This window comes from Sorghum bicolor, chromosome 1 (genome assembly GCF_000003195.3).
Source record: "Sorghum bicolor cultivar BTx623 chromosome 1, Sorghum_bicolor_NCBIv3, whole genome shotgun sequence".
Classification (NCBI taxonomy): Eukaryota; Viridiplantae; Streptophyta; class Magnoliopsida; order Poales; family Poaceae; genus Sorghum; species Sorghum bicolor.
The window spans coordinates 19,627,214-19,697,481 of NC_012870.2; the positions used below are offsets into that span (position 1 = coordinate 19,627,214).

Consider the following 70,268-nt stretch of genomic DNA (forward strand, 5'->3'; position numbering starts at 1 on the left):
GAGGTATCTTGGAGGATTTGCAAAGGCCAAACGGATAAGATTGATCGAAAGACGGAGACGTGATGGATTGGTTTCCATTACCGCTTGCATGACGGTCGACTGGTTTTTCCCGTGCAGAATGCAGACTGAAGAGGACAGCAGCGATCACAACTCTCAGAAGTGGCCGGTGGCTGCCATGCAGTGTAGCAAGAAAAGGACACGGCTACAACTACAACGTTGTTGGTTTGCCATCTTTCTTAGGTACTCCCTCAGTCCCATCCGTCCCAAAAAGATTGACGTTTTTTACTTTAAGACATCGTGTTTGACCGTTCGTCTTATTCAAAAAATTTATATAAATTACAAAATAAATTAATCATGAGCAAAATATCTCTAATAATAAAATAAGTCTTAGCAAAATATATAATATTTATGTAAAATTTTTGAATAAGACAAATAGTCAAATAAGATGTCTGAAATTCTAAAACGACACTCTTTTTGGGACGGAGGGAGTACTTGAGTTAATATAGCCTTTCTGACAGGACAATATATAGCCATCTTGTACATGCCAGCATCAAAGAAAAAAAAAAGAGAGTAGCATTATCTCATCTTATTACGGCTTGATCATAGACAAGGGGAATCTTCAAAATCTTAGTTGCTTTGCATTCAATCAATACCAAACGAATTTGGAATACTTGCAAGATTTTGCAAATGCAGGCCCCCCCCCCCCCCCCCCACCCCCCACCAATATTACAGCAGATCAATAGTACCCAGCTTCGGGTGATTCAATAAACTTTGGAAAATAATAGGTCATCAGGAAACTATAGTAACTTTCCAGGATGAAACCATGAGTAGGTTACTGTTACTATTGCCGACTAGTCTGATTGACAAACAACAACAACGGCTCGTTCGGCAGTCGCTGCACCAGGTTTCGTTCCTGGCCATATACTCCAGTTTTGAATACTGGCGTCTCAGTTCCACCCAGAACAACGCCCCGGAACGGCCCGTTCCAAACAAAACGAACATAGTCTATATAGCACATAAAAAATAGCAATAACAGTAACAAACATAAAGTAAAAGATGTTCTAACTGTCCCATTTACAGTACCTACTTTTAAAATCAAACTAAAAATGACAACTGGCACTTGTCAGGTTGGAAGGTTTAAAATAGTCTCGATGATGATGTTTTCTCTGGAAACTCTTGGACGCCATGATAAGCAACTAGAGTGTTCTTGAGTATTTCCTGATTTCATATGAAATAGAGGTGATGGAAACCATATGTCTGTTCAAAGTCGAAACCCCTGAGATTTTTTTCACACATTCTGAGAGCCTGTTATAGTCATTAAGCAACTGAGTCATTGCCGCTTTTAGAATCGCCATCCCAGACAAAAGGTTACTACAAGAAGTTATGACTTCATTGTGCATGATCTCTAGAGCAGTTCTCCACTTCATGGCAAAGTTTTTCACAACTGGTTCAACATCAGCAATATTGGTGTCCTCGGTGTAAGATACCAGGTCTTCCGCTAAAAAGAGGATAAGAATGATCATTTTTTGCATAGTCCCAAGGGTGATAGCATTCACATCAACTGGCATGAAGTTTTCTGCAACTTACAAACATGACTCCTCACAAACCGAAGTAAGTCACTAAAATGTTCCATGAGCAAATCATCCTGTACTCCAACAAAGATGACATGAAAAACTTTGTTTGAAAAGATACAATGAAATAATTTCAGTTCATAAAAAGGAGCCTATAATATGTAAGTTTATCTTGATAGTAAACTAGCAACAGGTCAGTGTTCTTGTGGTGGGGAGGCTATTTAACCTCTCTGACACCTGGGTTTGATTCCCGGGCATTTGGTTTGATTAGAAGACTTTTTTCCTTGAACATGCAGAAGGTTAAAAGGGAAAAAAAAGGATAATGTAGAAGAGCTTGAAAGAAACTCACAACACTGGTAAATCCAAATAAATGGTTGTAAATATTATCTTGTAATCATATCTCAATGTTCTCATTTTCATTCGCCATATGGAATATTATCCAAAAAAATTAGAATAATTAAGATTTAAGAAATTATATTTCAAAGTGTAATGTGCATATCTTTACTCATTCCCAAAGTTTAATAAATGGGCAGTGATCCACCAGTTACCAACAATGAACAATGTGACTAAAGATACTTAGTTTTCTATACCAAATATTTTTATAGTTATCACTTTATGTATTGTGTCAACATATCAGAAATATTGTAAAGGGTCAAAATCACCCATTTGTGGTCTAAAACTTATCCTTAGTGCCCTATTCATTGTCGTAGTGGAGATCGGTTTCAACCTAGCATAAGTTTAATAAAAAATACAAGATCCCACTAGAAGCAAACCAAGCACAACCCACAAGCTGCAACCAGCCTGTTAGTTTATGGCTCAATAATAGTACATAGCGGATACTGAAGACATGAGAGGATTGCTTTACCACAAAAGCCATCATGTTGGTTTCTAACTTCTCTTCAAAATGTCTTTGCAGTTTTTTGGCTTCATCGCCAGCTTCCTGAGAAAAGAAAAGCTACAATAAACTTTCAAAAGAATTGTAATGAGTATAAGGTGAGAAACTATAAATTGAAGCAGGAAACAGACCTTCAGGACAGAGATGGCCATGTCATAATTATTCAAAAGGAAAAGGTGCTGCAGCTTGGTAGTTGTAAAAGTTTGGGAAAGCCTAATAAGTAGGACATCAATAGCTGACTGCAAGCGTTCCAAGTTCATATCAAGCTGCATAAATCATGAATCATACTATCATATAAGTTAGCAACCTAATTAGAGCATTCATGGAACCAAAAGCTGAACGATGGAACAATATCACAATTTGGAATGAATCTGGAACTGGAATTTCTTGTCCCTGCCCCACATTTTTCTTGGGAAAGATCAGAAACTCTATTTTATATTTTTTTGAGGGAACTACTCTATTTTATATTCTGATTTTGGTACTAAAGAGAGGTATATTGAAGATAGCTAGCAGATGAGCGTTGTGAAACAGTGGCCAGACAATGGTTTTCTCAATTGTGAATGCATTTTTTTCTCAAACACGAAGGAGAGTTGTGTATCATTATATTAAGAATAGGAAAATCACTCCTTAAAACCCCACGCAGACTCACACACACACACACTACTACACTAGAGTGCTACAATGCTACATACAACAAGAGCACCTTTACCCATGGTAAAAATGACCTCGACCTTTATAACCTAAAATAACTCAACTCAGCAAAGGCACAAGGGGAAGGAGGAATGAAATGCCTCTAACCCTGGCTAAACTCCAAATTCTCACTACCTAGTGTAAACGCTATCACTAGATTAGGAGACAAACCATCAAATACACACCTGATGTGATGATTCCACAAAGTCCAGGATCCAAGGTGCAGCCAAGGCTCAAGCCCATGTGCAGCCAAGTCATATATTTTCCTCTGAACATTTTCAATTTGAATTCAGATGAAATGGCTGGTCCCTTCCTAAACTTCCAAAAAATCCTGGTGTTTTCTTATGAAAAAAGGCGAGATTTTCTTAGCTATAACTTTTACTTTTTCTTGCATTTTTGTGAATCGCTGATTAGTTTTTTTTCTCGAATACGCAAAATATTTGTGCATCATTGTAACTAAGGTAGAAGAGTTTAACCATACAAACAACAACACACTACTGGCTAGCATCCTAGGAGGTCTATAGGAATACAGCTGGAGGCTAGATCATCCTAGCACATAGATTCAAGTTTTGATATACACAAAAGGTAGACAACCGAGATATGGGCAGCAATGCCGCTTAAGAAGTGGCCTTGTGTCTCCGCTGCTGCCTGTGCGACCCGTTTTCATCCGGGAAGAACGCGTGCAGTGCTTTGACATTGGACGTGTTCGACCCAGCCTCGAAGAGCTCCTCGTAGGCCTTCCTTCCCAACGCGCTTGGTACAAATTGGAAAATAGCACATTGGGTGGTATATTCCAACAGCCCAGCTTGTATTTTGACCAAATTTCCACCATACAAATCTGATTTTATTGAGTAGCATAAGAGGTACTATAATTGCCTATTCCTGAATAAAGATTTCCAGTTGTAGTCCACTTTTATGAATGTTTTTTATAGAAACCTGTGTACCAGTCCTATTTGAAATTGAACGAGAGCAGACAGACAATTTACTTGCATAACGATGACCAAGTGAACAACTTCAGAAGTGAGATATATGTAAGTAGGTCATCAACTCATCAAGGAACTATTTAAGTAACAATTTAAAAACAATGTTTTTATCAATATGAGCTTAGTATATATACAGCTGCTTGCAATACTAAAAAAGGCAGTGGCATTATGTAATTAAACAAACCTGACCATCTCCACATTCAGCATTAAGCTGAACAAGGGATGCTGTGAACTCCACATAGCACCTTGCAATATGGTGTGGACGGGTACCATCTATCCATATTGTTTGAGCATCACACTGATATAAGCTTTGAAGATACATGTCAAACACTACCTTGAAACGTGGCCAGAGATACATCAGAGCCTAAAGCAGATACGAGAGGGTCATGATCAAGATATAAGAAACTAAAAAACAGAACAAGTGGAAGTTGACAGCTGATTGATTTGTCACTCATACAAAATTGTGGCTCCTTACAAACCTTATCAAAATAGTTATCAAGACAAGGAAGCCGTCTGTCACACATAACCAACTGAAACAAAAAAGGAACAGTATGTGGTTAACTAACAAGCAAAATGTGCTATATTAGAAAGAAAAATAGTTTAGCAAATGATCCATAATCTTATGGTTTAAGAAATTAACTTGGTGCAATTACAGTATGTGCTATCAGCAATAACACATTTTCTTTTGTTGGTTACACAATTAATACATTGTATTTATACATTCCTACCTGGTGCTTCCTAGTTATGCAGATTATGAGCATGAGGCATACAGCATCATGACAATTTGCAAGAGTGATATCCAAATGTTGACCAATAACAGCAAAAGGTCCTGAAAGTGATGGTGAGAATATGAGATTTTGTCACAACATTTGAAGCTGATGCTGCATCATAGATGATACTTTGAGGACCATCATGATTTTTGCCACTGCGAGGATTCCCCTTTCACCCAGGTTCAAGTCCTCTCGAGGCGAAGCTGGAGTATAAGTGAATTTCCACCTCCCCATCAGCAAAGCCAGAGGTCACGAGTTCGAATCCTACTAGGCACAATTAAATAAAATAATTGTTGCCCGCTCCTATTCCACGCCTGAGACCTGAGCCTCAACATGAGGGGGAGTGTTGGAGTATAAGCGAATTGCCCACCTCTCCCCATCAGCTTAAGCTTTTGGATTGAACTAGCTGGTGCATGCAACTCAATAGGGCATATTATCTCAGTTTTTTGGCCAAAAACAGAGTGGAAATATGCTTATGACAAGATCCCAATTAATCCCGCAATGCCCTTGGTATAACCAGACCCATAACAAATTTTAAATCACATTGCTTAATCCCAGTCAGATTCACTCCATTTGCTTGACCTGTTAATGTTTCACTCGATCTACAGCCACGACAATGGTTGTAGTTGTCCAATCTATTCTTTTGAAAGGTAAATGATGCGTAGTAGATGTTGGCACAGTGACATCAAATCTTTTCCCTAACAAAATAAAGAGTGTCCCTGAAGACAGTGGAGAGAAGACAAACGAATCATAAAACAACAAAAGAACGTACCTTCGAAAACTTGATAAAACAGTGACTCTTCTCCAAAGAATGATTCTAGGAAAAGATACCTGAAAAGTAAAATAGAAACTGTTGGTAATGTTAGCATACTCACTTATATTATTACTTGATTGTAGACCAAATTGATAGATACTCAGAGCTTGCAGTGTCCATCAGAAGCTTCTGAAGGCTCCTGAAAATAACTTCATATGGGTATTTACGAGAGTTGCCTTGAGATATATGCGGAACCAAGCCAGGTTGATGAATCTCCTGAAAAGTAAGGTAAACGGGATTATTAAATAGAACAATACTTACTAAAGCACCATTTGCTGAATGTTGCACCTTGGAGGGCTAGGGTCCAAAAAACATGCAACATTGCTGAATCTCCAAACCTAGCTAGAGCTCTGTTGCTCGCTATTGAGGAGCTTCTCTATTGAAGCTTGGCAGGGGCATGAGGTATCAATAGCCTCCTTGCCCAGGGGTTGAATGAGAGTTAATTTTGGGTCGACGTCACCTACTTTGTGTGTCAAGGGCTAGTCTGTTTAATTTGGACATAACGGTGTGAGTGGGTGTGCCTTGTATGTATGGGTTCTTATCGCATTTCTTCTTCTAAATATGATATTTGCAGCTCTTCTGCAGATCGAGAGGAAAAAATGCAACATTTTGCATTTGAAGTCAATGCTTCCATGTTGCTCTGAACAGGAAAAGAATGTTTACAGAGTAAAGCAACTTCTTTGATGTGTTCAATCAAGTACCTTCAGAATATTTGCACGTTCACCTAATGAAAACATGAAACCATGATTTCTCAGATGCTCTCTTCCTCTTATTATAATATCAATGATACTGGTATCATGTCCACTAAAATCACTGATTACACCAATATTTAGCTTCAACCTCTCCAATGCTTCTACATACACATGAAAGTATGTACTCAGCACCTGTTTGCAAAAGGGAAGGTGAGAACAAATTAAACCAAGATCACCAGGAACATAACTATCCAGTAGAATTACTTTAAAAAAAAAAGAGTGGAAGGTCATTATGACACTATGACTATGGGCACCACAAAAGCAGATGCACAGGCAATTTTTCCTTACTAAAAGAAGCAGTACTCTGTCATATTCCAAATTCATAAGCTTTCCTCATGAATAGAAAATTCATGGAGACCTACAATTTGAGAACCAAATCACTAATGGGTAGCATGTACACTACTGGCTGCACAATGACATATTAGTAGGTTGGATGACACCCAATTCGGATGTTGGTAAAAACATATTAGTAGGTTACTCGTAGGTAACAATGTGCTTCAGTTATCCAGAAATGACAACTCCATTGCTCCATCAATACCATAGGACAAACAAAGGTGCAACAGCTGAAGGCCACTATGTGGAAGGATGGCTAGAGCTTGATGCCAGATAAAGGAATCATAACTCATACTGCCTGAGTCTTAGAGAATTGTGAAAACAGACAAAATGCAGTTTTCATTATGCAAACTAATGCCCAAAGTAGTCATTTTTTGTATAGTCAATGGAATCACCAAAACTTAAAAGATCGAGCATCAAAAGCAAAGTCTCATCCTTCCTCCATCTAGTTAGATCACTTTCAGACACTGAGGCTTATACCTCCACGCACACTTGGAAACCCTGTTCAGATTCCAACAGATCATACAGATTTAGTCAAGGAGAAACTAACTAGAACATCATACAGATTTACCTTATTCATTGTATCAACATATGATGCACACAAATCACCATACGTCTCGGAACCATGCTCTTTAAGAAACAGAACGAGATACCTAAGAAACCATGTAAGCTATAATTATTTCATGCAGCAAATTAATATAAAGTGGTATGCATTTTATTGCATTTGCGACAGGGGAATGAATCTCAACACAAATAAAGAAAGCAAGCATGCTATTTTGATCCAATTATCCATTAATGCAACATATGGCTAACAAATATGGTGTACGATGTGTATTAGATACAATCAGAACAGAAACAACACTTTTTCATATCCTAAATTCGGAATTCACTAGTCAAATTGTTCTCCCAATCCCCCAAAATAACAATAAATATAATAATAAACTGAAATAGTTTCTTCACTGCCCATATAGTTTAAATTTGAAGCATTACTGAGCTGAGCATGAAACTAACTCCAACAAATGCACTAAATGTTTGGTGCATGGCAGTATAATTTTTTGTAGGGAAAACGGGGTAGGTGACATGAGCAAAACAAAAGGACGATGAACAAAGAAGAGTCATGCATCAAACTATCATGTGCAGCAGACACAGTAAATCAAAAGATGGCAAGAGTGTGAATAACATTTTCCCCATGAACTGCGCGTTAGAAGTTAACACCTTAGAAGATAATTATTGTAAGGAGAGAAAATTTTACTTCATGTATGAAATTAGTTTTGCACAGCATATACCTATGCTTCTGAAGCAAATTTTGTTGCAATATCTGTATATTAGTCCCAGGTTTTCTCATAGCAAAGAATATCTCCATAATATGGCTGGAAATCTGAAATGGCAAATGCAGCGAAAGATGGGCTTGAAACATCACTCCAGATCCACATATTAACTACCGAACTAACATAACAAGAAATTTAGAGGGAACAAACATATCGTCCATCAGAACCAGAAACAGTGAATAACCCATATGATGTAACCTTGGATAGTGCCTTTTGTCGAAGCCTTTCCAATTCTTGCTTAATATCATTCAGAGCTTGTGATGCATTAATCAACGGATCATCTTGAACGAATTTCAACTTTCTGCTAAGGATCTCCAGACTTCTGGCATAACCATCATTTACCTAACAAAAGAAACTGGAATAGCAACTCATATGAACTATATGGGGGAAAAAAAAAGAACAGCAAGTCATTGTTCCTGAAAACTGACAACTTGCAGTGTACAAGATAAAACAGGAAGAAAACAATCAAAATGCAAAACCATAGCATCAAATATCTGAGCCTTTTTAGGACAGTTACCTCTCCGTTAACAAGAATATTTACCAAACTAGGAGGAGCAACTATCTCTTCAACAAACCCAGCAAGCTTTGTCTCAACAAACTGGGCATGTTTAAGATTTCATGTCAGCACATTTAATGATAATAAAGGCTCAAATGCATGTGTACTGCACACTGTATGTTACACTTGCAAGATATTAGTGGAAGGATCAATCAAATTGCTGTGAAAACTAATGTTACTTGTAAGCTAATTTGTGAAAATACAGGAAACCATTGATGTCAACATATGGTATGTGCTATGCATGCTTGCCCTGACCTTGCGGTTCCTCAGTTTCAAGCTTATATCCCAGGATTTCTCCTGAAGGCTTCTAATTTCTGAGCTTATCAAACCTATATGGACCTGCCAAGTGAATCATTAAAGTAATTTTCAGTGATTCGATTATAATCAAAAGCTAATTTGAGCAAAAGCTGCTATAGAACATCTTTGTGCGAATTTAGTACAAAGTAAATAAACCATCGTGAACTTGTAAAGCGACACTATAATCGATGAAATCAATTAGTAATGGATTTCCTTTTAATAAAAAGGAACACTTGACAGGACCATTTTATCTCTTGGTAAATAAAGTAGTAGTTTGATCTATAGAATGTATGAAAAAAAAGGTGACACCTGGGTTAGTGATTTGTCATATTCTGGGACAAATTCCATGGAACCATAATATTACAACAAAGCTAAGGAGATTACATATGAATAATATGTGCCTCCTGTATGACCATGTAACGCAGCCAACCAATTTATCATGCCAAGAGAGACTGAAAGCCCAATTTAAGAGAACATAAAAGTAGCATCAAGTTTCATAGGTAAACACAAACTGGTAACCACATGATCTTTGAAGAAGATAAAAAAAAAACTACTGTGAACTACAAATAAAAACACTCCCATGTTTTGTATATCCACATTAACGAACTGCACCACCATTCCAGCAGTTGTTTTGCGTTTGTGCAGAACAACAGACCTACGATCTATTTAGCTACATCAATCAAAGGAATTCGACCTAAAACATGGAAATGCCAAAAAAAAAGGTATGCATATACTGGTTGAGTATATACCTGGAATCCACTAAGAATTGATCCTATTTGTGACAAAATAATGTCACAGTCATGAATCTGATCATGCAACAGAACAAGGCTGTCATTATCTTCAATATAATCCTGAGGACATAAACAAACATTCTCTAAGACCCATGTGTTTAGATGCAATATTTCCACATAAAAATTCAAAATGCATAAATAAAAAATATGCAGAATAGCAGAGCATGTTTATTTGGTTGATAAAATATAGGACACAACATCGCTGGCTACGAAAAATATACAGATCTGTTCCATAAGTCATATGATGCAGCTATTGAATAAACGCCTGTAAATAAGTTACAACACAAAGTTATAGATTATAAGGCACCAAATTAGATATTGATTTTGACATTAAAAAATGGGTGTCAGAATATGCGATTGGAAGCAGTAGAATTGGTTGCTAATTTTGAATTTTGCCAAAATGTGAAGGTTTAGCTTGCACATCAGTTCTACTGCTTGCACTGCTGCACACATTGCAGCAGAAATTGTACACGTAGTATAATACAAGCTGATTGCTGCAAGTTCTGGAACCATTGCAGATTGCACTGCATTGCTTCAGTCTTCAGCGAAGAAGATACTCGGTTGATGATGAATTCCCATGCCATGATTTCCCCCCAATACACGGTGTTCACTGCCTAACTGAAGGGCTTCTGCAGCAGCGCGGTGAGGTAGACCTCGTCCTTGCCACTGTTGCCGCCTCCGGCGACGCTCTTGTCGGCGGCGACCCACTTGATGGTCTTGTAGCCGAGCCTCCGCAGCATGGTGGCGTAGACACCCTCCAGGTCACTCCTCCGGCACCAAAAGTGGTCCACCCAGAGCAGCCCGCCGGGGCGCAGCACACGGTCCGCGTCGTACCACAGGAACTCCAGCGCTGCCTCCGGGATCCAACGGTTCACGGCGTGCCCCGCACGCACCACGTCCATGGTCCCGTCCGCTACCGGGAACCGCTGCTGCAGCGGCACATGCAGCGGCACCACCCCGCGCGCCGCCGTCGCTTCCGAGTAGGGCGCGCCCAGGTTCATTGTGGTCGTGAGCACCGTGGCGTTGGCGAGCTTCTTGAGCCGCGCCGCCAGCGTGCCCGTGCCGCCGCCAATGTCGAGCCCGAGCCGGATGGGCCCCGCCCGGCTGAGCGAGGCCAACCGCAGCAGCTGCGGCGCCGTCAGGTCCAAGGGCCCCCTCGCGCGGAGGAACCGTGCGGCCTCCGTGCGCGCCACGTCGAAGCCCAGCGACGGCGGCAGGCAGGAGAAGGATTTGCACTTGCCCTCCTTGGGCCATCGGACGGCGGCGTCGGGAAGCGGGGAGAAGGGGTCGGTGGGGAGGAGTTTGGATGCTGATGCGGAAGCGGTCGGGGAGAAGCACCTGCGGCGCGGCAGCGGATGGCATCCGCGGAGGAGGAGGGGCTCGGCGAGGGAGAGGGCGTCGTCGGGGCAGGGCGCGAAGGGGGTGTAGGACATGTAGCGGTGGAGGAGGTCCGGGTGCGCGGAGCAGGCGGACGCGACGGGGGCGAGGCGGGAGTAGAGGACCAGCTCCGCCGGGGGAGGCGGCGGGGGAGGGGACGACGAGCGGAGGTGGTTCAGCTGCGATACGCCCGCGCGGATGGCGTCCAGCTGCCGGATGAGGACCAGGTCCTCGTCGCCGTCCCGTTGCTGCTGCTGGTGCTGGAGAAGGAGCGGCGGCACGGTCGCGGCGCGGAGGGAGAGGTGGTACAGGGACACCAGGTTGGTGGCCACCACCGACAGCAGCAGCAGCACGTTCAGCTTCACGCCGAGGTTGAGGCCACCACCGCACGGCCATCCTGCTCCTCCACCACTGGAGGCGGAGGCCACCCCCGTCCTCCCCATCGCTGGCACGATTGGGTTGGAGAATGTCGGCGGGATCTAGGGGGAAGACTGCTACTGCAGTGAGCTGAGTGAGACACTGGTGTTGACCACTTGACCCCTGTCTGCTGGATTTTGTTAACACTACACGGTCCACTTGACTTGACCCCTGTCTGTTTTTGACTTCTACAAGATCCACGTGTATTTGGTGCAGTAGTTTCTTGTATTTAGGAATTGTTTAGTTCATCCAAAAATAAAAAAAAAATAAGATTTCCTGTCACATCAAATTTTGCACAATTTCTATTGAAGCATTAAATATAGATAAAAATAAAAATTAATTGTATAGTTTGTCTGTAAATCTTTTAATCATAGTTACTTTATGATTAAACAATGTTTGTCAAATAAAAACGAAGTGCTACAGTGTAAAAATTCAAAAAAAATAAATCTAAACAAGGCCTGCGTAGCTAGTTAAAATAGAGGTGAGCGATCTACATAGACATGTTAAAAAACAAATATGCTGCAATTTCTGTTGTGGTTTTAGCAGTGACACAGCTACAGGTTTCAGTAATAACTCATACTTGAATAAGAGCTTCTTCAGTATGGCCTAGGTCGCCCTCAACCAATGTTGCCATGCCTCGCTGTTTTTCACCATTGGTTAAAAGACTTACTAGTACCTGGAGACAACAGAGAGAAGCATGTAATGTGAGCTTTGGTATGACTTATGAGGAAAGATATAGCCTAAGGTTCTAAGAACTTGGGTGAGCTATATTGGGGCTGGAGGAATGCCAAACATCATATGGAAGGTGTGAATTTTGGCATTTGGTAGCCCAAAATGCATCCTCAATGTGTGAATGGTAAACCTCCAATATGTTAAAATGCTCACTTTGCTCCTTTCAAAAAACAAAATGCCAACTATGCAGTTTTATCTGGCTTACATGGGAACAATATCAAACAGCATGCAGATCAATAGTTCATATAAATTGGAGAATGAGAAGAGTATCAAAATGCCCTTGACTGACATCATAGTCCTTGTGCTCTTCAAGCTCCTCCTCCAACTCATCCAGCGATATATCCTCACTGTTAGAAGATCCAGAATATAATATATAGTCGACTGGTGATATATCGTTCAATGAAAAGAAAGGTTAATAGTGAAGCGATGACAAAATTAGAAATCCTAGCACAGCTACGTACTCGCTAGAATTCTAGTGCAAACTGAGATTGCGGTACCTTTCAGATTCTTCATCAAAGGTGATATATCGTTCGATTCGCTTCTTATGGGTCCCAGCCATATGCGTCGTTGATATCGCTTCACACGTGTAGTTCCTCCAAAAAAAATTTTACCGTAGAGATAAATTGCATTTGTCGTCTTAAAAACAGTAGATAGGGGGTGACACCGCTGCGATGCGACGCAGGAATGGACGCGACAGGGGGGGAGGTGTACCTGTACCTCGCGTCGACTTGGAACTGCGGCACCGTCCGGCTGCCGGCGACGAGCCTCTGGATCTCGCTACCCTCCTCTCGCGATCGGGGGATAGCTCCGGTGGCGTGGCCTGGTGGGATTTGGGAAGTTGTGGAGACGCGGAAGCGAGGCTCGCGGACGAGGTGAAGGAAATGGGACTATGGGAGAGCCGGGGCCGCGATCCGATTCGCGCGTTTGTGCCAGCGACCGCGCCGCGGCCCCTCGCTGCGGAAGCCGTTCTATTTTTAGGCTTGTGGAGCAGCCGGCTGTCCGGTTACAAAAAAATTTCAACACATGCACACAGTATTTTTTTAGTTAAGGAACAAATCATTCCGACCTTCACAACCACAAGTGATTGCAGCCAAATCTTACAAGAAAGGGACATAGTCCAGCACCCGCAAAGCGAGTAGTCCAGCTAAAGAACCTGGAGCCTAACAATACCGAAATAAAAGTGGGACACAGCCCAAAGTTCAGCTCCATGTCCAGCTAAAGAACCTGAAGCCTTACATGACCGAAACAAAGAGAGGTATATGTCAGAGTTTAGCTCAACGAGCAACCGATACAAAAATCTGGAAACAACCAAAGTACAGACTTAGAAACTTATGCAGCCAACAATTAGCTAAAAGGACAGACCAGCCATAGACCTGGAAGCAAACCACACCAGCCTCTTCTGATTTTTCCAAGAGCCAAAGAGTTGTAGAGCCACTCTTTCTAGCTGTCTGCAGCCATCTTCGATCATTCTTCTCTCTTGCTCTTTAGACAGCAAGGACCAGTGTTGGATCCAAAAGGTCCATCTGAAAATCACCTGCAAGTAAGATTTAGCAAACAAGTTTTGGAACACTGCATCGTTTCTATTCAACCATAAAACCCAACAAAAGGCCGCTATCCCCACTATCATTTGTTTTCTTAGCCCTGGAGCAAATCTCCTTATCCAAGATCCAAACATGTGAGAAGTAGGCTTTGGAGGCTGAATGTTAAAGGTGATAAATAGCATGTTCCAAATAAATCTAGCCACACGACACTCAAAGAACAGGTGCTGGATGTTTTCATCCAATCCACACAGGTTACACTTAGAATCTCCTTTCCATCTTATTTTTAATAAGTTATCTTTTGTTACGATTACACCTCTTTTTAGGTACCAGAGAAAAAATTTAATTTTTAAAGGCAACTTTGCCTTCCAGAACAGTTCATTATTTCTCTATATAAAGACTACGCTGAGAACATTCCATTTTTTTCCTATTTGCCAAATGAATCTGTCTTTGTCATTATTTTAGTGTACTGGTAGCACTAAAGATACTAAATTAAGCCATTCATTTAGTCTCTCCCCCACTAATCCCGTTCTAAAAGAAATATTCAACGGGGTTGAACTAAGCACAGAAGCTATCGAGACCTCTTTTTTCCTTACTATCCTGAATTTCCGCATTAGCGGTTGTTGATCAATCCATACATTTTCCCAAAACCTTGTTTGGCCACCATTACCTACCTTGAACCTCCCGTGTTGGAGAAGCAACTCCTTCACCTCCATCAAGTCAGACCAGAAGTGTGAATCTCCTAGGCGCTTTTGTATTTGTGACAAGTATTTGTCCTTGACATACTTTCTCTTTAGCACCTCTTGCCACAAGCCATCTTCATTAAAGAGCTTGAACAACCATTTACTAAGTAAACATTTATTCTGGGCTTCTAAATCTAAGATCCCAAACCCCCCATGCTCCTTGGTTTACAAAAAATGTCCCATTTTACTAACCTTCTTATGTTCCTCATATTGCCAGAGAAAACCTAGATCGATAATAATTAGTCTTTTTCGCGCCCCTTTAGGGATGAGAAAAAAAGACATCATGAACACCCCTAGGAAAGGAGTTTCCCTTAATGTAGATAAAATTAACTAATTGTACAGTTTGTCTATAATTTACAAAATAAATCTTTTCAGCTCAGTTAGTCTATTGTTAGACAATAACTATCAAATACAAATAAAAATGATACAGTAACCAAATCCCTCTGGACACGCCCGTCGCTTGTGAATGTCATGTAGGCGTACGTTAGTAGTATATGTTTTAGATGTAGCATGCACACCCTACTGGTGTTTTGCTAACGAAGAGAATGCAGAACGGCACGTGCGGTGCGCCCCTGTGGCTTTGCAAAGCCGCAACTGCATGCAAGAACGCAAACACATTGCACATAGAGTGCACGGTAGGCACAGGCTCACAGCATGCAGCATTCGACAGGAACTACCGCCTATATACAAGTTAAAAGATTGGATTTGGGATTCACCATTTCACAGACCAAGATCATCCAATAAATCTACACAAAGTCTCAACGCGCAGATTCTGCTGCGGGGGCAGTTTTTTGCGCCTTGTCTGCATGATGACCTAACGAACAGCAAGAGAACTAAAGACAAACGATTGTTCCACAACAAACAGACTGTAAATTCCTGTAGGTATAGTCATGGTGACACATAAATACTGCATAGACTTTTCAACAGATCGCCAAAAGGTGAACCTGCAGCCAGATAAAACCTTTGTTAGTACTAGTTGGTCTAAACCACAAAATCATCAAAGAAGTAACAATTGTTGAGGTGCAAAGGACAGCATGAGCAATAGCGCAGACAGACAAAAGGTTTTGCCAATTAAGGTAAAAACAAAAGTCGACAAATTGAAAGCTAACATTGACCGAACCATACGACTGCCTGGTATTTCTTTATTATAAAATATCTTAGACACTGAATGATTTATGTTCCTGGGACAGTTTACAAATGTCATCAGTGCAGGCGGTTCTTTAAACAATATATATATATATTCATGCTGAAGTGTTCCAGTAATTGACTTTCTCTTTGTTCAAGTCATTGTCATCTAGAAAATATCAGATTCTCCACGCCTTTCTTATTATTTTATAAAATATAACACGTGCCCAAGAAGATTATGGATTTCACTATGAAAGCCTTGACATTATTGTAGTGCTCAGGATGATGTGCTCATCCTTTTTGTTAACAATGAAAAAAAGGGGGAAACTATGTTTTTGTATTGACTTGCAAGGTGGTTAAGTGATTATAAAAAATGCAGAAAGACTGAAACACTGAGCAAAGCTACTCCAAGCTGGGTCAATGGTTCTATAGATTGACTTACTTCTGAATCGAACATTACGGAATAACAACAAACTAAAGCAAACAGAAAACAATTGAAACAAACTAAAAACCAATTGAAATAAAGTAGAACATCCTAGGATTCAACTAGAAGACCAGAAATGCAGTTCCCAGGAGCAATACAGTGATATGAATGTTCCGTTACGCTGCACTCATGCATCCGATCCAATGTTGATAAATTGACATTTGTTACCAGGACTAGGGAAGGACACAAACAGAAGTATGGGCAGAATAATATACAATTCTGAGCACTTTAACAATCCAAGTCATCATTTACTTTCAATCTATCATTGTGTATTGGTTAACTATGCAATAAAAAAACAAAATGATATATCATACTCTAGTTGACTACGTTAATATCTGCCCATGGGAACCATGTAGGTAGCCAATTGCGAAGTGCTATATACTGAGAAAGATGTCAGTATAAACCAACCACACTAACTTTGCAAAAACTTTTCTGATTGTTCTGTTACCCATCCTGGAGGAGGGGGGAGGGGGGGGGGGTGTTGTCATTTTTATAATGTATACTGGTTTAAGAAAAAGAAATCCGCTAGATAGACAGATGTTTACTATGACTAAAAGCATGCCAAAACAATGAAACAGCACATACTGTCATAGATATATTTTTTATGCAGAAGCTATAGCCTTCTAGGTAGGCAATTTAAGAACATACAATCATGTTGATTCGCAAGCTTCTCAGTTCACAAATCCTATCTTCTTAACAAGACAATTGATCCCTACAGTTATGCTAGATATGGGATTAGTATAACCAAAAAGGTTTCTTTTCCATAAGATTATAAAGCCTTCCTGAAGAAAGATATTGTTTCTATAGGGACACATCAATGTACTCCTGAAAGCAGGTGATATCATAGTTGACATGAGAGGGTTGGAAGCAAAGAAGCATAGGTTTTGCATTAGATTCCTGAAGTTTCTTCTGCTTCGAATAAGGAATTGATCCCTAATCTTGTGATTAGCAAAGGAAGTGAACATTCAGCCAAAAATTAAGTGTGTTCAATCTAACTTGTACACTTGTAAGATAATAAACCCAAAAAAAACTTGGCCAACAAATTTGGCATGTAAGGCAATTGATCTGGTGCGTTTAGGGTAACACAGAGTACTACCATCCATTGCTCAAACATTATATTTACAACTGGATTCAGGAAATTTCTCATGACATGGTTTCAATTGAACCAATAATCTCTACAGGCAGTAGCAGAGTTCCCAAAGGAGTTCAGAAGGGGCCAATGAGAGTGTAGATTAGCATTGCATACAGCAATTAAATAGTGAAATTAGCTATTGCTTAAACAAGTTTAGGAGGTTAGTGGGGGCCATGGCCCTCCTTGGCCTTAAAGAGGCTCCACCACTCTGTCTAGTGTCTACAGGTAGGAAGTCGCCTTACCACTGCAAACATGATAGAAGCATTGAGTTCATTTTGTTTCAAGATGATAGAAACTTGTTGTGAGTTGTGAACAGCATAGGCCACAGTTGCTGTATGAAATTTAAAGTCACAACATCAAGTATATCAGATTCAAATAATCAGTTAATTGTACTTCTCCAACTTTTCCTGCTTCACCAGGGCTTATAAAGACTTCTCTATGTATGATATGATATACCCCTATAACAATACACAAATGGCATTGCCTTTTATGACATTTTCACTATATTTGGGTGGTTCATTCCCTTGTGTTTAAAAAGAAAACAATAATTCCACTTCAAAACACAACCAATAAATTGAGCTTTGATGAGTGAATAAATAGCTTCAGGCAGGTTAAAATCCACTTCGAAAAAATATATAGCTAGTAACAGTAGCAGAATTTTATTTTGCAAATACCTCCAGCTGATTTGTGATCAATTCTCAATCCACTTCGAATCAAAAAAACTATATAAGTTTATAGCTACTAGTAATGGTAGGAGAATTTTATTTTGCAAATACCTCCAGCTGATTTGTGATCAATTCTTGCTGCTGGGTGGGCCACCATCTTGCGAGCCACTGCCTTGTGAGTTGCTACCACTGCCTCCATTGTTCCCATCCTGCTGCGATGTTTGCCCACTCAATCCACTGAACGGCCATGGCAGCGACACATTGAACCTCCTCTCAACCACCCTTGGATTATCCTGCCTCTCCTCCATTTGTCCATCAGCAGCAGTAGAGCTCCCAGATGCCGCAGCAGCAGCAGCAATACCAACAGCCGGCTGAGGAGGATTAGAGCCCTTCCGCCCCTCATAATCAGGATCATCAGTGGGCAGCTCAAAGCGGCAGATGGGGCACGAGTTGTGAAGCTCAAGCCACGGCACGATGCAGTCGGTGTGGTAGATGTGCTTGCAGGGCATCTGCTTGGCCACCTCCCCAGGCGAGAAATCCTCCTTGCAGACGGCGCACTCAGCGCCCTCCGCAGCTGCAACCATGGTGTGAGTCACGACAACATCGGGGAGCGAGGAGAGGGCCGACTTGGCAGCCGGCGGCGTGCCGTAGCGGTTGGGGTCGTTCTCGGCGAGCTGCTCGATGAGTTGTTCGAGGCCCGGGCCGACGAAGTAATCCCCAAAGCTTGCCCCGCCGAAGCGACCGAGGCCGGGCCCGGAGCCGAGGTTGACGCTGGCGTCGTCGAGGAGGACCTGGATGTTGGCGCCCCCCTCCATGAGGCTGTGGATGTAATTCTGGAAGAACATGACCGGATCGAAGGGCTCCGGCTCGTTCTCGGGGGTGGCCGTGCCGGCGGCGGCGCGCGAGCCGGAGCCGCCGCCGCCGCCGCCGGACCTGATGGGGTGCTGTTGGCCGAGTCCGAGGAAGATGCTGAGGATGGAGGAGATGTCGTTGGGCTGGGACGGGGAGGTCGCGGCGGAGGAGGACGAGGACGAGAAGGTAGGGGACCCGCCGGAGCCGGCTGCTGCTGGGGCGGGGGCGGGGGCGGGGGCGTTGCTGCCAGCGGGGATCGTGGTGGAGGAGGCGAAGGGGAACGGGAAGGGGAGCGGGATGAAGGTGGGGGCAGGGACGGTGACCTCCTCGACGAAGTCGCCGTGGCACTCGGGGCACGAGAGCTCACCGGCGGCGGCGGCGGAGACCGCGATGAGGACGGTGCGGTTGCATTGGTAGCAGAAGTACTGCTTGCGCGCGGCGGCGGCGTAGTAGGCGGCGGCTGGAGTCGACATGGCGGCGCCCGGCGATCTCGCGGCGGGGGGTGGATTGGGATTTTTTTTTTTTTTCCTCGCTCTCGCTCTATCTGACTCTCTCTATGGAATTTAGGTCATCGATTTTCTAGTGCTGTGTTTTGCGGCGAGCGAATACAGATTTCCTCTGGATTTATTTTTATTTATTTTGGGAGCACGGGATTAGAGAGGAGAGGCCACCGTGTCCGTGTTTGGTGTTGGTGAAGTGATAGGATCACCGGCCGGGTTGCGAACTCTCGCGGTGGGCGGCGTTTCGGTTTTGAGGGAGAAACGCGGCAGTAGATTACAATTTGGACGAACCCTCACGTTTCATTCAATCATAGTACGGTGTATAATCAGATCGTGTTAGAAGTTAGAACTGTTTTTGTTTCGGTGCAAATCGCGTATACAACTGTTAATGAATGTTTCTTTTGGACACATCAACAAAAATAATCGTACCATATAGTAATATTCCCTTTATTTTTTAAAGAAAACAAAACAGCTTTTTCGTTTTTTTAGTTCTTTTTGTTCTTGATAGCGTGAACAAACTATTTCTCCGGACCAATATAAGAATTAGATTTTCTCCATTCCGTGTTATTTTCCAGAGGTAGCCCACCCCTCCGGTCGAGTTTGGATAAGAGCATCTCCAAGAGCTTGACTAAAATTAGTAGCTAAATTCAATGTTTAGCCATTTTGTAAAATAGATAACTTCTTAAAAAAGACGAGATTTACAACAGTCTTGGTATCAGATAGCTAGTGTCAATGGTTGGCTATATATGACCAACGAAAATCAAGGGATAGCAAGCTTTCTATTTTACAAAACCAAATAGCACATCTGTTGGAGCCGATTTTTCTACTATAAAAGTTCTAAAAGACCTCCATAATAAGAATAGCAAAGCTGTTGGAGTTGCTCTAAGATATAAGATATAAGAGCATCCCCAACTGTTTTACAAATAGGCTTTGCATTTATGTATTTGCAAAAAAGTCTTAAAAACATTTATTCAACGGTTTGGCATTTGGACTTTGCAATTTTGTTAACTTGGCAAAAAGAGGAGAAGAATTGGCATATATGCCAAGTCTGTTCACACTTGGCATTGGGAAACTTGCGCGAAGTCCGCGCGCGGCTACGGGTTGAGGTCGCGCGAGTTTGGCGACATCCCGCAGCCAGACTTTCGTGCGAACTGTCCATCGGTCTTCCAACAATGCTAGGTACTCCATCGATACCCTCCCAATTGTTTGTGTTTTTGCCTATCGGTCTTCCATCAACGCCAGGTACTCCATCGATGCTATTCGGATCGTTTTTGCCGGCAAAGACTCTAGCCGCCAAACTCCGAGCGGCCATGCACAAACGCTACGACCTCAGCGCCTCGGCGGAAATAAATTTGCCACAAACATTCACCCGATGCGCGGGGAGAAGAAAAGCTTGGCAAAAAAATTGTGTGGGTCTATAATTTTCTTTTTTGCCAAGTGATTAATGCCAAACCATTGGAGATTGCCTCTTTTCACCTTTGCCATATTTTTTTGAGACTTGGCAAACTCTCTCATTTGCCAAACCAATTATGCAAAACGGTTGGGATGCTCTAAGAGCATCTCCAACAGTTATGCAATTAGACTTTGCATTCTTAAAATTTGCCAAAAACCTAAAAAAATGCTCTCTAACAGTTTTGCATTTGACTTATGCATTTTGGCAAACTTGGCATTTGATGGACCAAACTTGGCATTTTTGCATAGCCCCAAAGGTTTGGCATATGATGGAACGTCGACTAAAATCGGTGTTTGGCAATCTGGAATCCATCGGATGGGCCTCGATCTATCCTCGTTTGCCGAAGACAGAAGCCCTAGGACTGTTGCCGAGTCGAACAAGCCAATGGTGTTTTGGTGATCAAGCGCCGCCAGATGTCGCACCCTACACTCCCGCTCGACCAGATCGCACTGAGCCTGCCGCTGTAGCCTGAGCGCACCACCGCGTCGTGTCCACCTCTACCTGCAACACCGACGCCCGCCGACACACAACACACCGACGCATACGTACGGAGACAGTTTGCGGCGACATGGGAAACTCGGATGGAACAGCGACCGCGACGCGCGACGCAACGACGAAAGATTCTCGAATAAAAATAGATGGGTCCACTAAATTGGAAAATGCCAAGTCAAAAATGCCAAACATTTGGAGATGGACTTATTTTTCCTTTGGCAAAAGGTTTAGGGACTTGGCAAATTCCAACAAATGCCAAATTTCAATTGCATAACTGTTGGAGATGCTCGACTTTGTATATTCTTCCTAAATGCTAGGAATAGTAATTTTGGTCAAAAATTACCCTCCAACAGCTCTAAAATGGTCATCTAAATATAATCATTGTTTATTCCGGGTTTTTTGCTAGCCAAATATAGAAGACGAGAATGACTTTTTAGAGTGCGCATGAGATTTAGCAAAACTTTTGAAAAATAAAAAAATATATAAAAGTGATTTTTATGAAAATAACTCTCTAAATAATGATTTAGAGAGTGTAATTTAGAAAAGCTTTTGAAGGTGCTCTGAAGATAAGAACGCCTGCAATAATGTTAGCTACATAGCTAGCTGACCTAGAGGTAAGGGATAAAAATAAAGACTATTTTATATATATTTATTTTTTATGTATTATTGAATCCACATGTTTCTCTCTCAGACTTTTAGACTACGTGAAATAGATAGGCTATTTATTCGTCGCTAGAAACTAATTTTTCTTCTAATTTTTTTCTGTCCATGATATAATAGCTAATCATATAATTAATTATTAGGGACAGCCTAAGTTGTTCATTTCCCTTCCCCAAATCCAGTATCATTTTCTTTTCCCAATATCCAAACATGGTATTAGGCCTATCCTACTTTCCATTTCCCTTTCCCACCTCTCATATAGGCCTTTGTTTAGTTGTTGCCTGAAAAAATTTCGAGACACTATAGCACTTTCGTTTGTATTTGATAAATATTGTTCAATCATAGATTAACTAGGCTCAAAACATTATGTGTCGCAAATTACAAGCAAACTATGTAATTAGTTTTTATTTTCGTCTATATATAATGCTCTATGTATGTGTCTAAAGATTTGATGTGGCGGAGAATTTTTTTTAAAAAATTAGTTTTTGATAGGAACTCCCTTCATCTCAAAAGGACCATTGTTATTGACTTTTAGACATCTTGTTTGACCATCCGTCTTATTAGAACTTTTTTATAAATATCATCTATTTTGATATGACTTATTTGATCATTAGAGGTACTTTAATAATGATTTATTTATTTTAAAATTTATACAAAAATTTTAAATAAGACGAGCGGTCAAACATGATTGGTCAAAGTCAACAACAACTGGTTTTTTCAAAACGGAGCGAGTAAACAAGACCATAGTCATATGTCATGTGCCAAAAATCCAAACGTCACTTTAGGGAAGAGGGAGTACGGGTAGAGCACTAGAGCGGCAGTGCGGTGTTGGTGAATTAGGCCTTGTTTAGTGCACTTAAAAACTATTTTTTTTAAGATTCTCTGTCACATTAAATTTCACAGCATATACGTGGAACATTAAATATAGACAAAAATAAAAACTAATTGTATAGTTTGCCTATAAATCACGAGATGATTTTTAAGTCTAATTAGTCTGTAATTAAATAATATTTAATAAATAAAAACAAAATGCTACAATATCAAAAAAAAATCGCAACTAAACAAGGCTAGACCTGTTCGGCAGCTCTTTTTCGCTGTGTCTATCTCTCTCATGTTCGGTATAAGGTCAGTCTCAATACTTTCATGACACAGTTACCAAGACTATAAACTAGGTAACCGTGTCATATGAGTTTTATGGAGATGAAACTCCTCTCTCATCTGATGAAACTTCTTTATTTAATGACCATGCCAAGTCAGCAAATTTACTTATGTGACACCCTATTTAACGTGTATGACACTCTCATCAAACATGCATTGAGACCGGCCTAAGTAACCGTAACAGCAATAATAGTGCCAACGAATAGATCTAGTTTAACTTCTACTTCTCTTCACAAAAGAATGTAATTCTTATTTTTTGAGAAGTTAAATAGTTTAATATTTAACTAAATTTTATATTAAAAAATGTCAATATTTATGGTATAAATAAGTATCATTAAATTAGTTATTGAATATATTTTCATAATAAAATTATTTAGAGACATATTTTCTTCGTCCCAAAAAAGTGTCGTTCGAGAATTTTAGATCATTCGTCTTATTCATTTTTTTCATAAATATTATATATTTTGCTAAGACTTATTTTATCACTAGAGATACTTTACTAATAATTTATTTATTTTATAATTTACAAAAAAATGAATAAAATAAACGGTTAAATATGATGTCTAAAAGTAAAAAAAAACTCTTTTTGGGATAGAGGAAGTAAATGCTAATATCATTTACTATAAATCTAGTCAAACTAGACTCTAATCAAAATTATATAAAAAAATAGTAATATTCATGGTATAAAATAAGTATCCTTAAATTACTTATTGAATATATTTTTATAATAAAATTATTTAGAGATATAAATGTTAATATCATTTATTATAAACTTAGTCAAAATTAAACTAGCTTGACTGGTATGAATCTTATAATTCTTGGTAGATAGACTTCGATCTGCCGCAACCCATCTGCATATCGATAGATTGAATGTAAGTACAACCAAACAAATATCTAGAAGGGTCCAAACCCACGTAAAGTATGCACAAATCCCTCCATAGGCCATCAACCAATATGACCTTCCCAACGAGGCAACGCCCAAGCCGACGAGAGGCCAAAGAAGACCACGAAATGTCAATTCCATCAGTTGGGCGTTGCTTCGTTTGACTCCTCGCCTTCGCCTAGAACTACTCTAGGTTTGCATTTTTTTTCTTGTTCGATTTTAGGCTTCCCAAAAAAATTTACAAAATTTTTTAAATTTTCCGTCACATCAAATTTTTAGACACATGCATGGAGTATTAAATATAGACGAAAATAAAAAGTAATTGCACAGTTTGGTCGGAATTGACGAAACGAATCTTTTAAGCCTAGTTAGTCCATGATTGGACAATATTTGTCAAATACAAACGAAAGTGCTATAGTGGCGATTTCCTAAAATTTTTTGGAACTAAACAAGGCCTTACTCCATCCTAAGAGAAGTGCATATCTCATACTTTAAAGAGACAACAACTTCTAAATTTGACCATATATATATATATATTAATGTTTATGATCTCAAACAAACATAAATCACATCATATATTTTATAAGCCTATTTAAAGATATAAATATTAGTATTATCTTCTAAAAATCTAGTTAAACTTGAGAATGTCCGACTCCTCAAAGTGTGAGATATGCACTTATTTTGAGATGGAGAGAGATAGAGAGTACACAACTCAATCTTGATTAGTGATGGTTGTAGATACATATTGTTAACTTGGATAGTCATTTGTTTTTCCTCCTAATTTAGGTGTCGAGAATTTTATAATCTTTAGAATTCATTATCTCGGGGCTTATGGAAAAGATACGATTTTTCTAAGGTGAAACCTTGTCGCTGACATATGCATATGTTAGATCCATGCCATGTAGGATAGCATGTAGAGTAAACGCTCATTTGAACCGGAACAAGAGTTGTCACAACTTTAGGTAGCCAGAAACACATTTTGGAACTTTAGAGACCTAGATAACATCTCTAGACAAATTAAGGGCTATTGGTGAATTTTACTCTTACGAATAAATAAATGAATAGATACTGATATGGATGCTGCTTTTAAAGAAGGTTAAGGTCAGGTTTATATATTATTATTCAATATATGAAATTTTATGAATGTCTTTTATTTAATATGCAAATTTATGGATGCATGTTATTCAATATACAATTTCTGGAGTGCTTATATGCTTAAAGTAGCATCCATTCATTCATTTTTAAATTTTCTCTGTATGCAGTTTTTTTAATCATGCAGAATTGTTTGGTTAGCTATAGGGTGGTGTCTTCATCTGAAAGAGAAATAAAGGGTGGATGACGTGCCTTGCAAAGAGCACGAGGGATAGAAGACAAAGCTATATATGTCAAAAACAAATAAATCATGTTTATAGAGGTGGAGTGCTGTTTCAATGTATAATCTCTCCGGTGCTATTCTGTTAATTCACTAATTACTGGTGCTGTTTCTAGAACACCAGTCCAAATTAGAGCTGTTTTGTAAATTCCCCTTTCTCTTCACAATACAAGTAGGGCACGACCAAGAGAGATTGGTTATCAGTTTCAATCGCCTTACCAACCATAAAAACCATTAGCTGAATAACTCGATTGTCTTTTGATTTTAAAATATATATTGCCATAGTGAGCCAAAATGATGATAGAAAATATAGTTCTAGTTGGTGTGAGTGTGCTTGACAAAGCGTTTTAGTTCTATCGTTCTCGTTTGCACGTGATAGGATCTTCCACGCAATATCATTTTTCAGTACCTTCATTACTCATTGGTGTCTAAAATACTTAAAGCTTAGTTAACTTTCGAATCCAAACAAGTGGCCGAAAAAAACCATGTGTCTAGAGAAAAAAAGGTATACTAAAAAACAATTAAATGGCAAATTTGGATTTTTTTTTCTTTTTTGCTAAAAAGAAGACCAAAATAAAACAAAACCGTTAAAAATCTATAAACAGAAAATAAAAGATAATCCAACCAGTGGCCGAAAAACAATACCGTGTGTGTCTGGAGAGAAAAGGGATATTAAAGAAAAATTAAAATGCTAGGAAGTTGTGATTTGGAATTTGAAATTGAAAACTTAAACGAAGAGTACAATAAAACCCAAAAAGAAAATAAAAACAAAAAATGTGCCCCCATGCAGGATCGAACTACAGACCTTCAGTTTACAAGACTGACGCTCTACCACTGAGCTATAGGGGCCTTTGATGCTATAGTATTTCGATAAATTTATTTAACGTAGTTAACCTCCGTTTCTTACTGGTCTAGCCTATACTGCCCGCCGCCCGCGTCTCTCTCGTTACTCCTCCCTCCGCTACACCCGCCGCCAGTCCTGCCCTGGCGCCGCCGTGACAAGCCTTAGCTAGCAAAGGCGATAGCCATGGCGAGCCCTGGACGGATCGAGCTGGACAAGCTGAGCGTGGAGCAGCTCAAGGGGCTCAAGGAGCAGACGGATCTGGAGGTCAACCTCCTCCAGGACAGCCTCACCAAGATCCGCACCGCCACCACCCGACTCGAGAGCGCCTCCGCCGCGCTCCAGGACCTATCCCTCCGCCCCCACGGCAAGTACATCGTCGTACCCCACCGCCTCCGATCCCCCTTGCTTACCCGCGTTGCTCGTTTCGTTTCGTTTCGTTTCCTCTTCCTTTCCGCGGCCGATTGGTTGATGGTTACCCCTTTTGCGTCGGTGGTGGGTGTGCAGGGAAGAAGATGCTCGTGCCCCTTACGGCTTCTCTCTACGTTCCCGGCTCTCTGGACGACGCCGAGAAGGTCCTCGTCGACGTCGGCACCGGTTACTTCATCGAGGTAACCTGGCTTCTTGTAGTTGTCTAGGTTAGGTAGTTGTTTTATACATGACTGATATGTTAGTTCAGCTAGAAAACTTATCTAGATTGTCATGTGGACTTGAACCACTAAAGCTTCTTTGGTTGTACCAAAAACACCGGTGGCATTCGTATAATCGATGACTGAATAACGGACATCACATTATCAAGTTGAAACTGAATATATTGATACTTATTACAGAAGGAAAAGGTCGGTTGCTAAGTTTCTGTCAGCCTTTGTGAGAAGCTACGGTTACTAGCTTTGCAAGCGTCCGGTGATGTCTTTACTCACAGCATCTTCAAGAGCTAAAAGAATAGTTGCTAAATCCTCATTCCAATTCACCAAAAATGAGTAGCTAGCAAAGTTTTTTGCATTTCTCCAATAGTCACTAATAATTGGTTCCTCAAGAATTTTAAAAAAGGCGAAGGGTCAAAAAAACAAGCGATGGCTTAAAAAACTAGCACCCAGCTCCACCCTAATCCCACCAACCAGCAGCCACCCCACAGCCGGCCGCAGCCACCCCCAGCTGATGGCAGCCAGGCCAGCTGCGGGCGCAAGCAGCCAGGATCGGCTGGGGCGTGGCGGATTGCTGGGGAGAGAGAGGTAGGTGAACCGAAAGCGCGTGAGCGATGAAATTTTTTCTGCTCCATGGCACCAGTTCACAGATTGATAGCACCGAGCACGTGCGCATAGATGAGGAGTTAGAGAGGGATTTTGTGCAGCATGGAAAAAAAGACAAGTGTGGAATGAGAGTTGTTGGAATTGTTATTTTCACCTCTGCCAAAACCGGTGATTGGGGGGGGCGGGGGTCCTTTTTCCAACCTCTTGGAGATGCTCTCAGTTATTGCCAAAGTTTAAAAAGGCAACGCCTAGGCTCTGCCTAGGCGTGACTGTTGCTAGTCGATGGGTGCCCACCTGGCCTATGGGGGTAGGCGGACATCTAAGCGCCGATGGGGGAGGAGGAGCGTCTGGCGGAGGTCATCGATGGAGGAGGAGCTGCGGGCGGCGGCGGGCGCGGGCCTGCGTGGGCGCGAGTGCAGGCATGCGCGAGCGGGGGCAAGTGCACACTAGAGGAGAGAGAGAGATGCCGGAGAGGGAGAGTTTTTGGCGGCGGCGGCTGATGCGGGATACCTAGCGGAGGAAGCGGGAGACCGAGCAGATGGATAAGGTTGGAGACTTGGAGTGGGAGATGGGCTGGACTATTGCCTGTTGGGCCTTTATCTCTCTAAGCTGGCCTTTATATCTATCTAAGCCCATTATTCAGCTGTTTATTTTTTCTTTCAGAAGATAATATATGTATATTAGCATATATACAAAACGCCTTGAAACGCCTAGGCTAGCCTGCCTTCTTGAATTTTGGTTATTGCCTCACCGGAGGGAGAAATCATTAATTTTCCCCAGCATAAATATAAAATGTATCCTTTTATGGTTTGGACTTTTTAGTGTAAGGCCATTTTTATTTTAAACCTATTCAACCTAGTGAAATGATGCACTATCGTAATTAAACAGTAATACAGTATGTCTACTTAATTTTTTTTTGTTTGCTGCGCAGAAAACCATGGCTCAGGGGAAAGAATACTGTGAAAGGAAAGTTAATTTATTGAAGTCAAATTTTGATGAACTGCTTGAGGTATGTTCTTGCTGACTGCTCTGCTCTTGTATACGTTGCTATTTCTTCCCATCTGGATGAGCAAATGCTTTGTTTCGTATTCACTACATGAGTTACTCTTTACTGACAACAGCACTAATTATCTGGACATCATTATACTCATTTGAAGATGAATAGCTCTAGTTTCTTTGCTATAAAATGTTTTTGACATGAGATTCAAAGTAAATGTTGTATTCTTATAATTTTTCTAACTACCTTGCCAACATTCTATATCCTCAGATTCTTTGATTTGACTTTTCTTGTCATACTGATAGTATGCTGGGTTGTCTAAGAACAAATTCTTTCAGCAACTTTGATGGCCAGTTGGAATTTTGGTTCCTGAAACGGCCATCATATTCTCATCTCTCCAATGTGTCCATATAGCACTAACCATGAGAAATTTGGCAAAGCTTTTTATGTGTTAATGTTGCTTATCATGTTACATCTATTATAGATTATGAATTGTATTCAACCGCGGTTCAAAATTGCATATAAACCTGAACTCACTACCATAAGATGTTGAGGGCTTGTCTGCATGCTATTACTCTTCCCAGAGCCACAATAGGTAATTCCATCTTGTGCATTTTTGTTAAAAACTTTGTTTCTGGCAGAGGTCTCTGTGTCTTACACTCTAAGAGAACTTTTGACCAAGGAAATAAACAAAGGAAACTGAAACTGAATTGTTTTTCTAGAAACAGTAGCAACATAAATTATTATATGATGATTGACCGCACAAACTACATTTTACTACTACTCTACTAGATTCACATTTACTTAACTTATCCCCTGCACATAGCTCAGTGTGATGTGCTTGATATAGTAGTTAATGAAGCATTGCTTATAGGTGATATTGAGAAGTTGGATATTTGCTATTTGCAATGCAATTAAATCCTGAATGCAGTAGAATGATCTGCCTAAGAAGATAAACATTCTGTGCTTCGTGTAGGTGGCTACAAAAAAGAAAGCCATAGCAGATGATCTGGGTATGCTACTACAAGCCAAGCTGAGGCAAGCATCGCCTGGCCCGAGTTCATGAGAGCTAGATGCACACCTAGCCAAGCTGAGGCAAGCATCACCTGGCCCTAGTTCATGAGAGCTGGATGCACACCTTGTATGATTCCTTGTTGGATGAATGTATCTTCTAGTTTGTGGCATCAAGGGAACATATTTTAGTTTGTGGCATCAAGGGAACACAGGATTGTCATGGTGGCAGGGTCATGGATAATTTGTTGAACATGCCGCATCAAACATCATAGAGTAAAGAGTACTTTGACGTTGGTATCGAGCACACATTTAGTAATTTTGATCTGAAGTTTGAGTCACGCAGCGTAGATTTTTTTTTGGCTGCTTCTGTCGCACAGCAGTCTGTATGATCATCATTACTGTGCCTCCAGTGGTTGATTTTGTTTCTATTGCTGCCCATAGAACTTTCATGAGCTTGTCTGGCTTATGGGTGGAACCAAGCATTGTTCCATTGTGGGTGCAGATAGTTGCATTTCGTGTGAAATTTGCACGATTGTTTCAGATGATTTTGGGAGGTGATTCCTGTACATATATGAGTACAACTTTCAGCGGTTTGTAGGACGGTCCAGCCACGCGTGGAAACTGCGTATCCTTTGCTTTCTTCGCAACTGCAATAACAAACTAATAAGGAACTAGCCACGCAACATTTAACCCAAGAAAATCCTCATGTTTGGTCAAATTCTAAACTATGCTAAGCTTGCCCAGCGTGTAATGCCAAAATCTCTCAGGACAGCCATCCTACGTCTACCTAAACTAAGCCGGCGTCTCTCGCCATGGCTGAAAAAGGAAAAAGAAACCCTGCGACGCAGGCTTCTCTTGCCTCCAGAAAACCTTCAGTGAGTGGAGAGAATGGAAGGTGCCATGAAGATAACTGTTGCTCTCTTTTGTCTGGTTAACAAATGATGCAGTTCTCTAGCCCTTCAAGGAAGATTCCGGCAGAGCGCATACAAATGTGATCTCCTGCTGGCTCTCATCTGTAGCCGGTAAGTAGGGTGTGAATCGAACTTCCAGCAGCTGCTCTTTTCTTCGACTGAAATTCCATTGGTAGCACAAGGTTAAAGCATGCACAAGACATAACAAGTTCAGGGAGTATGAATTTGGAATCGAACCTTTGCATTGTTGAAGAGGTCATCTGCAATGGCTTCCATTTGTTTCCGCTGTTTCTCCTCCCGCATGAAATCGTTCAATGTGCCACGTTCGTAGTCCGATTCTCTGCAGAAAGAAAACAAACTCATTGAAGTCTCATGTCTAACTATCAATAACCTTTCAAAATTCACAGGAAGCCTTTTGAGCTCTTGCCTGTATGGTTCCCGCGCAAATGGAATAAGGTCCTTGAAGCTGTTTCCAGACACTGTTTCCCTCTAAAGCAAAAGGTCAGAGGCCCATAAGTAAACAAGCTTACATTCAGTTACTTGTGCCAAAAAGGATTTTATTTATACACACAATTGCTATATATATCTTACCTTCCTGAAACGTTTGAAGTTAACACCTCCAACTTCTGTTGGTGCAGCAGGAGCTGACTGAGGGAAGCTTCTGACAACCAGATTCTGACTAAATATGACATCAGAAGCCCCATCCCTGCTGGTGTCCAAATTCTCATCCTTTGGTGCCTTGTTCAAAATGCGAGCATCCTCATCTCTAGCTGTGGACCTATACATTGCTGTTTTCTCTATGACCTTAACATCCTCCTCTATAGGTTTCAAATCTTCAACTTTCTCTGGGTATTTTGGGTGAATAGCATTACCCTTTGTTCCACTGATACTTACAGCAACTTCATTGGTTCTATTTGTGATATCCTTTTCGTCATCAGATTCAGAGATATTCTCAATGTGATGTTGAGACTTTTTAGCAGCACCAATAGGATCAGAAGTTGCTGTCTCCATTTCAACATCTGAATCCGCCACAATAGTGTCATCCGTGGAATTCGAGGATGTAACGATGACTGACAGAAATAGAATAAAAAGATCATATGAATTTATAGCTTGATTTTATGCAGGGAAAGGCATCAAAGGTGCTATTGCTAATGCCAAGATAAAAGAAAAAGAGAATAGCAGTGAGCCAGTGAATGAATTTATTCTTTTCATACTTACAAGCAGGTGGTTCAATAGAAGTTGCTTCCAAGCGGCCAGATAATGTAGCAGCAAATAGCTTAACATCACTGATCTTTGACAAAGTAAATAACCCACGTATCTTGCTGAATTCCAAAGGATATCTTGCAGGAACTACAAGAATTTGTTGATCAGTATCTCCAGCTGCTGAGTCCTATCAACAATAAGGTGGAAAATTAGTATAAAAAACAATGCAGCAACCAACTAGAAAAACTTGTGCAAAATTCTACTGGCATAGACCAGTAGGGAAAACTTCAAATTTGTGCTTGGAGAAAACAGATTACACGTCCCATATTTTCTGAAGACAACCACCATAAAATAGTTTTACCATCAGCACTAACCTGGCTGTTTGCACAAAAGTCGTCAATGTGGAGGTACTTTGCTCCAGTTGATTCCAGTAATCCAGGGAGCTTCTCACCAAATTGATACTGCACATGAATAGAATTATTCAACAATGAAGTGTCTAATGATCTTCTTTCTTTCTACAGAAAAAGAATAGTACACTACTTTATCTGATGACCCCAGGATAAAAGTATAGCCTGCTAGGCAATTCTGAATGACACTGATATCCACCATCTTGATCACCATCCCATCAAGGGTCAAGTTTGGAATGTATCTGGATCAAGTTCAAACAAAAACACCTCACTTTCTATGATCATAAAGCAAGCACAACATGAACAAGGATCCACACAAACTATATTAACAGGCATCGAAGGGGTATCCACAACTTACTGTGTGCAAGAAGGGATCTCTGTGTGTATGTTCTTTTCAGCCATTGCCTGAAACAGATACAAAAAAACAGAACTCAGCTGGAGACATGCACTATAAGAATGGTTTATACGCCACAACTTAACTAGGAGTTGAATGCTAATTCAGATTCAAGAGTCAAAACCAGTGACCATGATTTTTAACCTAGTAAGCTAATTCACACAAGCCTGTGTACATGGAATATAACAATTCACTGATCTAAACATTGGAGCTGTGAAGCATATAAGAAGTATGGCCATAGGGGAAAGGAAGTACCTTAAACCAGTCTCCCAACACGATCTGCTTCTTCGCCATAACTGCATCGAGGAGCTCAGGTGTCAACGAACATGATTCGTCAACAAGAACATGCGTACATTCATTGCTCCACTTACGAGTAACATATGCACCTTCCGAAACATCAAACAAAAATGGTGGCCATCATTAGTGTGCAAAAGAGAAAACAGGTTATCATTTATCAACAGCTCTAGCCACATTCACGAAATGAAAAATGAACCAATATACTTTCAAATGAACTAACAGTGCTGCTACTACAGAATGGAAGTGCTGTTTCCACTAACCAATAGATTTCATGACTGCATGTAATGATGGATCAATTCGTGATGACTTTCCGCCATGAAAATAGGCCACTATTGGAACAAATGATAACCTGCAATAAGAAAGATAAACACTGAAATATGTACAACCAGTTCAACTTCCACAGCCTAGGAGTACAATGATGCATATGAGTAAAGAAAAACAGGTAAGATAGAGTCATGTATGGGTAAGGTGTTTTTAAAACCTAAAAGACATGTAATAAGTGAAAGGATTAGCAAATGTATGAGTTATTTTGACTTGAGCTCACCTGAAGGTCGCATTACCAGTTCCAAAAGTCACAGCATCCCCATCAGTAAGCATCATATTTTCATCTTTATGCAGACGACTGCCCTGGGTTCCATGTACTTTGTTGACAAATGTGCCATACTTTGATCGGTCGATTACACGAACAAATGATGGACTGGCAGGTGCACCAGAATGCGGATCCCAGGCAACCATCTTTTCAATTGCAATCTCCGCATGGACTCGGGATATAGATGTGTCAGTTTGAACAATGACATCACAATCTGTAGTGGAAATCACCAATATCAGTATATGGTTTCGTGTACTAGGTCAAGCGAATTTAAGACAAGACAAGATAAACTTTAATAAAATCATAAAAAAGGGAGCTTTGATCTTCTCCATTGCCGATTCAATAATAAGTAGCAAACCCATAAATTCATAAACCTTTTCCTAGTTCATATTGCTATTTCTAATCCGAGTAATCACACATCATGATCTCCCTTAAGTGAAAAGGGACACGCCAAGCGCTAAAAAGAAGTACTCGATCACAGTCACACCAATTAACAGCAATAAACCGCAAAAGAAACGCAAGGGAAGGTCTAAGGAGGCACCTTTGCGGCCGACCTTGTACGTCCCGGCGGCGAAGATGTAACGCTTCAGCGTCCCTGCGAAACACAAGAACAAGCATTCACCAAACAATCGACCGAAACCCACAAAAGCCCCGCCAAATAGGAAGGTGATAAGTATCTGGACGGGGAGAGGAGGGCGCACCGCGCGCTGTGTCGACGGGGGTCAGCGCCCAGACCATCTCTTCCTCCGCCGTACAATCTCCTCGACTCTTTCTCGGGGATTCTTTCCACGCCAGCCGCGGGAAAGGGGACAGATAGGCGGCTGGCGCCCGAGGGTGCTTCCGCCCGCCGCAGCGGCCGTCGGAGCAACAACGCGGCGGCCGGAACTGGGTCGTCTGAACGCCGTATCGGCCAGAGCGAGTACGGAAACTTTTTTGGTTGGACTTCCTCAAATTATTGCTTCCCCCGTTAGTTCAAGGCCCAACTGCTCAAAGGACCATATGATTTACTTTCCCAGCCTGCAAGGCCCAAAGTGATATTAGTTTTCTTTTCTTAGACCTTTTTGTGGTCTACAATTTTCGTGGGTGGCACTCGGCCGAAGGCAAAGCTATTGTAACGTCATAATCATCATGAGTCTTGCATCCATATATTTGCAAAACCAGTGCGTTATGTAACTAACAAGTCAGTGTGCAACCGTAAGACAATTCGATAATTACTTTTGTCAATCATATACTCCATTTGTTCTAAATTATAAGACATTTTGTTTTTTTCTAGAAACTAGGAGCATACCCCGCGCGTTGCTGCGGGTAGTGGACAGTGGATTGTGTAGTATGATGATGTGGACTATACTTATTTGTCTTACTGACGTGGACATTACAGTTGTCATATGTGCTATTGGATTTTAATTGTATATGTGGTAGTGCATTGCATGATGAGATAAATAGTTATTGAGGTTTTACTTAGTGGATTCTAATGGAATATGGTAGTGCATTGCTTAGATGAATAGCTTTTATGTTTAGAGAAGTAGAGTTTATGATTATCAAAGTTATAGATTATAGATAATAGTTTTTGTTTGAACTGATATACATTATGTCTGGAAATGTCTTATAATTTTGAATGGAGGGAATAGTTGATTCAGAGTCGTGCTTTGATGGATGGGCCGGTAGGGATATCAGATGATCCACTGGAACATGTTGACGACAAAAGCTACACAATTTTATGAGCTGTCCAAGGCACACCTCTCTTGGCCTCACATGGTCTGGCAACCTAGACGTATGATCTGTCAATACTCAATACTAGTGGAGTAGTGGACAATCAATTTAGTTTTGTCATAACCGTCAAGCCCCTAATTATGTTCCAAGCTATGCAAAAATGTATTTCCATCTTGCTCATGCATAAGCATCACGTTTACTTGTGCGCCATTGAACTTATTTCCAATCATTTTTAATTCAATCAATTTTTGAGAAAATTTGTAGTGCCCCCTCCCCCCCCCCCCCCCAAAGGTCAAACTTATAGATAATACGTTATCCATGCCTAGCATGCTTAGAACAGTAGAAGTTGAGTATGAGAAAATTATCATGCTTGCAAACTGTTGCTTAAATGATGAAAAAAATATGGCAGGAAAGAGCTAAAAGTTTAATCATGATGATGAATGAATGTGATCGAGGTTCGGTGAGGATTAAGGTCAAGGCAAAACGGGATCTCGAGTGGTGTAACTCACTTGGCTGATTAAGGAACGATATTCGTTGCATTAGTATGGGTGAGTGTGTACGTGTTTTGAATGTTGTACCGTGTAATTTTAAAAAATATGTGTGTGGACAATGGCAAGACGAGTATGATATTGTGACTTGGTAATCCTATGGAGTGGTTTGTGTAGGCCCCTAGCTAGTAAAATTAGTACTCCTGCACTACTCCAACGTTCATTGGATGACTTAGTCAAATGTGGAAAATGTTGGCATGAGTTAAACCAGCGGTGGCCTTGCTTTCATGTTGAAAAAGTTGCACTTGGAATTCAAAGCTATAAAAATGTAGCTTCTCCTGGCTCACAAACTTAGCATAAATTGTTTGCAAAATTAGAACTAGGGTTGTGTTTATCGAACGTTTTCTAGACCAGCTTCAACCATAGGTGGAACACTTTGAGAAGCCAAAACCTTCTAAACCATCCCTTAAGGGCGTGTTTGGTATCCTGCATGAGGGTTGGGCCAGGCTGCTCGGATGCATGCGCTCGTGTTTGGTTGGCTGAATAGATCACTGGGCTAGGCTCGCGCCAAGCACGATTAGCAAATCTATTGATGTCATCAGTACATAATTAGTAAATATTAAGTGATTTCAAATCAAATTAAGATTGAATTAGGTAAATTAAAATTAATATGGCACAAATATCATAAATAATTAATATTTTAGTATTTATATTGACATATTTGTTTTACATATGATTTATACTCATGCGGTTAACCAAACAACTTCTCTTCTACCTGCATGTAAGGAACCAAATAGAAGAGCCTGCATACGCTTAGCTTGGTTGGAGTAAGCTAGACCCATAGATACGAACCAGGCTAAACAAGCCCTAAATTCCAAGTGAGCAACCAAACATGCCATAAATTCCAAGTCCTACCTTTTCGCGGAACTCTCTGAAATTTTGGCAGCCCCCGTGTACAAGTTGGTCTTCTGTGCCGAACATCTAGATGGTATCGGCTGAAATGATCCCCAACTGGTACAGTGGTATCACAATTCGCAATGCGCATGGTAAATCAATCGGCTTGGAGTGGTAAATTAATCCGTGACATGGCGTACAATACAAGGCCAGCGCTACTTACATACTAGGGCTCTGTAATCTTGAAGAACCAACCTTTTCTTCATCATGAACAAAACGATTCTCACTTTCCAATAACCCCCCAAAAAAGACTCTCGATCGATTAAAAGGTGATTTTCCCCCCTTTCCATCGACATATAGTTTCTCCTTGTTCCTGCTCTCGTTTCTCCACCCCTGCTGGCTGCTGCTGCATCCCGTCAGTGAATCCAAGCGGCAAGCAAGCTCTGCTTGACGGCGCGGATCCTCTCTAGGCACCGGTGGGCGCGCTCGATGGCCAAGTCGGCCCCGTCCTTCGTCCCTCCCGGCGGCGTGCTCGGCCGCCGTGTCCGCTTCACCTCCTCCCGGCTGCCGCGCGGCTTTCTCTTCCGGGTCGACGACTCTGCAGAAGTTCGTCGCAAGGTGAGTGCTGATGGCTGGATCATGCAGCCACATGCACTGGCTGACTAGCACCGTCGCACGGGACGGGACAGAAGTGACATGGTATGAAGCGGAGGCAGGTGGAGGACGAACCTTGAGTGCACACGGTCACCGTGCGCGAAGGAGCAGCAGCAGCAGCAGCAGGCTGGGACGAGGAGGCGGCCGGGGTGGTGTCGGCGCGCGGTGAGACGAGCGGGAACGCTGCTGCCTCGTCCAGGCCGGGGTCGGCGACGAGGCGCTGGAGCTCGGCCTTGAGCGGGCCGAAGCGGCCCGGATGCGCCGCCTCCAGCTTCGCCAGCTCCTCGCCCGCCACCTCCGCCATCCACGCCCAGCGGCCCGCCGACGCCATCTCCCTCGCCGTCGCCGCGCGCGGCCGGCCACCGGTGCACACACGGCACGGCGAGGCGCAGAGGGCAGCCAGCGGCCGGCAACACCGCAACAGCTGCAGCTACCTGCGACAGACGACGGCTCGCGCGACGCAGGCGGCGGGGAAGGATGGTTCGATGCGATTTCGACTGATGCGGACGGGAGGCGACCGGTGATTGATTTGATTTGACACCAGCGCGACTCGTACTCGACCAGTGAGCCCGCGCGCGCTGCGGCCGGCAGGGCAGAACGCACGGGCGAGCGGAAGTTGGAACGCGCGCGGGTCTTGTCGGGCGCCGCGCCCGCTCGCACGGGGTGCAGTGCGCAGTGCACCACCACCAGGCCTCTTCGGGCCGTGGTTCCCGCGGCTTTTCGAGTCCTGGTCTGCGTCCTGTTGGCTCTTTCGGGGCTCGGGTGTGGTGGTGGTGTACTGCTACTGGCTTCTGCGGCGGCAGCCCAGCACCCCCGGCACCCTGCTGAATTGTCAAAAAAAAAAAAAAATCGGCACCCTGCTGTTGAACATGTGACCTACTCCTACCAATGACCTAAGGTCGTTTTAGATAAGATTTAAATCAAATATTAAGAATATAAATTATAAATAAATTTTAAGTCATTCAGTTTAGAAATATAAAAATCATATGAATATATTTATCTTTATATATATATATTATTTTTTGATAAATATTTTTATAAAAATATAAAGTTAAAATTAGTTTTTGAATGTCATATTATTATTTTAAATGACTTTCTTTGCATTATACAGGGAAGGAACACGTAGTACTGGTACTGGTACTGCTGTCCACTATCCTCATTAGCCCGTTCACTGAATCTGAAGTGCGGAATGTAGTTTTTCAAATGGAGCATACTAAGGCTCCAGATCCGCATGGATTTTCTGTGGAATTCTATCAGGTGTTTTGGAGAGTGATCAAGGATGATCTTCTACCCTTATTTGCAGAACTGCATAGGGAGGCTCTAGATCTCTATAGCCTGAATTTTGGTATGATCACCTTAATTCCAAACGTCAATAATGCTATGCCAATTTGTGTACTTAATGTGAGTTTTAAGATATTCACTAAAGTGGGCACAAATAGGCTAAATTTGGTAGCTAAAAACAACGCAAACTACCTTTATGCCGGGCAGGAACATAATGGAAGGGGTCGTAATTCTACACGAAACCATCCATGAACTACACACCAAAAAAAGAGACGGTGTCATTTTCAAAATTGACTTTGAAAAGGCATACGACAAGGTGAAGTAGTCTTTCTTACAACAAACGCTACATATGAAAGGTTTCTCCCCAAAATGGTGTCGGTGGATTGAAACCATGGTCACCGAAGGACGTGTGGGAATTAAGGTCAATGATGACATAGGTCCTAACTTCCAAACCAAACGCGGACTCAGACAGAGTGATTCAATGTCGCCAATCTTATTTAACATCATCGCCCATATGCTAGCTCTTCTTATAAATAGAGCAAAAGCTAATGGTTAGATAAGAGGAGCCATCCCCCACCTTATAAATGATGGTCTATCTATATTACAATATGCAGATGACACCATCATCTTTATAGATCACGACCCAGAATAAGCACAAAATTTAAAACTGTTGCTGTGCGCTTTTGAACAATTATCTAGGCTTAAGATCAACTTCTACAAGAGCGAAATCTTTTGCTATGGTGGAGCTAAAGAGATGGAATCCTTTTATACTAGCCTCTTTGGGTGCAACGTAGGGGAATATCCCTTCAGATATCTAGGGATCCCAATACACTATAGACAACTCCTGAATTCTGAATGGAGAAAGATGGAAGAACGTTTTCAACAGGAACTCTCTTGTTGGAAAGCGAAATACCTGTCACATGGGGGAAGACTAGTTCTGCTTAATTCAATCTTAAGCAGCTTACCCATGTTTATGATGTCCTTCTTTAAGATCCCTAAAGGAGTCATTAAAAACCTGGATCATTTTAGATCAAGGTTCTTCTGGCAAGGCTCTTCAGACAAACATAGATATAGACTTGACAGATAGGACATCCTGTGTCGTCGTAGGGACCAAGGAGGCTTAGGTATCTTAAATTTACAATTGCAAAATAAGTGTCTACTAGCCAAATTGTTGGTTAACTTGCTAAACACAGAAGGCATATGACAATCTCTTTTAAGAAATAAATACCTAAGATCTAAAACCCTCACTCAAGTGGCAGCCAAACCAAATGACTCTCATTTTTAGAGAGACATCATGCATATCAAAGATGAGGTGTTGGCTAAAGGTTCCTTTAATATTGAAGATGGAACCAACACTATATTCTGGGATGATACATGGGTAGAACATAAGCCCCTGAAAGTTAAATATCCATCCTTATATAATATAGTGCGTGATCCTCATGCGACCGTCTCGAAAGTGATGGCCACAAATCCTCTAAACATCTCTTTTAGAAGGGCTCTGGTGGATAATAAACTTACAGAATGGCTTAATTTAGTAGCACAAATCTCAAATGTTGAATTGGTGGAAGGGTCGGATTACTTTACATGGAGGTTAACCAAATCAGGGTTATTTTCTGTTCGCTCTATGCATCTCTACCTTATAGATACACGACCACCTTTTCGACATATGAAGATCTAGAAGATAAAAAATCCTCTAAAAATTAAAATCTTTCTTTGGTTCCTACAAAAGGGTATTGTCTTAACCAAAGATAACCTCGCTAGGAAAAATTAGGAAGAGAGTCAGAAATGCATTTGTTGTAATAAGAATGAGACTATCCAACACTTATTCCTAGACTATCCCCTTGCTAAAATGGTTTGAAGGATTATCTTTTTTCTACTAATATGAACCAACCTAGATCTATCCAGCCATATGTTCGGTACTTGGCTTATTAATCAACATAAAAGGATTAGAAATATGATCTAGATTAGGGTGGCTATTTTTTGTTGGGCTATCTGGAGATGCTGAAATGATGTTATTTTTAATAAAACGAAAACTAACTCTATTATGCAGGTAATTTTCAGATGAACATATTGGTTACGCTTTTGGGTCCAGCTGCAGCGTGATGAGACAGCCAAGGACGCCCTCTCAATGATGAGCAAGAAATTAGAAATGATTGCTTTAGAGATATCTAATAAAGGATGGAAATATTTATATTGTTTGCTTTAGCATCTAGGTCGATCTATAGGACTATGACTTTCTCTTTGTTTATTCCAACTCTATAATAATTGGTTGTGGGTAATTTCCAGAGGAGCATATTGGGTATGCTCTTGGGTCTAGCTGCAGCGTGACGAGACAGCCAAGGATGCCCTCTCAATGATGAGCAAGAAATTAGAAGTGATTACTTTAGAGATATCCAATAAAGAATGAAAATATTTATATTGTTTGCTTTAGCATCCTGCTGGTCGATCTATAAGACTATGGCTTTCTCTTTGTTTATTCCAAACTCTATAATAATTGACTGTGTACATCTCTTGATGCAGAGGACGGATATTAGTTTTATCCATTATCAAAAAAATTCTCGAAAGGGGGGCGTGCGGCACCAAACCAAATAGGGCCTCATTGTTTTCTCCTCCTTTGATAGTGCCAAATTCGGAACATGACCGGGGAGACGAAGAAGAGTGGTAGGAACGTACGCCATGAGCGCATGAATTCTCCGCGTTTGGTAGGTTGAGGAAATCTCCGCCGGCAACCTCTCTGACCTCGGCGCCCACCACCTACCACGCCGGTGATGGCCACCTGATCTCGTCGTCCACCCTCCTAGCACCGTTGGCTGCCCTGGCCTCACCGCCCATTATTCCGCGCGTCTTGCTCGTGAAGTATGGAGGATGGCTCCCCCTCGCGGTGCCTTTGGGCGGACGAGGTAGACAAGGAACTCCCCTCCCCGCGGTCCTTGGGGGCAGGGTCGCCGAGCCAGCTCTCAGGTGGATTTGTCTGTGTTTTAGACTTCGATGTCTACTTCGAGTCTGGATCTGAACCCCCTTCACAGGCCGCTGGCTAGCAAGGGCAAAGCGGTGGCTGTGCACCGATGACGTCGACGTCGTCGTCGTCAACACGCTCGTGAGGTCAGTGGTTTCATGGCCGCAGCACGTCGCTCCCACCCCTAGCCTGCTCTTGTGGCTGGGCAGCCCCTCGCCGTGGCTCCCCGGCGGCGCCGCCCGCGGGTGAGCCGCTGCGTCGTCCCCCCATGTGAAAGCCCAAGTTTGGTTTTGGTAATTAATGACACCAAGTTGCTAATGCCTTGTGTTTAAGTGATTTGAGTTAGGCATAGCAACACATGTGATGAAGGTGCATGATGGCATGGAAAGGTGGCCACATGATCACAAAAGGGATGAAGCATGAAGTAAAGATCATGGTGATTGACGAGGAGCAAAGTGATCAAGGCAAAGGTATAAACATAGGGTTTTATTTTTGTCGGTCTAAGATGAGTAGAGAAGTGATTGACCGGGTTTAGGATAGATAGCCAACTATTAAGAGGGAAAATCACGGTTATCTCTCGAATCAAGTGCTACTAGGTCTATATCTTGAGCATATGCATTAGGATCTAGTAAAGTGCTAACCTAACTTCTTTGGTGAATTTGTTTGTGAAAAGCTAACACACATGCACTTTGGTGTTGGACACTTGTTGGTGTTAGCACATTTACAAAGGAGGTGGAGTTCCTAGGGTTGAGAGGGGTGTGGGTTCCTCTCAAGCTCGGCGGGATTCGACGCTTTTGAGAAAAATAAGTGTATATTTTCTATTGCGCCGGTGGGAAATTTGGAGAAGTCACGGAAGTGGTTTTCAGTGAGAAACACTCACCGGACGCTGAGTGCGGAGGCACCGGACGCTGGCCTCAGAGTCCGGTGTGCTTGACCCTGCTAGGGTTGAGCACTGGACGCTCTCTGAGTGCGTCCGGTGGTTAGCGTTCGGTGTGAAGGCGTTTTGTAACCCTCTCTACGCATGGGTCCGGTGAGCACTGGACGCTACCGGTGCTTAGCGTCCGGTGACCCTGCAAGTTTGCAACCCTCTCTGCGCATGGGTCCGGTGTGCACCGGACGCGTCCGGTGTGAACCTACAGAGCGTCCGGTGGTGCGCAGGTGACCGTTAGAATCTGACACGCGGGATTCAAGTAGGACACGTGGCCTACCCCTGAGCACCGGACGCTGGGGGTCGAGCGTCCGGTGACCACTTAGTAGCGTCCGGTGCCCCCGATTTGAGCCCAGTGAAAACAGCCAATGGCTAGTTCTTTGAGGGGGCTTATAAATAGTTGGTGGCCGGCTTTAGGAGGTTCTCTCTTGCATTTTTTATTACTTGAGGCATACATTGAGCTAGAGAACACTCCCTTCACTCATCTCCTTGCTTGATTGCTCATCCTAGTGAGATTGAGTGAGATTCAAGTGCATTGCTTTGAGAGTTGCATTTAGTGGCACTTGATTCTTGAGTTTGCTGCGGATTTCTTGTTACTCTTGGGTGTTTCCCGATGCCCTAGACGGCTTGGAGCAGCGGTGGTGTTGAGCTTGTGATTGGAGATTGTTTCGAGCCTCACCAAGTGACTTGTGAGGGGTTCTTGAGCCTTTCCCGCGGGAGATCGCAATTGGCTACTCTAGTGGATTGCTCGTAGCTTGGAGGATCCCTATCTTGTGAGTGGATGTGCGGCACCCGCTGAGGGTTTGGCTTTGGATTGCCAATTAGCTCGTGATCCATCAAGTGGGTGTATCGCCACAACGAGGAGTAGCTTGCCGGGAAGCAAGTGAACCTCGGTAAAAAATCTTGTGTCATCTCTTGCCGAGGTTTCTCTTGTGTTTGTGCACGTGATTGATTGGATATATTTCTACTCTACAACGTCGGTATAACAATCACTCCCCTCTCCTTTACCTTTGTGTATACCTTGCTAGTTGTGTAGCTTGTTTAGCTTAGCTTTCTTGTTTAGGAGTGTAGCAAGCTTCTAGTTGTGCTTTCTTGTTGTAACTAGTGTTTAGCTTTCTTGCTAGACTTGTGTAGGTGGCTTGCATAGCTTAGTTGTGCTAGTGCTAGAATAGCTTCGCCTTTTGTTTTACTAATCAACTTGTCTAGTTGAAGTTTGTAGAATTTTTAAATAGGCTATTCACCCCCCCTCTAGCCATTTGGACCTTACACCATGGCACAGCCTGCCCGTGCACTCACGACCCTATACGACGATGGGTTCTCAAGGTCCACATTCGCTGACGCTGGAGGCGTCGCACGCCAAAAGGGCCCTCGCGTCTAGTACCCCTAGCCATTTTGATCAAGGCGGACTGTACCTGACGGCCGCATTGCTTCAACTACCACTAGGAGGGTCACCGCTCCTTCGACTGCCCTCTTCCATGGCGCCGGAGCAAGCGTGCCCACCTCGCTGCGTGATGGCCGTCGAGTCGTCGCTCGTCGCCCTAGGTCCGTCTTGTCGGCAGTCGAGGTTTAATGACACTATGTCTGGTTGTTCGGTCTCCACGGGCCGCTCTACCTCAGTACCAAAGTGTTGCGCCCCTCCATCCCTGACGCCGTCGAGTCATTCTCGCAGCGGAGATGTGGCCATGGCTATGGGCGTCCAACACTCGCCGGTCGAGCTGTCTCATCATCGTCGCACTGAGTTCGTCATGGTGCCACGCTCTGTGGAGCTACATAGGCTACCGAGGATGACCTTGGCCTGGCCCATGTCGCCTCGGTGGGGGGAACGTGACCTACCGTCTCACCGGCCATGGTCACGCCATGGCCGGTGGTGTGGCAGGGCCGACCACGTCATTGCCCCAGTCACGCTGGCATAAAGGGGTTAGTTTTTGTAAAAAATCTATGTCAAAATTGAACGTCCACCCGCCTCCAGCCCGCCAATGTCGAACGCACAAAGGGTGCGGGGGCATGCTCCGCAGTCGGCGGCAGGCGCACATGGCACCACCACGGCCACGCCACCAGTGCTAGCGCACGACGACCCCAATGTGAAAGGTCCTAATATGGCTAGAGGGGGGGTGAATAGCCTATTTAAAAAAAAAATCTACAAACTCACAAGAGCAAGAGGTTAGTAAAAAAACAAAGCGAAGCTTTTTGCTCTAGCTCTAATGGGGTGTTTGCAAGCCACCTATCCAACAATTCTAGTTGATATAATCACTAGGCACACAAGAGCTAAGTCACTACTTACACTAGAAAGCTACCTAAAGTTTCTATACAAGTAAGTAAGCTACTCTAGTTGTGGAAATGTAAAAGAGATGGTTTGAACTTTATACCGCTGCGTAGAGGGGATGAACCAATCAATAAAATGAAGTCCAATCACCGGGAGAAATCCAATGAACAATCACAATGGAGACACACAATTTTTCTCCCGAGGTTCACGTGCTTGCCGGCACGCTACGTCCCCGTTGTGTCGACCAACACTTGGTGGTTCGGTGGCTAAGAGGTGTAGCACGAACCTCGTCCTCACTAGGACACCACAAGAACCTACCCACAAGTGAGGTAACTCAATGACACAAGCAATCCACTAGAGTTACGTTTTGGCTCTCCGCCGGGGAAGGTACAAGACCCCTCACAATTACCGGGAGATGGCCACGAACAATCACCAACTCGTGCCAATCCCCCTCCGCTGCTCCAAGCCGTCTAGGTGGCAATAACCACCAAGAGTAACAAGAAAACCGCAGCTAGAACGATCCCCAAGTGCCACTAGATGCAATCACTCAAGCAAATGCACTTGGAATCACTCCCAATCTCACAAAGATGTATAATCTATGAAGGAGATGAGTGGAAGGTGTTTGCTTAGGCTCACAAGGATGTCAAGTATGTTAGAATGCCGAGAGAGTGAGCCCCAAGCCGGCCAAACACGTATATATAGCCTTTCAAACAAAAAGAGCCGTTGGCTCTTCCACTGGGCAAAACTCGGGGTCACCGGACGCTCAACACCAGCGTCCGGTACTCCAACGTTAGCCACGTGTCGCCTTTTGAACTTCTCGTGTCAGAGTCTAACGGTCACCTGCAGTGCATCGGACGCTGAGCAAGTTAGTCCGGTGCACACCGGACTCATGCGCAGAGAGTTCCGCAAACCTGCGGGTCACCGGACGCTAAGCACCGGTAGCGTCCGGTGCTCACCGGACCCATGCGCAGAGAGGGTCGCAAAACGCCCGCACACCGGACGCTAACCACCGAACGCACAGGCCTGCATCCGGTGCCTGTCGTCCGGTGCCTTACCCTAGCTGGGCCAGGCACTGTCTGCACCGGACGCTTAGACGCAGCGTCCGGTGCTCTAGAAGTCAGCGTCCGGTGAGTGTTTTCTCAGCGAGAAACACTCCCGCGACTTCTCCAAATTTCTCACCGGCGCAATAGAAAATATGCACTTCATTTTCTCGAAAAGCGCCGAATCCCGCCGAGCTCTCTACCCTTCAAATTCCACCTCCTTCTCAAAGTGTGCCAACACCACAAAGTGTGTACCAACAAGCGTGCACGTGTGTTAGCATTTTCACAAACATTTTCTTCGAAGGAGTTTAGTTAGCTCACTAGGTTCTAAATGCATGCACATGAACAATGACACCTAGTGGCACTTGATAACCGCTTAGCCAAAGAATTCTCCTCTTTATAGTACGGCTATCTATCCTAAATGTGATCACACCCTCTATGGTGTCTTGATCACCAAAGCCAAAACCCTAAGCAATACCTTTGCCTTGATCTCCATAGGGTTTTGTTTTTCTCTTTCTTCTTTTCCAAGTTGAGCACTTGATCATCTTGTGGTCATCACCATCATCACCATGATCATCACTTGCTCTATCACTTGGCATGTACCAACCTCATTAAGTCTACACACACTTAGTATAGAGGTTAGTACTAGGGTTTCATCAATTATCCAAAACCAAACTAGGGCTTTCACATGTGGCAGAACCTCCTGAATTAAGTGGCCCACATGCACCCATCATTGTCTCAAAGACTTCTGATCGGCGTGCACGAGTACCAAATGACTCAAGAAGTCTGTTGGGTGTCCTCGGGAAACCCGAATCATCCACGTTACATTCTTTCCAGGAATTCCCCCATTAAGCATTACAGTATTACAACACTTTTATAGCTAAGATAAATCAGAGTAAAAGCGGAAAGGTTACATAACATAGATTGAAACTTAAGTCCAACGGTTACAAACCATAAGTATTTAGTACATAAAAGGTTCGGAACTTTATATTACATAAACCATAAGCCACGCAACAAGTTTTACTTGCCCAAGGTCACACATCAGATTCATCATCATCACTTTCCTCCACAAGAGTGAAGTAACAACGACCATCAAAAGGATTATCAAAAGGTTCACCTGCAACATGGGTCAATAAACCCTGAGTACAAAAGTACTCAACAAGACTTAACCGACTTTAAAAGAGGTGAAGACTCAGGTATGCAGGCTATAGGGATTCAAGGTAAAGCTTTAGCAAAATCAAAGCATTTCTTTTGCATAGAAGCTTACTAAGATTAAAACCTACTTTCAAGTTTTAACTCAAGATCATCATTTATGACTAAGCAACATTAGGATTAAACTTTCATAAGCAGACCATATCTTTCTTATTCCAAAGATTCACTTATTACTACGATGATGGTGTGAGGATTGAGGCTCCATATCCGAGGAAACACGGCGATTCGAATCGATTAAACCCAGCTGGGGATTCAGTACCACACGACATATGTAGAACTTAATCTTGCATATGTCAACCTTTTCTATAGATCCTCCCATACAAGAACGGGTCCAGCGTCACCCGAGAGTACAGTACACCACCATCCTACAGCCAATCTAGATGTTTCCCGGTCATCTCAGATCCGTAAGGTGGGTACACGCTACTCTCGCCATCTCTCCACTCCCAGTACGCGGTTAGCCGTTCTCAAGTATCGGAATAGCTATAGGTAAGGCTTACCATCGCATGTGGGCTGTACTCAAAGGTCTCAAACACAGCAGGCCATCAACGGAACGGTCCTTAATCGACACAGTTGGAGACACTACTTTAAGACTCCATTCTTAAAGCAAGTCCACCGACCGGTCTCAAGTTTAAACATTATTAACCATAAAAGTATTCCACAACAACCCTTCAAACTTTCTCATTTGAAAACCTATCTAATAAGCAGGGCTAAGCATACTAAGTATTTTCATAAAACAAGTATCAAGGTTAATATTGAAATCATCAAGGTAGGTAATGCAGCAAATAGGATTCACTCAACTCCTATTCACCTAATGCATCATATTAACTCAAGTGATATAAATAACTTTATGAAAATACAAGGGTAGGGTTTAATGTCCGGGGCTTGCCTTGGCCGGAAGGGAAGTTCGACAACTCAGCAAAACCAGATGGATCCACAAACTCGGAAGCAACCCAGTGAGGATTAGATTCCTCCGGAGCGTAGTCTACACGTAAAGGTGCATATGCATGATCAAATAGATGCTCATGACATGATAAAGACAGGTTACATGTTCTTGGGTGATAACAACAAACATAACTGCCTCGAGTACAATTTACCTTCACGGTAAAGAAACAAACTAACTTAGTTATCAAAACATAGATTACTACTAAGCAAATTTTATCATCTTCATTAAGTAAGGTTGTGTAGCTATCACACAACAAAGATTATTTACATGAAATAATCCATAACCAGGGAGCATATCATGCCAAGTAACCACTGGTTGTCAATCAATCCCAAAGATCAATCAAAACCTAAAATGATTAGGTTTTCTATTTATCTTAATCAATTCATAATTAAATATTAATGGCAGTAATTAAGTATTAACATAAAACAATAATTAAGTGCTAAAGGTCATTAAGATTAATCACCTTAGGTCATCATATAATCCCAAAAGCACTCAAATTCTAATTTGGAAATTAAGCTACTCATTATTTAAGTAAAGGCTAGCTAAAAACAAACAACTCTATTTGCACACATAACCAGGACAGCAGCATATATACAACTTTATTCAACCATAATTAGAGATCCAAGCATCCAATAAAGGTGATATTAGACTTTCTGGAAAGCTTAGATAATTTTCTACAACTTTGTTATTATCTTCGAGAACTGATTTAATAGATAAAATGGCCAAACAGTATGAATAAACAATTCTGTCCAGACTTTGGACAGAATCAGATATTAAGCTTTATACATCTATAACCAGAGTTCTAGATCACCAAAATTCATGATCCATAACATTTTGAAAATATTATGAAAATTACTACAATTCATCTTTTATCATGAAAGCATGATTCATAAGTTTAGTAGGTTGAAATTGCACAACTACAGAAACTGATCCAGGATTTGACAGAGAGGAACAATTTCTGAAACTTAAATTTAAACAGGCATAACTCAGAAACTATAGGGCCAAATGCCACTAAAATTTAACACCAGGTAGATACATGAATTATATACAACTTTGTTATAGACAAGTTTCACATCCAACATTATCTACCTAGAGCAATTCATAAGGTTCCAGAAACTGTCCAGAAATCATTAATAATTTAATTATAGTCAAATAACATTTCATTTATGTTCCAAACTTGGACCTGGGCAAAACCCAGCTCACCAATAGTTGAAATACATCAAAGAGATACTAGAAAACATCATGGCCATCCCTAAATAAATTCCTTTCATGCCTTTATTAATTTATTTAGGTAAATAGACAAAGTAATAACCATATATCAAAATTACACAGTAACTTCTGAGAAAACTACAGCAGCTCATATATGCTCTCCAAAGTCTACTGTAGAAATTTCATACCATTTGTATAAGTATAGCAATTTCCATGAAAAAGATAAATTTCTATCACAAGAAAGCATGTAACAGCAAGATAAATAAGAAACTCGATATTTTCTACAAACACATAGCTAAATTATGTATCTGTATGATATAAAGACCTCATATAAAGGTACAGGAACCATATTTTATATTTATTAATTTTTAGTTTAATGGTAAACTATTTAATAAGCACTAAACAAGATAAATTAATAACTTAATCATATGTCATCCATGAATCTAAAAACTTAACCACAGCACACACACATAATCATTAGTCTACCATAAAAGTTTCATCTTAAAATAAGCTATACAGCAAAAGATATGAATTTCTTCCTTTTAAGCATAATTAAAAGACATAATTCATAACTAATTATTTTACTATAAAACATGGTCAGTTTCATATTTTTAATAAAAACTAGACATCTCAAGGAGCACAACAAAATTTGGTTCACCAAAATTGGAGCTACCAAACTCTAGATATGAATTTCCAAAGATTCAACAAAACATCTACAAACAAGTCCTTACAGCACTATTCACCTGAGTCACAGTCTGACCCCTGGAGAACTTCCAATTGTTGCGCGTGGTCCCTGGTCGCGAACTGAAAACAGGGGAGCTCGTCGGAGATCGCAGTTTCGGCGTTGGGGTGCTCGTCGGCAGCAGTGGAGCAGCGGGGGAGCTTGCCCGGACTAGTGCGCGCCTGCTGGTGGTCGTATCTTGTCCCGCAATGGCTCGAGGCGGCCTGGCCGCGCGGGCAGCGGCACCGGTAGAGCTCTAGCCGGCGCTAGGGAGGAACTCGGCGCTCCGACAGTAGGGAAGCCGAGAGGCTAGCTGTAGGAGTGGCATACGACGCTCAGAAAGCTTGCAAGATGGCCTGCCAAGGCGCTGGAACACGGGTGTAGTGGTGGTGGTGGTCGGCGGCGAGGTCACAGAAACGACACCGTTTCTCGGCTCTCCCTCTCCTTATACGTCAAACGGCCGGCACGATCAGGATCAGGACACGCTCGCGACTCGCAGGTAGCTGCGTAGCGGGGTGCGTGGCCGCGTGCGGAGCAGCGGCGCCTGCCGCAGCGGCAGTGCAGCCCGTGATCCTCATCGGTTACTGTAGCAGGCCCTATCCACTCCTTTTTGTTTTTTTTTGTAAATTACTTCCAAAATTTGAACTGAAGTCAAATTTCTGTCAAAAAGAAACTTGTTCAGGATTTTGAATGCTACAAAACATCTTTAAGGATCAAAAGCTGATTTTGAATGGAGAGGGAAGAATTTGAGCCAAACAGTTTTGAAATTCAAATTCCAATCTTGGGGAAAATTGATTTGAATTGGGGCAGAATAGAAATTCCAAAATTACTTTTGATTTTTCTCAATAACTTGAAAAATTACCAAAATAAAAGTTGTTCAAATTGAGGAGCTCTACAACTTTTATGTTGGCCACTTTTCAAGATTCCAAACAGATTTTGAATTGGGGATTCAAATTGGAAAAGGGGACAATTTCTGAAAATCTGTATTTTCACAATTACTTTGAATTTTGTATTGAAACTTCAAAAACTCAAAACACAAAAGTTGTACATCTTGACAAGATCTACAACTTTGCTTTTGAACTCATCCCAAAATTTTGCTTAGTTCTTAAGTTACACAAAAGGGGGTAAAAACTAGGGTTAAAATTAGGGATTTTCCTTAGCTATTTCCTTACCACCCTCCTTAACTAGGGATTAAACAACCATCACAAGCATCACTTCACAAGATAAACACACTTTAATTCCCTAAGCACAATCAACCAAAATAAACTTATTTTAAGTTGATGCATAATGATGTGCTTAACAAATATGCTTTGCAATGCTTATGATGACATGATCCAGTTTTAGTGTTCGTAAGATCAGGGATGTTACATCACAGCGCCATGCCTATGCTCCAGCGAAGGCGCCCAAGCATAGGCGGAGCCAGCGGTTGGCACAGGTTGCGGCATACCCTAGGCTAGTACAAGCTAATGCGAGGCTAGTAATTAAAAGGCAAGGCATCTAACCAGCATTGAGCAAGAGCACTATTGAAGTAGACACAAAAGAGGAGTACTACTTCTAGGCACACAAGTCATCCTTTTCTACACCAATCCAAAAGCGTTGTAGCTTCTTTCCATTCCATTTAATTAAATAGGAAACATATCTAGTGCAAACCACAACCTCCGTGAAAACTCGTGCAAACCATGGCAAAAAAGTCATCTAAATTCACCAAAAAAATCACACATGTAGATGATATGATGATACACAATCTTGTAAAATATTTTATCCAAACTCGAATTTGTTTGTAAGATATAAAAATAACAAATTTCTAGCAAATCACGTGGACAACTTTCTTGCTTGAAATTTGTTATTTTTATATCTCACAAACAATGTTGAGTTTGGACAAGATATTTTACAAGGTTGTGTATCATCAAATCATCTACATGTGCGATTTTTTTGATGAATTTAGATAACTTTTTTGCCATGGTTTACACAGGTTTTCACGGAGGTTGTGGTTTGCACTAGATATGTTCCCAATTAAATAAGGCAAAAGTCTTAATTAGTCCCCTCAAATATTTATCCAAATAATTCGCTAAACTAATATTTGGTTTGATTTACTCTCCCAACTATTTGAGTTAGTGTAGTTTACCCCTCAACAAGATTTATTATTTTATTTCCCCATTTATAAGTTGAGCTTCATTTCAAGTTTTGTGAGGCTATAGATGACACCATAGTTATGTTAGAAAAATATATCTTAATGTCTTGCCACTATTTTGATATGGCTATAAAATTTAATAATACATTAACATTAGAGATACAATATCTTACTAAACATAACGATGGAAAATTCGTAATGTACTTCTCTAACGCAAAATGTGAAACTAAAACATAATTTGTACATATAAAAACAAAAAAAATATCACTTTAAGTGGTAAATTGGATGAACTATATCGTGGGACAACTTTTGCTGCGTATACCGAATCGCTATTTTTTTTTACTGAATTACATATGAAAATTCTGACGTGACATATCCTATGCCAAAATCTTAGATCCGCCACTGCGCCCAACCCACCGCACCCAGTGGCGAAGAAGAAGCCCACTGTGTCGTGCACCTTCTCTGCGGCGTGCTGACGTGCTGTGCATGACGGCGTGGCACCTGAAGCAGCACGAGCAGGGGCGAAAGCACCGGAACCGGGTGGCCTACCTCGCCGGGGAGATGAACGTGCGGTGCAAGGTATGCGAGACGTGCACCTCTCCAGCGGCCTCAACGTCGAGCAGCACAACGCCGGGAAGCGCCTGAAAACGCACGTACGGTTGCCCTTTTACTTTAGCGGCGGCACAAGCTTATGTCTCACACTACTATCTGGCATATCTGCTATAACTTAAAACAAAATGTGATGACACTTTATGTTCAGTGATACTCAGAATTTGGACCGTGTTTATATATTTTCGTTAGCATCAGCTACTAGAACTGTCATTTGGATTGTGTACTCTGTAATGGATTTTTCTTTTAAGACAGCCAGCAAACACATGATGAATTCTGGCTTACGGCAGGGCATGCGCAGAATCGTCTCTTATTGGCATGCCAAACATGTTCTTGATAGCGACCAGTGTCAATGATGCGTTGGTTCCATTGAGGATAAACTAACACTACCCCCGGCTCCCCGCCGTGGTCTGAATGCAAAAGTATGGCCGTTTATTCTTCTTACGATCCTCTGGAGACTATGGGATGCAAGGAATGGTGAATTTTTTCGTGGTGAATACGCCGACAACTGGATGGTTATAACCCGTATTTGACCTTGTAATCTGGCGAAAGTGCCTGCGCCATAAGCTTGTAAGTAGTCTAAATGAGAGTTCACTGGAGCTCTCTTGGTGAATGAAATTTAGGTGGGGAAGCTCCTCCCTCCCGTTTGTTTTTTTTAAAAAGTTTCATCTAAGCTTTATTTATATATTCAATATTGTGACACATCAACAAATTTGATTACTTGGCAGGTTAAATATAAAAAGAGAGATATAGAGAGTTTCATCAGAATAAAACCCATCGGCCCAATTATACTACCACAAAAGACACATTTAAGCCGCGATCGGTGGCACGCTCGGGGGAGAGCGCGACCTCTGTTCTAGCCAGCGCTTGTCTTCCTCCTCGCGCCACCCCTCGCATCGACCCCGATCTGACTCGCGTAGGCCACCACCATGCAAATCTTGGTGCCCACCTTCGCCGATGCCATCTCGGCCGCCTACCTCCCTGACGTCGTCCATAGAGCTGGTCCTCCATCAGTACAACTTCCCAACTGTCAGCCACACCACACTCAACCGCGCACCTGCTCCACCTCATCCTACTTGTCAACGATTGTGCCATGCGCTATTGTGTGGGAGAGGGAGAGATAGGCTAGCTCGCATTGTGCCGTCCAAAAGCTGACGTAAAACTCTTAAAACTCTCCACTTAGAGTAGACTTATGTGGCCGGCTGAATAAAGCCTATATATGGGGATTGCCGGCCTTGCGGCGGCCACATATAGGTCATCTTCCCACGCTTGGCCAACAGTAGCTCCCCATTTGGCAAGCGCTTGACCACCACTACCAAGAAGGAGCTTGCATCGTAGGTAGCAGGGGGTCCATAATCATTGGGTTCCGTCGTGCTCATGGGCCTGCAGATACAAATTCTGCCTTTGCCCAGGTACGCCAGGCTGGGCATGTCCCTGGGCCTCGAGGGCGGACGGTCGCCGCCGTCGCTGATGCACTCCTCCCATGGCAAAGGGAATGTCTCCCTCCACACGTACCGGACGACCGGCGGCGTGCCCCCGCTCTTGACGTCGCACGCGCACAGGAGACGAGTCCCGGCGGTGAGGCCAATGACCGAGTCGAGCTCCGGCACGTAGAGCGCGCGACCCTCGAACGGCAGCAGCCAGGCTCCCTCCCTCTGCCACGTCCCACGCTCAGTGTCGAAGGAGAAGGTGCCCGCTCCCTCCCTCTGCCACGTCCCACGCTCAGCGTCGAAGGAGAAGGCGCCCTTGCGGTTCAGGGAGATCCAGACGCGGGTGCCCAGAGCCAAGTACGCCGTCATAAACACGATCTCATCCTCAGCCAAGCGCCCCACCGGTGGATTCGGCAGTGGGGCGGCATGGCAGCCGCCGCCGCCGCCGGGGTCGAGCCGGAGCGTCTCGAAGCTGTAGATGCCGTCGAAGAGGATGGTGTCCATCCTGACCACGGTGCCGTCTGCCATGGGAAGCATGGCGGGGCTGTCCCTGTGGCGGCGGCCGCCAAGGGGTCGCGACGTGTAGCTGCGGAACATGGGCCACCATTGGACGAGGCGGCCCTCGGATTCGCGGCACCGTGGGCTGGGCTGCCTCTCCCAGAAGTCGTAGCCGCGCGCCAACCTTCATGACGGTGTCGTGGAACCAGGTGTCGTTCCAGTCGTACATGACGCCCAAGACGCAGCCGCCGGAGACGGCGAAGGAGCAGCACCACAGCTGCGGGGAGGTAAACCGTGCGACCGGACATGGGAAGCAGGTCAGAGTCTCTTCTTCCTCACCGTCGAGGTGAAGGTCGTAGACGAGGTGGCCCTCCTCCGTGTCGTGCAGCACCAAAAGCGGTCGGTCGACGGCCATCGTCTCCGATCCGCCACGCACAGGCTGATTAATTCGATTCAGAACGTCTGAATCGATGCTAGCATATGCCGCGTCCAGGCTCGGCAATTTATAAAGGGTGCCCGGCGGCGGCGGCCTCGATCGGAATCTGTATGTTTTTTTTTTTAAGAAAGATAGGTCGGTTTTCTGATGAGGTACTCGGCTCGGATACGGGCTGGGCTGAGCCGGGTTTTCCTAGTTGCAAATCTCTTCACTTCTGCATCGGGCCCGTTTCTATCTCTGCATACGTACCCCACTCGAAATATATACCAGTATATTGTATATATAGTATATTATTATATATATAGTATATGCCCATTGATGGTTTGCCTTTGTTTGACAGAACCATTTCCACAAGAAGTTAAGCATGCGACACCAATACATTGATGATTATGATTATGTAGCCTTGGCTATAGTTTCCTAGCATCTGTGTGTTGCATCTCTTGTCTGAATGAATCATAAAAAAAAAAAACTCAACTCTTCTATGTTCACAGAATAGTGTCAACCGTCAAGATAGTTATAGACCTATTTTTCTATGAAACCCATCTTAATTTGCATAGCAGGAAGGAATGACCATTTTTTTGGCTGTATGTTGTTTGAAATGAGCATGTAAAAACTCAGCTCTTTTGCATTCATAGAACATAGATTAGTGTCAAGGCAAATATGGATCTATTTTATTTTTTTTCAAACCTATATCTGTATCCACTTCTAAATTGCACGGTATGAAGGATGGTTAATACTCCGTATTCTGGTTGTATGAGCTCTAGCATTTTGGTAACTTTGGAAATAATTACTGAAGGTTTGCATTTTTGATTGATTTTCTTCTGATGGATGTCCTCCTCACTGGACATTGGTACATATTCATCTAAATTAGACTGGTATCCTTTTGCTGTCAGTTGACAAATCTCCTCGTTGATTATTATTTACCTGAATTAATTAGACATATCTCAGTTTGATCATCGAGAGATGAATATCCTCACTGGTTCTTATCACCAAAATTACACATGTTTCAGTTAATGTCTCGGTTATATCAGAGCCAGAGATATATGTCCGTACCAGCCCTCATTTTTTTTTCATGTTTGTTCGAACAGATTACATGTCAAAGTTCTTGATGGTCTCAACAGCTGAGGCCAGCACTTCATCCATCTAAGCACAAATAAGATAAGAGAGTCAGAATAACACAGTAAAATGAGTCATAATATATACTGCCCCAAAGCATGAGACAAGAGTAAAAAAACATCAAATAAAAACATCAAGTACAAAACCTTATCGCTATATATGAACTTCACTGTAATTGTGTCCAGCAAGAAAAAACTTTCTAATCACTCCAAATATGTGGAAGACAAAATATCAAATCAAGTGTGAGATAACACATTGGGTATTCTCTGAAAAAAGGAAGCATCCCAAACTTCGCAGTTCTATGTTCTAATAATCGAATTCAAACTGACCACATACCCTAGGATGAACAACTCGGTGTGGTTGGATTGTAAACATGAGAGCACTAACAATAGTGTTCTTGGTATTTAAATCAGCTATAGTTAGAAGTAGCGCACCCCCAAGGTCCCGGAACATCATCTACTTGTCAGTAGTATGCCAAAACACCAATAGTTGGTCAGACTTTACAACTCTGAACAAGCAAAATCACTGCAATTTACACTTTCAAATTATCACCATTCACCAGTAAGCATCTCAGGCGGGCTCTCAGTGTTCGAGATGATGGACTAGCTACTTGCACCTATGGGCTGTGGTGGATGGCGTCCAGTTTGGGGAAGAGCCGGATAAGCTCATTTGGCGGTAGACAGCAGACGCCGTCTACACGGCAAAATCAGCATACCTGATGAATTGATGATGCACAGTGGATCCATCAAGTTCCCGGGAGAGCAAATTCAGCATACTACGTCCCGCACGCACTCGGGAGAGCAATTCCAGTTGGCAGCAATTTAAATTTCAACACTACAGACATTTATTTTTGTATAAGTTAAGCAATATCGTATAAGTTAAGCAATATTGCTTCCCTGGGTTAAGCAATACTGTATCTATCCCTACTACTAAATTGCCAAAATTTCAATCTGCCAAATTTTTCTGCCCGTCGGTCCCAAGTCTGCCCGCCCACGCGTCCGTGGATGGATGGAATCGTGGCTTCCGCTGGAGAGAGAGGAAAAAAAATAAATTTATTTTAGGGTTTCCAATATAAAATCTCCTTTATATATTACAGCACATTGAGAATAAAAAAGTATAGGGGCCTAAATGCAAAATATTTATCCTATTAATTTGCTTTTCTTTTATTATTTAAATCGGTTAAAAATTGATAAACACATAGTAATTCATAGAAAAATCTAAAAATTATAAAACAAATTTTATTTAGCTCCACATATATAGATCCATGCAGTAAACAAAAAAAATTACAAATTTTATTATATTTTTTGCTGGAGATGCTTGCCTATGTTTTTAGTGTAAAATTGATCGGCTGAAATTAATAAATGCGTAGTAATTCATAGAAAAATCTAAAAATTACAAAACAAATTTTGTTCAGCTCCACATATATAGATCCATGCAGTAAACAAAAAAATCACAAATTTTAGTATTTTTTTTGTTAAAGATGCTTGTCTATGTTTTTTAGTGTAAAATTAAAATTGTAGTTATCTTGCTCCAATTATTATGAAAATTTATGGTAGTCTATTTAATGTGATGCTTGGTTTGTGGTAAAAGTTTAGCACCATTTCTGCATATCTCACTAATTTACTAATTTACCTAAATTTATGCTTGAGGACGCTTACACTACCTTTGCACGATGTGTTGTTATGTCATATGAATACTTTATAAGTGCATGTATTCATAATCTATATACATTTAACTGATAGGAATCTAATCTAAATAAAAAAGTTAGCAATAATCTTCTTATGTTTTAATATAATACTAAGGTATATTAAGAGGTGATATTAGAGTAAAATAAGGTTTGACTAATTTATATTTTTATTATTAAATAAATATATCTCCAAGCTACATATTATTGTAAATATTAACTATATAATACCATATATGTCATGGTTATCAATAAAATAGTGAAATTTAAATTTTATAAAAAAAATAAATATAAATAGATATGTAACATTATGTCAGCACTTTCTATGGCCATTTAATGTTTTTCTTCCGTTGCAACGCACGGACATATTTGCTAGTAAGAACTTATTAGCCGAATCTGCTAGCCATTCAGCAGTGTTTTTTTCTCACAACAAATCGGCCAATAGTACTTTCTATCATGCTTATCAGCCAAACAAACAAGACGATATACATACCCATACCAATCTCTAAACAGTAGCGCAGTGGGGAAAGGAGAAATACCAGGGAAGAAAGAAGACGAAGGTAGTGACAAACTTCAGAGGACAGATTAGAAGGCGCTCCTCCTCCTCGGCGTGTTCTGGAGTCGGACTCATGCTGGGCCTCGTTCCTTTTCTACCCAATACAAACACTGGGCTGGGCTTTCTCTCCGTCGCTCTATGCCTTGGCCCATCAAGTGTGCTCTCAGTGCACAACGTGTGAGGAGGGGGTTAACCAACGTGTGATGAGAGCAGCATATATAGAGACTTACACAAATTTATCTACAGGCCTATAGTAGTTTGTCTTGTTGCTGAGCTCTACTCTACAGCAGCTCTTCTTCTTCTTCTTCAGATCGTAGAGATTTCATCCTCAGTGGCACATCCAGCCGGTGACTCCTCTGACAAGAGCATGGCGCCGCCATTTCCGGTTCCGCCAGGTGCTCTTGTGATCAAAGTAGAAGATGAAAGTGAGAGTGATGTACCTGGGCAGGTCACCACTGACCAAGAGCTGAGGGACATGTTCACCAAGGACGTCCAGCGCCGGCTCGAGGTCGTCAGGTTGAGGAGGAGCCTGCAACCCTGTGGCAGTGCTCAGTTGCAGTTGCAGCCTCCTCCAGCCCCACCGGTGAGGCACAATCCTTCACTTGCTTCCTCCTTTTCCTTTATACTGAACTGTTGAAGGATGTGAGTTTGAAATTTGAATACTGAAGTGTTGTTGTTTTCTTTTTTCTGAAAAATGTAGTTCAGATTTCAGCGTTTTGTGTTATGTTTGTGCTTATGTATTTGGTTTGTGCCAAGCCTAATCATAGCAGTAATTTCAGCTAGAGAAAATGGGCCGATTAGCATTTTTCAGTTAAGTTATGATTGCTAAGCAGAGAAAACGAAAACTCTGGTTCTAGGACTGCATGTGTTTCATTCTAATCAAGGCTTGTCAGTTCTAAATCCAAATATATTTTTGAAGGTAGTGGTAGCCTTGAAAGCCTACCACTGAAGGTACAAAATGCATTCTTCAGTTGCCTTCTGATGGTGTCTTTCCTCAAATCATAGTTCATAATAAACTGCTAGAATTATCTCCTGTAGCTGCATTTTTCAGTTTTTAAAAAACATGGTGTAGAAAGATGATATTGCAGTTAATTGAAAGAATAGTTTAGGGTCCTAGCACACTTACTGCTTATTTATGTTATAGTTATTTCTTCGATGCAGTGATTAGAATTGTTTGATGTGTTAATTCTCCTACTATTCCATTCCATTATCTATCGTCTGAAACCCCTGTATCGTGTGTCACGAGGTCTCTGAAAGCCTTAGTCGATGAGCATCCATCTTTTCATTGCATTGCTCTAACGTCAGTACATTTTAAAAAAAAATGTTTAGAATCAAACATTAAAGGGTCCTTCGTTTCTTAATTTGCATTCACTTCATCTTTTTTTTTTAATTTGCATTCACTTCATGATGTTCAGCAACCGCATAGTTAGATCCATCCATAAATCCATTCCAAGTTTGATGCCTGCATTCACTTCATCTTTTTTTTATTTAATTTGCATTCCCGTCATCTTTGTTACAAATTGCATTATCGCTTACGGTGGATTCTGTCTATGATCAGTTGTGTGACTTGTGTATTTCCTCACTTCTTCTCAGGTACAGCAAGCACCCCTGCCCCTGCCCCCACCGCCACCGCCACCGCCACCGCCACCACCTCCACCGGCGCAGCACCCAGGCGCAAAGAGGCTGCCAATCGGGCCGCCTCCGGGGTTCGCGGGTGTTCGCACGCCGCCGCTGAAGCAGTACCAACGCAGGCCACCACCAGGGCCAAAGGCACCGGCGCAGCCACCACACCAACCGGCGCCGCCGAACGCCCACTGCGCCCCGGCCCCGCCAGCGCTGAACGCACAAAGGGCCGGGCATGCTCCGCAGCCGGCGCCAGCAGACGCACATGGCGCTGTCACGGCCGCGCCGCCAGCACACGCCGGCGGCCCCAGCGCCGCCGTGCCCAGGCTCCAGCTCCAGCTCCAGCGAAGGACGGCGCCCAAGCCACCGCACCCAGCGGCGAAGAAGAAGCCCACCGTGCCGTGCACCTTCTGCGGCGTGCTGTGCATGACGGCGTGGCACCTGAAGCAGCACGAGCAGGGGCGGAAGCACCGGAACCGGGTGGCCTACCTCGCCGGGGAGATGAACGTGCGGTGCAAGGTGTGCGACGTGCACCTCTCCAGCGGCCTCAACGTCGAGCAGCACAACGCCGGGAAGCAGCACCTCCTGCGACTCAAAAGAGGAGCCTGAAACGCATCCGCTCTTTTACTTCAGCGGAGACGACACATGCTTTGCTTATGACTCGCACTGCTATCTGCTAGTATTACATAAATGACTTGGAACAATATGTTCAGTGATACTCAAAACTTTGGACACTGTTTATATATTTTCGTTAGCATCTGCTGCTACAACTATCATTTTGGATTAGTGTGTACTCTGTAATGGATTCTCAGATCTGTTGATGTGTTTGACTCTGTTATATCCGGCTCCTTATGTGTAGTGCCTTCGATGCATTGGTTATTAGTATTGTTTTATGTGTCCTATTCCATTATCTATCCTTTTGAAATCCTGCATCGTGAAGCTTAATTATTTTGTGTCCTGAGGTCACTGAAAGTCTTTAGTTGATGCGTATGCGTATCATCCATCTTTTCATTGCTTTGCTCCAACGATAGTACTATGAACATGTGGTCTCTGAAAGTCTTAGTGAAAGATGACATCAACTTCTTCTAGTCCTAGAGCTCCAGATTGCATCGCCCTAATCCAGCTTCCTGATTCCTGAAATACAGCTAAAAGCCGCACACAAGTTCTTTGCTATATGCCAAAGTGGCCTAGTGTGTACGGTGCACCTCGCACCGGCAACAAGATGTGCCCGGGCTAACAAGCCTCTAGTCAATTGTCGATAGTGGCGTTAGACAACCAATCGTAGCTACCTCTGAACGCGTCGAACAAACAAACTGTTGGCGTGGGTGCATTGCAGGTAGAACGAAACACCAGCGATTTTTTTTAGTTCAGCAAACACATGCATGCATGGATTCTGGCTTACGGCAGGGCAGCTGGGTTTAGGCAATTGGCGAAGTTAGACACGTCCTGTTAACTGGTTCTGTGCACGTTATTACTTTTCGCTTTTCGTGGGTAGTTTTTGTATACACGATGATGAATTGATGATCACGTCAGTGTCAAAGGTGGCTGCAGTTTGGTTTGGAAGGCAGCGCACCTACTAGAAGTCTAGAACAAACACAGCAGCAATGCGACGGATGGATCACCTATCCGGATAAAATCGTGACAAGACAGCGAGCGAGATTACTCACATACATACACGGACGCGATTCCACTGTCCAATCAAAAGCGAGCAAGTTGAAGCAGCTCCACACACGCCATCATATTTGTGGATGTCGACTGCCGGCTAACTACTAGTACAACCTACGTAACGGCCTTGCCCAACGCACCAGCAGCGTGTACAGATATATATCTTACAGAGACACGTAGGCTTGGATGCCATCTGGAAGAGAGAGGTAGCGAGATAGCAGCTTCGCAGTGTGTCTTACATTTACATAGGAGTCATCAGAAAAAGAGATGGTTTTGCTAGAAAGGAGCCTAAACATGAATGGTATTGGCTAGTATATACTGTAAAAGCAAGTCCTTGAAAGGGACATTTGAAGTGGGAGAGATCTGCGTTGTAGAAATTTACGGTCTTAACTTGCACAGGTCTACATGGAACATGACTTTTCAGATGGGGCTCATCCTCGTGCTGTCTGGTTGCGCTTGGACTGAGAGGACCCTTTTGTGACGATGGGAAGGGTCTCGGACCCGTGGATGGATGACGTGATCCGGCCTTGAGACGGCAGTACTTCAGTTTCCACTTTCCACGGTCTAGCTCAGCGACCCCCGCGACCCCGTGCGTCACCTGCACGCGGGCTGCCGAACGAAAACCAGAGCCTTTTTGTTTGCGGTGCCGCGTGGGGAAAAAACAGTAAAAACTAGCGGAAACCACGGGAGGTTACACGCGAACTGTTGGTTACGGCGACGCGAGATGGATGTGGCGCGGAGGCGGAGGCGCCATGCAGAGATGCAGTGGCTGGGCAGGGCATTTGGTCGTGTTCGCCACTCCACTCGGCACTTTGCCACCACGGCACCGCACCACCGGCCGGCTGCCGGCATGGCAACGAAAGAGGCGGGCGCGGCACCGAGAGCAGAGCAGGACGCGCGAGCGCGAGCGGGAGACGGGGAGAGACCGGCGCTCGGCTCCGCCACCAACCACACAACCAGCCAGCCATCCTCCCCCGTTCCTGACGACGGGCCATCAGGCCGCGAGTCCGATCCAGTTGGCTCATTGGCTGTGCCTGTGCGCCTGTGCACGGTGCGCCCCACACCGGTCGGATGGCGTGTCAGACCCGTCGCGGGCGACAGCGGCAGTCGGGGATAGGTCATCCGGATCGGATCATCTGCGTTAACGGCGATCGATCAAACATATACAAGCAATATTCCATCATCATCTAGTGAAATAATAAAGCCTGGTCTACAGCTTATTTGTCTCTCGTAATAAAAACCAGAGAAATCATCGGCCACCGTAGCTACAGGAAATAAGGACGACGTACCAGACACACTGCGTCATCGTCGTCGACATCGACATCCATCGCAGTAGCATGCAGATTAAAGAAAACCCCATGTCTTGGAATCAAAAGGCAAGAACACTGCCACGTCCGTGTTGAGGGCCGGTTTATTTATTTTAAAAAAAAGCTATACGTGGATGTAACACATTTGACCTTAATATGCTGCTTGAAAAGCGGTCTTGTTTGGATGTAGTTGGATTCACGTCAATCCACATGTGTTGAGGTGGATTGAAGTGGAATTTAAACTAAATTTCATCCCAACCTACACCATCACACATGGATTGAAGTGGATCTGTTAATGTATTTTGAGGTTTTCAGTCAGGTCAGGTGGGTGCTGGCGATTTCAGCAACAGTGTTGCCTCTGTTTAGTATCGCTTATTAAGTCCAAATTAAAGAGACGACGAGCAAACTTCAGGAAAAGCTGGTTGTGCTTTAATTACTCTATAAAAATTTAGCACGTCATAGTCATGCAATTGGCATGCACAAATGATCATAAACACTGCACGCTCAAATGTACAACCTGCGTACCAGTTGCTTTTATCTCGTACTACTTGTCTGCTCCGCCAATTTCCTTTTTTGGACAATGCGGTCCCTCTTCAACGCCTCCATTTTAGCGATTCTCGGCAAAAGTTTGGTTGGATGGATGTCCAGAGTAACAGGCATTCCTCCTCACATTTGTGCAGCCGCCCTATAAGGAGTTTGCTCTGACGACTCACGAAAGAAATTCAGAAAATTACTCCCCACATTTGTAACAAGCACTGATTCATTTTTTGTCCAGAGGTAAAATCATATTTTGCCCCTGACTTAACACTATTGTTTTGAACCGTTAGTGCCTTAGTGGGGAAATTCTCCACCTGTTTTTTTATTGATATAAAAAGGTTTACAGATGTACGAGAATTGCATGAAAGAGAGCTTTCAAAGCTCAAATAAAAAACACAAAGACAGCTAGGCTAGACTCTCCTTCCAAAACCCGAGGGGACCTGCTATGCTCGGCTTGGCGTTGGCACAATCCAATTCAGGCCGTGTTTAGTTCGTGAACGAAAAGATTTCGGGAGCACTGTAGCACTTTCGTTTGTTTGTAGTAATTATTGTCCAATCATAGCCTAACTAGGCTCAAAAGATTCGTCTCATAAATTTCGACCAAACTGTACAATTAGTTTTTATTTTCGTCTATATTTAATACTCCATGCATGCGCCTAAAGATTCAACGTGACGGAGAATCTTGAAAAAAATTTAGGATTTTGGGTGGAAGTAAACAAGGCCTCAGATTCTTCCTTGAAGAGAAATTTTTAGTTATGAAGATTACTGTTGTCGAATATAAGCCTATATCTCATGATCCAAATGGTCCAGCATATGGTGATAACTATTTCTCTAAAGATGCTCCTACCAAAATTTGTTCTGGCTTGAATTATCATATCTAAGGGTGGAAGATTCAGGTTCCATTGAATTGCTAAGTAGTTCCAATAGGAGGAGCTAAAAGGGCATTCAGAAAATAATGGAAGCTTGTTTCTTCAGTGCCAAGTTGCAGATGGCACAATTGTAATTGTCTAAAGCTTTGTTCTTTCACTTAAGCAGGTTCCTCATATTGAGTCTATCTTTGAGTAGGAGCCAGAAGAAGAATCGATGTTTCCCAAGGTTACCTGGAGCCCAGAGCTAGGAGAAACTTATCCCTATTAAAGAGAGTACTAGAAATCATCAGGGATGCATAGTAACAAATCAAACAAATATCATTAACATGGTCACATGCTCAGATGTATGGCGCAATAACTGCCTGCTCTCAAGATCCAGTCGAACCGAGCAGGCCACACCATGCGGAACACCAAAACACTTGTAGTATTAACCATATAGATTGCTAAGAGTAAAAGGGAAGAAAAGATTCACCCCCTCCAAATCTCACATCCTCGGAGAATTCTTGGAAGGCAGCAATGTCATCACACTTGGAGGGGATGAGGAATAAATTAAAGAAAGCGCCTGAAATTGCCGGAACTGCTACAAACCGTGCCAAAAAGATAAGGACAGCTAGCGGTTTTATCCAACACAGGCAAACAATTCATCTGCACATAGATCGTTGTCCATAGGGAAGGGGAGGCAGCCTCTGCGAGCATTGGGAGATCCCGAGGTAAGAAGAGAGGGAAGGAGGGACCAAACCGAGAGGAGGGCACGGCGGAGGAACAACAGAGTAGCCAGGACCAGGCCGCGTCGGTGGGGAGGGAGGGGCACCCACCAGCGACACCTGCTACCGCCACACCGTGCCCGGGGGAGGCGACTGCAGCCACTGGGGCTGACGTAGGGCCCATGGCTGCGGCCGGCGGCAGCCACCTGGCGAGAGTTGTCGTGGAGGAGGAGGAAGATGGTCACCGCTGCGCCGAGAGCCCGCCGCCGCCATGCCGAGGGCTAGGCACGGACGCTGTCGCTGCGTCGGGAGAGCCCAAGAGAGAGGCAGAGGGAGAAGGGAAGCGGAGAGGACGGGTAGGGACACGGCGGAGATGTTCGGAGAAGGGGGTTTTCTTTTTTTTGTTGACCACCGTGGATAGACCAGCCGAGCTCCGTGCATAATTTTTTTCCCCTGCAACGGAGGTCGTACAGGATACGTTGGCACGCTGGTTTGCCGCCGAGCCTAGGCGTCAGTAAATGCCCCAAAACTAATAGAAGGGAATAAAAAACTTGAAAATAGCTTTTTTGACCAATTAGATAACTTCAAAAAGTAAAAGGCCTAGGAAAGAAACAAAATTTTTTTAGAGCCAAGAAAATAAGAAACTGTTTAAAATTACTCCACTCTTGTTTTAGCCTTACTTCACTTACTTTACCATAGAGCAGCTGCACTCTAGAGTTGTTATAGTTGATTGACCCATTTGGCATATAGCTTGACTCCAGCTCCAGGGACAAAAGGTTTGATTAGGAATGGTCTAATATGCCCCTAAATGTTGATTGGAGTATGTTTCGATGTTTATAAGCATGTATGAGTGTATGTTTGCTTTTATTAATTGAAATACGATATAATAATACTATAAATACAAAATACAAACAATTTATTTAATTAAAAACACATATTGTGGTAAAAAATGATTACAAAAACATATATTTGACCAATAAATTAACCCTTCCTCCACGTGCTTGTACAAAAAAAAAAGGATAAAATCCGCTGATAACAACTCTGTTTTTTTCTTTGAAAAAGAGCGAAGGCAAGAACATAAAGGAAGTCAGAAGATGCAATTCATTTTATAGTACAAAGAAAAAGGTCGGTGTCTAACTATATAGAACAATGCAACATTTCGTCTTCCAACCCTTGCTTCTCATTTGTTCAAACATGCGCCGATCCCCATGCCAAACCAGGAATTCCATCACATTTGTTCAAACTTCAAACACGCGCCGATCCCATGCCAAGCCAGCCATATGAATCATGCAGTGTACTGGATGAATGTAACGCCATAGAGTCCAAACGGCTCATATCCACTCTGTACGCTGAGCGAACCACACCTATACCACTATCCCACTTACGCTTTCATCCTCTCTTCGTAAAAAGATTTGGTCTAACCCACCCTTAACAGTCAAAGTGGGACTAAATCCTTCACAATTATCTCATAACATGCACATAGGCCACCACGAGCTAAATTCCAAATTAGACTGGGTGTGATAATAAAGAAGAACTACGAATTGAGGTAGGGGTACTTGCAGAAGTTGAGTAGGTAGGGGTACTTGCAGAAGTTGGGTAGCTTGTTCGTCGTCCTATTAGCTACTCTCTTTGTTCTAAAATAACTGTTGTTTTCGCTTCTCAAGAAACAACTCTGACTAAATATATATTTAAAAAACATTAATATTTATGTTATATAATTAGTATTATTAGAAAATATTTAAATTTAATTTTTAACAAATTTATTTAGAGGTACAAATGTTGTACGTACTTTTTTTCTAAATGCAGTCAAAATTATAATACGAAAACCCAAAACAATTGTTATTTTAGGACGAAGGGGTTATACAGTTGCCTTGTCCACATTAAGTAATACACAACCTCTTGTTTGCTGCAGTTCTGCACTTGCCTTAGGCTTTACACGTTGAATTCGTATAAAACTTGTTTTTCTTTAATGCAAAGATACACATATCTTTTATGTTTTTACCATAAAATTCTTCTTCTTGGAAGTGCAAAACAATTTCATTAGAAATTTATGTTAAACAATCTGTGATTCTAGTACAAAAATTCATGTGTTTTGAGCGGGAGTTACACGGATAGCTAGCCGCGCATGCAGGAGCGGGTACTCAATCGGCATACACTAGGTGTTTTGTTGTTTATATAGGGAAAGTTTTATTTTAGTGGATTTTCTTAAGAAAAGGTAATTAAGCCGGCAGAAAGACTACCGGTTCATGTGCCAATAGAGAAGGTGAAACACAAGGGGAAAACACACAATTACAACATTTCTCAGTTTCTAGCAAATATTTTCAGCACAACTTTCATGATAATGTTGCTATGGTAACTTTTAGAGAAACTTTTATTTTTGGGAACTATTGCAAACAACTCTAATAATTTTTTCTCTATTCAATACCTTCATAAAAATTGTTGGAATTTTTTTTCACAACTAATCATTAAGCATGTTTTTTTATATAAAATATAAGAACTTAATCTGCCTTGCACTGCTAGAAGTTTCAACATCTTTTTTACTAGGTTTCGTAGTTACCTTTCTTTGTAAGATTTTTTAAAGGATGTAGTTAAACAGAATTTTACTGACAGCAAGTAGGAGGAAAAGAGAAAAAAAAAGAAAGGCAAGAAACATATAGAAGGAAAAAAAAAGGGAAGAAAGAGCGGGCACACGGCCATGTCTCGTCGAGCGTCGGATCTAGAACTTCCGCTGCAGGACGTACTGTCAGTAGTCACATATGTTGGACAGGGTAATGCACGTACATATTAATTACTGATGGTGACACCAAATTAATCTGTTTTTTTAATTCTGAATTAATCTGTTTTCACCCCCCCCCCCCCCCCCCCCCCCAGCTTTAGCGTGGACGCGTGTGACAAAATGAGTTCACCTAGTTTCGTTCTCAAGACTTTCAGCTCACCAAATCAAAACGGCCCGTATGTATGTTGTTGCCATCAAGCTAGCAACCACACCGGCCGGCATCAGACACGCACGCCGGCCTATATCTATATATTGCAGTTGCAGCACCCTCAGTCAGGCACCCACTCCAAGAACTCACGCAGCTAGCGCACACACAAACCAAGCCGCCGCCGCCACCACCACCACCTTTCTTTGCCCAGCCTACGCCAACACCCTTCCATCCATCCATGAGCGCCATGGACACCGCCGTCTCGCAAAACGCCACGGTTGCTGCTGCGCCGGCCGGTGCCGGCAGCGGCAGCGGCGGACTCGCGAGCCTGCTCCCTGAGGTGCAGACGGTGGAGCTGCTGGTGGCCGTGTCCATCTTCGTGGCTATCCACTCTCTTCGGCAGCGGCGCACGCAGGGCCTGCCGACGTGGCCGCTCGTCGGCATGCTCCCGTCGCTGCTCCTGGGCCTCCGCGGCGACATGTACGAGTGGATCACCGGCGTGCTCAAGGCGCGCGGCGGCACGTTCACGTTCCGCGGGCCGTGGTTCACCAACCTCCAGTGCGTGGTCACCGCCGACCCGCGGAACCTGGAGCACCTCCTCAAGACCCGGTTCGGGAGCTTCCCCAAGGGCCCCTACTTCCGCGACACCGTCCGGGACCTCCTCGGCGACGGCATCTTCGGCGCCGACGACGAGGTGTGGAGGCGGCAGCGCAAGGCGGCCAGCCTCGAGTTCCACTCGGCCGAGTTCCGCGCGCTCACGGCCAGCTCGCTCGTGGAGCTCGTGCACCGCCGGCTGCTCCCCGTGCTGGCCGACGCCGAGGCCAGCGGCGGCGGCGGCGCCGCCGTCGACCTCCAGGACGTGCTCCTCCGCCTCACGTTCGACAACGTCTGCATGATCGCCTTCGGCGTCGACCCGGGCTGCCTCCGCCCGGGCCTCCCGGAGATCCCGTTCGCCCGGGCGTTCGAGGACGCCACCGAGGCCACCACCATCCGCTTCATCACGCCCACCGCGGTGTGGCGCGCCATGCGCGCGCTCGGCGTCGGGCACGAGCGCGTGCTCCAGCGCTGCCTGGCCGGCGTCGACGAGTTCGCGTACGACGTGATCCGCAGGCGCAAGGAGGAGCTCGCCGCCGAGGCCGCCGGGCGCGGCAGGTCGGACCTGCTCACCGTGTTCACCAAGATGCGCGACGAGGACGGGCGGCCGTACACGGACAAGTTCCTCCGCGACATCTGCGTCAACTTCATCCTGGCCGGCCGCGACACCTCGTCGGTGGCGCTGGCGTGGTTCTTCTGGCTGCTCGGCAGGAACCCCGGCGTGGAGGCCAAGATCGTGGAGGAGATCGAGGGGATCGTGGCGGCGCGGAAGGAGGCTGCGGCAGGCAGGGAGGTGGAGGAGGAGGAGCTGGTGTTCAGGCCCGAGGAGGTGAAGCGGATGGAGTACCTCCACGCCGCGCTCTCCGAGGCGCTCCGCCTCTACCCGTCCGTCCCCGTCGACCACAAGGAGGTACGCAAGCTAGCACGCCCAATACTCAAACCATGCATGCCATGCATACTACGTGTATTATTCATCGACATATGCATAAGCTTGATATACTACACTACATTATACAACATTAAGTTATGGAACGCTTATTCGCTTGGCTGATAAGTCATAACAGAAAGTATTGCTCGTTGGTTTGTTGTGAGAGAAAAATATTGCTGAGTGGTTGACAGATTTGAAAGATAAGCTCAAGCGAACGGGATTAAAGCTCCTCCAAAATTTCAAACATTTTTGAGAACTTACCTGAACAAACATTTTGTTTAGAAAAAAAAACAAGCGTGTGTGACAAGTAAAAGGAGCACGCGTTCTACATTTTTGGATGGAGGAGTGCTTCGCTAGCTCTTGTATTGACGTGGTCGCCGTTCGGTGAAACTAACTAGTCCTTGTAGTGCCAAGTCCCAAAGTGTGTGAGTAGATGGCTCTGACTGCATGTGAGGTACGGCTTGGAAGCTGCAATCTGCATGAATTGCATGCAAAAGTATAAGCTGCCGATCAAAACCAATTCCCCTGGGCACTAGAAAACGAGAATGAAATAAACCGGTTCTCCTGCTAGGAAATTTGATTGGAATCCATGCATGCTATGGTGAAAATGGTGACACCAAAGCTGCAAAGAGATTTGCATCCCTACACCAACACAACACAATAAATTCAGGTGTTTGAATTTTTAGTCAACAATCTCACGCAATCAACTGGTATGGTACAGTTAAAAGGACAAATGACAAATGATAATTTTTTATATATAGCCAAACAAGTGATAAAATTACTTGTTATTTGAACAGCAACAAAAGATCAACATCTGACATATAGGAGAAGTGCACAATAAAACAATGTCATGAGGAGGAAATCTGAGGCTGATTTCTTGATATATTGAGGTTGGGTGTTAGTAGTACCGAAAATGAGTTGATAGAGTCCCTGTCACTGTGTTACACTTATATAACTAGATCCTCTACAGTTGGAAGCTGGCCAGCTGCATCATGCACGGAACTAATGATAGGCTGATTCTGATCGGGTCCAACACATCTTGAAGTTGATGTGCCACATGAGAGAGGAGAAAAAAAAAGGGACGTGGGCAGG

General features: G+C 43.1%; 7 protein-coding genes and 1 non-coding gene across 10 annotated transcripts in view; 2 read left to right on the plus strand and 6 right to left on the minus strand.

Moving 5' to 3' along the window:
* On the minus strand, positions 984–13,211 carry LOC8067386 (vacuolar protein sorting-associated protein 52 A). 3 transcript variants are annotated; one of them, XM_021450850.1, is made up of 20 exons: positions 13,018–13,211; positions 12,804–12,899; positions 12,596–12,653; positions 12,155–12,250; positions 9,739–9,840; positions 8,948–9,031; positions 8,654–8,734; positions 8,335–8,478; positions 8,095–8,186; positions 7,380–7,461; positions 6,425–6,607; positions 5,824–5,939; positions 5,682–5,740; positions 4,868–4,968; positions 4,619–4,669; positions 4,324–4,503; positions 2,598–2,732; positions 2,437–2,511; positions 1,588–1,645; positions 984–1,498 (listed from the first exon to the last, which is right to left on the minus strand). In XM_021450850.1, exons 2-20 carry the CDS (start codon positions 12,863–12,865, stop codon positions 1,197–1,199), a joined length of 2,061 nt encoding a protein of 686 aa, XP_021306525.1. In that variant the 5' UTR covers positions 12,866–12,899; positions 13,018–13,211; the 3' UTR covers positions 984–1,196. The 3 variants fall into 3 exon arrangements, with proteins under 3 accessions (XP_021306525.1, XP_021306524.1, XP_021306526.1); XM_021450849.1 differs by lacking the exon at positions 13,018–13,211 and having other exon boundaries at positions 12,804–12,987; XM_021450851.1 differs by lacking the exons at positions 984–1,498; positions 1,588–1,645; positions 2,437–2,511; positions 2,598–2,732; positions 13,018–13,211 and adding an exon at positions 3,571–3,994 and having other exon boundaries at positions 12,804–12,997.
* On the minus strand, positions 10,121–11,710 carry LOC110431640. Its single transcript, XM_021450853.1, has one exon. It carries the CDS (start codon positions 11,598–11,600, stop codon positions 10,395–10,397), a length of 1,206 nt encoding a protein of 401 aa, XP_021306528.1. The 5' UTR covers positions 11,601–11,710; the 3' UTR covers positions 10,121–10,394.
* LOC8067387 (E3 ubiquitin-protein ligase RING1-like) lies at positions 15,273–19,557 on the minus strand. Its single transcript, XM_002467004.2, has 2 exons — positions 18,105–19,557; positions 15,273–15,531 (listed from the first exon to the last, which is right to left on the minus strand). The coding sequence occupies exon 1, from the start codon at positions 19,316–19,318 to the stop codon at positions 18,122–18,124; it is 1,197 nt and encodes a 398-aa protein (XP_002467049.1). The 5' UTR covers positions 19,319–19,557; the 3' UTR covers positions 15,273–15,531; positions 18,105–18,121.
* TRNAT-UGU lies at positions 26,141–26,212 on the minus strand. Its single transcript has one exon. It is a non-coding gene; the product is annotated as a tRNA-Thr (tRNA).
* LOC8067388 (probable prefoldin subunit 5) lies at positions 26,213–29,917 on the plus strand. The gene is made up of 4 exons (XM_002464413.2): positions 26,213–26,571; positions 26,712–26,815; positions 28,386–28,463; positions 29,428–29,917. The coding sequence occupies exons 1-4, from the start codon at positions 26,391–26,393 to the stop codon at positions 29,515–29,517; spliced, it is 453 nt and encodes a 150-aa protein (XP_002464458.1). The 5' UTR covers positions 26,213–26,390; the 3' UTR covers positions 29,518–29,917.
* LOC8067124 (nijmegen breakage syndrome 1 protein) lies at positions 30,081–34,216 on the minus strand. Its single transcript, XM_002467005.2, has 13 exons — positions 33,968–34,216; positions 33,808–33,861; positions 33,222–33,480; positions 32,938–33,026; positions 32,636–32,766; positions 32,345–32,391; positions 32,120–32,228; positions 31,954–32,040; positions 31,595–31,766; positions 30,968–31,446; positions 30,804–30,865; positions 30,614–30,716; positions 30,081–30,534 (listed from the first exon to the last, which is right to left on the minus strand). The coding sequence occupies exons 1-13, from the start codon at positions 34,002–34,004 to the stop codon at positions 30,475–30,477; spliced, it is 1,689 nt and encodes a 562-aa protein (XP_002467050.1). The 5' UTR covers positions 34,005–34,216; the 3' UTR covers positions 30,081–30,474.
* On the minus strand, positions 36,575–37,661 carry LOC8067389. The gene is made up of 2 exons (XM_002467006.2): positions 37,088–37,661; positions 36,575–36,956 (listed from the first exon to the last, which is right to left on the minus strand). Exons 1-2 carry the CDS (start codon positions 37,341–37,343, stop codon positions 36,775–36,777), a joined length of 438 nt encoding a protein of 145 aa, XP_002467051.1. The 5' UTR covers positions 37,344–37,661; the 3' UTR covers positions 36,575–36,774.
* LOC8067126 (cytochrome P450 86B1) overlaps positions 67,902–70,268 on the plus strand; it is a 3,664-nt gene continuing 1,297 nt past the window's right edge. Inside the window, exon 1 of the mRNA XM_002464416.2 lies at positions 67,902–69,158. Within this exon, the coding sequence (XP_002464461.2) occupies positions 67,902–69,158 (1,257 nt within the window). The remainder of the gene's footprint in view (positions 69,159–70,268) is intronic.

Coding starts and splice junctions, on each gene's coding strand:
- LOC110431640 (XM_021450853.1), bottom strand. CDS start 11,600: ATGGGGAGGACGGGGGTGGCCTCCGCCTCCAGTGGTGGAGGAGCAGGA.
- LOC8067386 (XM_021450850.1), bottom strand. CDS start 12,865: ATGGCTGGGACCCATAAGAAGCGAATCGAACGATATATCACCTTTGAT. Junction 8,479..8,653: donor ATATTCTTGTTAACGGAGAG/GTAACTGTCCTA, acceptor TTCTTTTGTTAG/GTAAATGATGGTTATGCCAG. Junction 5,940..6,424: donor AACGTGCAAATATTCTGAAG/GTACTTGATTGA, acceptor CTTACTTTTCAG/GAGATTCATCAACCTGGCTT.
- LOC8067387 (XM_002467004.2), bottom strand. CDS start 19,318: ATGTCGACTCCAGCCGCCGCCTACTACGCCGCCGCCGCGCGCAAGCAG.
- LOC8067388 (XM_002464413.2), top strand. CDS start 26,391: ATGGCGAGCCCTGGACGGATCGAGCTGGACAAGCTGAGCGTGGAGCAG. Junction 26,572..26,711: donor CCTATCCCTCCGCCCCCACG/GCAAGTACATCG, acceptor GTGGGTGTGCAG/GGAAGAAGATGCTCGTGCCC. Junction 28,464..29,427: donor ATTTTGATGAACTGCTTGAG/GTATGTTCTTGC, acceptor TGCTTCGTGTAG/GTGGCTACAAAAAAGAAAGC.
- LOC8067124 (XM_002467005.2), bottom strand. CDS start 34,004: ATGGTCTGGGCGCTGACCCCCGTCGACACAGCGCGCG. Junction 31,447..31,594: donor TTCTATTGAACCACCTGCTT/GTAAGTATGAAA, acceptor TATTTCTGTCAG/TCATCGTTACATCCTCGAAT. Junction 30,866..30,967: donor ACTTCAAACGTTTCAGGAAG/GTAAGATATATA, acceptor CTTTTGCTTTAG/AGGGAAACAGTGTCTGGAAA.
- LOC8067389 (XM_002467006.2), bottom strand. CDS start 37,343: ATGGCGTCGGCGGGCCGCTGGGCGTGGATGGCGGAGGTGGCGGGCGAG. Junction 36,957..37,087: donor GGTGACCGTGTGCACTCAAG/GTTCGTCCTCCA, acceptor GAACTTCTGCAG/AGTCGTCGACCCGGAAGAGA.